We start from the raw sequence: 72,089 nt of genomic DNA on the forward strand, positions 1-72,089 counted from the left end.
CAAGATAATCAAGCAAGGACATCAGGTAAAGTAGGACAGAACTAAGAAATAATTTCTGAGAAAAGTACTATTCTGTCTCAGGACTTCCTTTCTTTTCTCTAAAATAACAACAGTCCCAGTGACACAAAATACCCAGAATGAAGTCACAATTAACAAAAGGAGACTCTCAAGATTGAACAATTAAGGGCACCAAGGATGGCTTTGTTGTTTTTAATCACAACAAACCAAAAGCAAAACATAAGTAAGATATTATTTATTTATTAAATTTAAGAATCACCCATTTTCCTAAATGATACAGGTGTACGAACAAGTACAGTGGCCTGGAGGTGAAACAGTTCTTAAACATTTCACCAATAATATAAGAAATGAGACCTGTGCTGAACTGGACAGTAATGTGGATTATGTAAGAACACAAAATCCAGAAGATACAACTGAATCTGAGTCTCCCCTTCTTTTTAAAACATTTTTTATACAGATACTATTTTAGTGACTGTCTCATTTAACAATCATTCACGGCTGATGAAAAAGCAACCAATTCTCGCATTGACTACATTTCCAGGTCTGTGAAGCAAAGGAAAGCTGAAATAAGATCATAAGCACAACTATGATTTCACAAACGACCATTTTGCGTAAGAACTGAGTTGCTGGGTCCCATTGTGGTTGCTAAACAAGGAATACTTATAGCAGGTATCTCAATAAAATGGAATATGTTTTCACACATAAATGAGCATATGGACCAGGGGTGAAATTCAGCAGGTTCTGACAGTTTCTGGAGAACTGATAGTGGAAATTTTGAGTAGTTCAGAGAACCAGCAAATACCACCTCTGACTGGCTCCAGAGTGGGATAGGAATGGAGATTTTGAAATATCTTTCCCCAGGAGTGGGGAGGGAATTGAGATTTTGCCCTATCCTTCCTCTGCCACGCCCACCAAGCCACACCCACAGAATTTCACCACTGATATGGACACATATAAAACCCTCATGTCCAAGTCAGATAAGGAAGTTCTAAATAATAAAATCAAATACACAGTACAAGGTCAACAGTTCTTTATTGAATACCAAAATTATACAAATACTGTGTCCTTATATCAAGTTCACATTTTGAATGTGTACCCTCCTCCCTTAAATCTGGATCCCATTACTATGCCAAGCAGAAAGCCATCCCCATTTAATGAAAAACAAAGAAGTAAAAAAAGCTGAGGCCATCCAGATCCTAGTGGGGTAGAAGTGTTGTAGTGAGGTACATTTTTCATTTGGATAAGAAATTAAGGGGTGGATTTTCACAGGTCAGCGGAGAGCCAAGCTCTCCCAGAAGGTATCAAGTTTCTAAGCCAGGGGCTCAATTGTCAATTCTGCTTTGCTAGATGTTCCACCTTGCATTCACACTATTTTGAATTACAGCTGGGCTAGGAGGAAAAGGCTGCAGTTGCTAAGCCACTAACAACTGCCTACTAGAATCATCCAACCATTATTGTTCCTTAACAGGCCTTCCATCACTGTAGTTTGGTGATGCTATAAGCATGCTTCAAGTCATTAGTGAGGACATGACCTCAGTTTCTCCTCAGATGCTTATAAGCAGCTGGCTGCAAGAAAGTTTGAAATAGCTGTGCTGACAACAATTCTTTACTAGTGAATTTCTCTTTTACATGCTATTAGGACCTGTTTTGCATCTGGCCACCTTATAGTCAGCTTGTGAATTCAAAATTAGTAAGCCAAGAAGAGCAAAAAGCTCAGGCATTTTACCCATTAAACGGGAGCAGCATGACACTCAGTGGCATTGGTTTTGAAGAAGCACAGGTCAATTACGTTGTGTGCATTTGCTCCTCCCCAGAACCTGATAACTATGAGCAGCAATAGGACAGTCAAGTTCAGCAAAGGACGTATCCCTTTATGCCACAGTTCAATTTGAGTGCTTCCGCTTCCAATGTTGTACAAGCCACCCTCCACTTCAGAATTCTTCCACCCTCCTTTGCCCTGTGTTCAGAAACAGATCTTGACATTGCGCTTGTTCTACGGATGAAGTTTGTTCCACAATTGGGAAGGTTTATTTGAATACCCCTCCAAGTAATAAATCCGTGACCCATCAAAACCGCGGTCCACAAAAGCGCGATTGATGAAAGCGCGCATTTGACGTCATCACAGCGCGACGAAAAAAATTAAAAATTGAAATAAAAATAAAATTAAAGCAAGCCGATTCACATAAAGGTAAGGGTTAGGTTTAGGGTTAGGTTAAGGGTTAGGGTTAGGTTTAGAGCGTTAGGGTTACGTTTAGCATTAGGTTAAGGGTTAGCGTTAGGTTAAGGGTTAGGGTTAGGGTTAGATTTAGGCTTAGGTTAAGGGTTAGGTTTAGGGTTAGGTTTTTTATTTTTACATTTTTCGATCACAGCGCGATGTTTTCGTCGCGCTGTGATGACGTCAAATGCGCGCTTTCGTCGACCGCGATTTTGTCGTCCGCGGTTTTGTGGTGGAACCAATAAATCTGTTTAGAATTTCAAAGTTCAATTATATTACCAGATAATTAGCAGAAGATAAAGTTATCAAACATGGGGCTTACTTTGTAATACACCATACAAATTCAATAAACAGAATACTCTGGCCATGATTGTAGGTTTTGCATACATTTGAAAGTATGATCTAAAGAAAGTCTTGTGACAATTTCTCATTCTAACAGGAAGACAAGATGAATGATGTAACAGGTTATTCGGGGGAAGGGGAAGCTAGGGGTATTCCCTCTGGAATGACCAAAAAATAAGATAATATTGCTGAAATTGTTTGGATAATTATTATAATGTACCAGCAGGATTTCCAATGATTATATCTCTATTTACAGATCCTATCTCAGCACATTTTAAACCATTTGAAGTTAACTCATGTGCTGTATACTTTACAGATGGGTGGGTGCAGAGAAAGCAATTTAAGAGGCACAGACCTAGTAGTATTACTACCTTGGAACAGTGCTCTCATTTTTGTTGAGCATATATATGCACCCTTTTGTAAAGATACAAGTCACTTATCTTAATGTAATCTAAGTTTTCCATTTGTCAACTTAAAAAGGCAAGAGAGCTGCTCCATGTACTGTCTTAAGTATGTTGCAGCGCAAATAATGAACATTGTTCTGGACAACATGTGTACCACATTGATGTATTTCTAAGAGTATTTCCTTTTCAAAGTAGATAAGATTAATCAGATTTATTTATTTAGCATATGACAATCAGCAGAGCAAAGCTACGATGTGCGGTTTAGGATGCTCAGAAGAAAATGCGCAACTATTATCTAAAGCAGTGTTTCTCAACCTTGGCGACTTGAAGATGTCCGGACTTCAACTCCCAGAATTCCCCAGCCAGCGAATGCTGGCTGGGGAATTCTGGGAGTTGAAGTCCGGACATCTTCAAGTCGCCAAGGTTGAGAAACACTGATCTAAAGGAACTCATATCATTCAATTAGGTCCTCCAGAATCTCACCTTCTCAATGGAAAAATATTGAATCCCTAACAAGTTATTTAACTGATAAACAAGAAGCAGAAAATAAAAGCTAAAAAAAAACCTTGAAGAATAAATGTAGATAATGCAGAACTTATTACATAAACTAGAGAGAAGGTGATCAAGGGAACCCTTCCATTCTCTTTCATTTTTAAAATCACGCTGAGGTATTTGTGGTATAATAGAGTCATGATTAAGGGTCTTGTGAAGATGACAGATCAAATTTGTTTTCTGTTTCGGAGGCTATGATCCAAGCCAAAGGTTCAGATTACAAGATAATTTTTATAAAAAGAGGAACATTCCCGAGAGTTCTGAGAGTGGAGCAAGCTCCCTTAGATCTAACAGGCTTTCTTTCATTAGATTAGTTTTTATCAGAGATGTCATATAAGTGCATTTAAAAAGATAACCTTTAAGTGTGAGCAAGCAATTAGCAATCAGGCATTGCTACAAGAAGTATTAACACTTGATGAAATGTATACCTAAAATTTCTGTCATTTCTGTATAAGGAAAAGATAAATAAAAAGGGAACAAAAGGCAGAAAGATACCAAATAACTAGAGATTATTTTAAAAAAAGATGAATAATGGAACAAAGATTGTGTTTGTCAGGCTGGGCTACCTTCCTACCAAAAGATTTAGTTTCCACCCATTCACTGTCAAGGGACATTGCAATGAAAGATCCATAATTCAGGGGGTGTTTAATCTTCAGAATTATAGGACTAACGATTCACAGGAAAGTATCAACTTTCAACTTAAAAGCTTCTTTAACACTTTCCCAAGTTTTTACTATGACCCCTTTTAACGTGACTAATTCAATAACTCAAAAAGGTGAATTACACATAAGCGTCTCAAAATACAAAAATAAAGAGGCATATTCTGCTGGAATAGCAGTATTTAGTTTTGTTAAACTATCTTTAAATATAAGTGCTATTGTGGTGGGAAGGAGGGGGAGGGAGAATATTTTTAAGAATTCTGAAAAGTGCAATTTAAATGATTCATGTCAGTGACCATGAAGATGACAGGGGAGATATGTGTGGAAATACATATGCATTCTTATTTATTAAATTCCTTAATAATTTCATTGCACATAACAAAACTACACTTGTTCAGGCAGACGAAAGGTGATTCATGATTAGCAAAACTAACCTACCATTGTTCTTTCACTTCCACTTCAGTATCTCTGAAGTGAAAAAAGCAGTAATTACATAGGGAATATATTGGAGGACAAAGATTTAAGACATCATTGTACAGATGTTGAGGAAAAACAAATCTGGTGTGTCAGTTCCAAAGGGAAAAATATCTAGGAATGCCTTGCTGGCTTGTATCACACTTAAACTGGTCACTTAATTAATTTATTTTCTCAATTAACTCTTTTTCACATACACACTGAGCCCTGAACTAACTAGGTGGGTTCACGCAACATAGTAAAACAAAAAACTAGTCATGTGTAGCATTTTATGCAAATTCAGCCATTAGATTTGTAATTGGCTTGGTTAAGTATACTGTGCAAATACAGGTAGTGCTCAACTTACAACAGTGAGCGTTCAAAGTTACAACGGCACTGAACAAAGTGACGTATGATTATTTTTCACACTTATGTCCGTTGCAGCTGGTTACCTGATTTACATTCGGATACTTGACAACTGCCTCACATTTATGATTGTTGCAGTGTGCTGGGGAAGGGTGTGTGTGTGTCATGTGATCACCTTTTGCAAATCTTCTGACAAGACTTAACCATTGTGTTACTAATTTAACAACTTAACAAATATGGCAGGAAGTGTCATAAAAATGGGGCAAAACTCACTTAGCAAATTTCTCGCTTAGCAACATAAATTTTGGGCTCAATTGTGGTTGTACGTTGTGGACCACCTGTACAGCCTCTCTGTTAGCATTTTTTTTTCCTTAGTGTCTTTTCAACAATTTTCAATCAAGGCTCTTATCATTTTGCATTATCAGCACCATTTGAAGTTAACCAAGCCAATAAGAGCGGATTCAGCCATAAGAGCAGAATTCACAGTCAGATACTTCAGAAATGGAATCCTAAACTCAGATGCAGCACTAAGAAATTTAATCCCTGGGGCCCAGGGAGATGCACCAATGGGAAATCACCAGATGGTGTTGTAGTGTATGTAGAATTCACTTTTCTGGATAGCCTCAGAGAAAAACCTAGCATCATTCAGAGACAAGAGACAGCAAACAACATTATCCCACAATTTGAGGGAGTTGCATTCCCCTCCCACTAGCAGGGAGTCTTTGAGTCTCCCGCTGCACCGAAATGATCCATTCTGCTCTGCCTCCTTAGGTGGAAGAAAATTTCCAGGATTCCAGGGTCCCTAGTTCTCCTTCCTCCCTCAATTCCCAGACCTCATCTATGTCAGAAAAACCTGGAATCGTGGCATGGATTAAATAGGCATTAGGATGACTATGTTATTTATATTCTTTGGTCTGGTAGCCTGGTCGAAATTAAATAAGAGCAAATAAATTAGATTGTCCATTGCTTTGATCAACACCCATCCAGGCACGGCGTTTCCTTCGCTGTCAGTTGTTATCATTGCTGTGGCCTTAAGTGATATCAGGCAGGAGACTGAGTGATATCAGACACTATGCCTCCATAGCAACCAGCCCCCACCCTCTTCCATGTTGGATAACAAAGGCGTCACAATTGTTGAGACATCAAGGCACCATTTGGTATAGTGACAAATGATGACAAACCAGCCTGAGATTCTTTCTGTAACAGTGGAGGCGAAGGAGGAAGAGAAGAAGGGGGGGGGGGAGAGGAAAAAGGCAAACTAAGCCTTGTTGAGAGGCAGCACGATAATCCTGGGCAAAGAAAACCCAAACCAAACCCCACGTGGTTTTGCCGAGACATGCAATTGTTGGTGATGGCACAATATCGGCAGGGAGAAAAAACAAAACAAAACGAAGGCCAGGAAAATAATGCTGCTACCATAGGAGCCAGCAAATGAAGGGAGCTTAAATTCAGAGGCTCTGATTTAGAGGCCTAGATCTTAGAAGGGCTGTAGTGAAGCCCCGGAGATGTTCCAAATTACTTTGCATTGCCATAGCACCAAAGGGGATGGCTTCCAACACTTCTCCAAAGTGTTGGGACGGGTAATTATGGTGTCTCCAGGATGAGTGAGGATAAACAGCAAAAGGCACCACTGTTTCTCTGGCACTGAATGGTCTCCCTGGTTAGAACCACCTGGTCTCTTGGGGTGAGGAGTGGGCTTCGCTAGTGATTCACTCCAGAGCTCTTCCCTGTGGTTACCCAGTCAACGATGATAAAAGTGAGGCTCATCACCATGAAAATGAAACCAAGGGCAGCAAAACACGCAGCCTGTGGAGGGAGAAAGACAATTCATGAATCACAATTCCTCATAATAATCTCTTTTTTTCACAGTTTTCAGGGTGGAACAGTCCACAGCAACCTAAACAAAATCTCTAAGAAAACGTTCCTTATCCCATCTGTCCAGCAACTTCCCAATCACCTTGGGTTCAACAGCCTTAGCTTCCAAAACGCCTCTCCAGGGCCTTCATGCCAATTCTGGGTGCAAAACTGCCACCTCATCTTGCAGTGATTAAAGATTGAGAAAATCAAAGGAGCTTGGACAGAAACCCACATTCCCGAATAAGCTCCAACCCGCTGGTCTCTTGCACTAAGCCTTTAAGGAAGCCTTTTTTTCCAATTCTCTAGTATAACTGTGCCATCTGCTTGTCAATACCTGGATTTTGGGTCTTGATCGTAGTGGTTCTTTTTCATTGGGGATAATTCGGATGTAGAAAATGCTAGGAAGAATGAAGATGAGACTGGGGGCTGATGTGGCGCCTGAGAAAAAAACACAGATGTTGTGAATAACCACCCAGCATTCACAATGCGGCAGCTCTCCTCCCAGCCCTAAGCAGATTGGCTCAGATACACCTAATACATATCTTTCCCTAGTTATCGGCTTTGGCACCATGCAAAAGCACATTTTCCCCTCTCCCTCTTTCTCCAGGAGAATTTGGGATTACTGTTTTGGGAGACTGCAGGCAGTTCCCTGGTGCAAGGAAGACAATCAAGAAACAGTGGCCCACAATGGAGAGGAGAAAGCAAAGATCATTGTTCTTCGCTACCCAATCAATCCTTGGAACTTTCAGAAAATAAAAAAAGAACTTGTAAATTAAAATGGAATCGAACTATAAATCGAATAAATTGAGTCAGAAATGGAAAAATCCGATGCACGGGGGTCTATTTCTTGGCTGTAAATAAAATAAAGGCCTAGTTAGAACTACAAAAAGTTCAAACATTGTTTTGTGTGTGCACAGTTTAAGGCATGGTCTTTTCTGTCAGTTTGAACCAGAGGTGGGTTCCTACCAGTTCGCACCTATTCGGTAGAACCGGTTCGTCAAATCTTCCGAACCGGTTAGAAGAGGTTCCACCAGTGGACCCGGAAAGCAGGCCACACCTACAGAAGAAGTTCCAAACTTTTTTGAAACCCACCACTGATCCTTGGATATGATTATTCTACACTATCATGCTCCTATTTATAAAACTCAGTGCCTCTGTGAAAGGCAAGGATGACAACTGCGTTTGTGGTGCAATCAGGACATTGCGTGTGTTGAAGTTGTTTTAACGCAAACCAAAGATGCCTTTTGAAAAACAAGTTTACATCCTATTCTTATGCATGCCAGTGCTGTGTGTGAGGTAATTTAAGGTGGTTCTGACAAGTGTCGTTGGCATCTTCATATCCGGTCACATGGGCGGCAAGCCACTCCCATCCAGACACATGGGCGGCCAGCCACTCCCACAAGGGAGGCCACACCCACAGAGTAGGTTCAAACAATTTTTGAAACCCACCACTGGTTTGAACCCAACATTCAAAGATTCCCCCTACTGACCTTTTAAAAGCGAGATATTTTTGTTGGTAGTAGGTCAGTGCCCCCTTGTGGTCTGAATGAATTCTTATTTTACTTCTACATATTCTGTTAAGACACTTTTTTTCTATTCAACTGATTGCCGTAACTACCTTTAACTCCTAGACTAAAATAGCTCTGTAATCTATCCTTCTCAGCACTGATTATCTGTATTTTAATATTTAATCAAAAAGCACCTAATCATCTAAAAAAAAACTTAAATGCCTAAATATTTTAACTTATTTTAAGTTTAAGTTAGTTACAGTGTGGCATGATGCTTGAATCCAGCCATTATAAATAATACTGGCTTGAAAAATCAATGGATCGATTTGGTAAGCTTCCTGTATGGTGGGATAGTATCTTTTCATACTTGAAGTGTTTTCATACCTGCCTATAATCAGCATGTAATTTGATCCATTCGATCCTTTTGGGTGAAAAGCTATAAGCCCAGAACCATAAAATGAAATGAGACAGCCTACAGCTATTTTTAAAAGCCGAGTTTCTTCTGGAGGCAAAGGCTGTCAACTCCGTAACCCTGTTTTCTATATTGGGAGGAGAAGCTGGGAAGAGCCAAGATGCCTTTCCTGATGAGCGGCACTAAGGCTTCAGATCCATTTACCCATTTGGCCATTTTCTGTTTTGTACTTTGTCAAAACAGTCTGAACTATGTTTTAAAAATCTACGTACTACAATTACACTTGAGCGGCTTTTGTAAACATAAAACAGTCATCGACTTACAACCATTTTTTTTTCAGTGGTCGTTCAAAGTTACCACAGCACTGAAAAAAATGTTACTAGTTGCAACCAGTCCTCAAACATACGACTGTCGCAGTGTTCCAACGGTCATGTGATCAACATTTGGATGCCTGGCAATCAGCATGTACTTATGATGGTTGCAGCATCTTAAGGTCATGTGGCTGCCATTTGTTACCTTCCCAGCTGGCTTCTGACAAGCAATTCAATGAGGGTGTCAGCCAGATTCACTTAATGACCATGTGATTCACTTAGAAATCGCAGTGATTTGCTTGACAACCATTGCGAAAAGATCATAAAATCCAGCACAAATCACTCAACATCTTCCTTAGCAACGCAAATTCTGGTCCCAACTGTGGTTGTAAGTCCAGGACAACCTATATACAATTTACCCACAATTAACCTTCATCTCCAAATGGAAGTTCCCCACTCCCAGGAGGAGATTGTCTAATGGATACAAAAATATCATTTATATATTAAATGTATATGCCGCCCCATCTTGCTGTCCAAGGCAATTACTGGCATGCAACTCCAGTGGGCAGAAATGCTAAGCAGAGGGACATGGGGACGAAGTTGACAAAATCAGACATCTCGTGTAGCTGTGGCTCAGAATATGTATTAATTTGCAGGTGGCAATGCTTGTTTCCCTGCTTCCCTACAACTTTCTGAATTCTGCAGGTCTTCTCCAAATGAGGAAAAAAACAACCCAGCCAGGCAAGTCCTTCTTCAGCAATTTACTTAATGTGCGCGACTATCAAGAAAAAAAGAAGTCTCTAGGGAATGGGGCTGAGGAGAAGAAGAGAGGAAGAGGCATGGGAGTAATCCTAAACTCGTTTCCTGCTACCCGTTTGTTCTACTCAACATCACCTTACCAGTTGTTTGTACCCTTCATATTCCAGATCTGTACTAATCTTAGCAAACATGCTTTTAAAATCCTGGAATGGGCAATACTTGTGAACAGCAGAAGCAAAATTTGGAACTGAGATATAGTAGCAAGAAAGAGTATAATATGAACCAACTGTATTGTTTATAACTCTTTGTCACAAACGTGTCTGTTTCACCCAGAGGTGGGTTTCAAAAATTGTTCGAACCTACTCTGTGGGTGTGGCCTCCTTTGTGGGAGTGGCTTGCCACCCATGTGACCGGATGGGAGTGGCTTGCCACCCATGTGACCGGATATGAAGATGTCGACGACACTTGTCAGAACCACCTTAAATTACCTCACACACAGCACTGGCGTGCATAAGAATATGATGTAAACTTGTTTTTTAAAAGGCATCTTTGGTTTGCGTTAAAACAACTTCAACACACGCAATGTTCTGATTGCACCACAAACGCAGTAGTCATCCTTCCCTTTCACAGAGGCACTGAGTTTTATAAATAGGAGCATGATAGTGTAGAATAATCATATCCAAGGACCAGTGGTGGGTTTCAAAAAAATTTGGAACCTCTTCTGTAGGTGTGGCCTGCTTTCCGGGTCCACTGATGGAACCTCTTCTAACCGGTTCGGTAGATTTGACGAACCGGTTCTACCGAATAGGTGCGAACTTGTAGGAACCCACCTCTGGCTTCACCTCATTATTGTCTTCACTGTCATTTAATGCTAGGCAAAGACTTCTATAGTCAACGTATGCAAGATACGTTTCAATATATTCTTTTAAACAAACTATAGTTCAAATGAATACAATGTGTGACCTCGACTATTATATGTATCATGCTGGTAAAGAATGAGGAGACTACACGTTCCTAGAACTGGGTTGCTGAGATTTCTGTTCCTTCAGCCCATGAAAACTCCCAACGCAGCATTGGCTGTATTGCTGTAATCCACTGCTACAATTCAATCTCAAATAGGTAGAAAAGTGCCCCATGCTTACCAATGACTCCAAAAATATCCTTGATGTTTGGCACAAAAATGACAAGGAGGTTGACAATGAAAAGAAGGCAGAAGGCAATGATGACGTGACGGATCCAACTGAAATCTTTCTTGGGGAATAGCAAATGCTGGATGGCTCTGCGGATCTAGGAGTACATGGTGGCTTTAGCAAAGAGGTTTATGTACAGAGATACCTGCTCTACGTAAGAGCATATAAATAATTGTGTAGTTGGAGATTGAAGCACACTGTTCAGTTCACACAACATCCTTCACCCCTGATTAATTGAATCATAGTTTACTCAATTACATGTAATTCTCATTTAGTAACCAAAATTGGCAATTGGCAAATCAGTCATTAAGCGAAGTGGCCGGTAAATGAAACTGTGACTATGCTTATGATCTTACTTCTGCTTTTCTTTCTTTTACAGACCTGAGGTCATAAATGTGAGGCTTGGTTGCAAAGTTACTTTTTCATTCTGTTGCAATTACAAACAGTTGTTGGAGGAGGCAGTCACTAAGCAAGGACTATCAATATCAATTTTCTGGGCTGGACCACAAATCAGATAACTTGAGTTCACAGCCTTGGCTAAAATGTGGTTTACTAGCTATCATTATGGAAATACTTTACACGAAGCTGCTTGTATCATTCTAATAAACTACAATGGTGTTTTGCTTTTTATTACCAGTCTTTCTGCCTTTTGGCTATTTATGTCTCAGAGTAAGAGGAAAGGCCCTTGATTACAACGAGCTTCTACAATTCAGAAATAGGATGGGAAATTAAAGCAGGAGAAAACATGGTAAGAATATTTATAAGTATTGTGCTCCACAAATTTAGGCACAATAAAAACTGTATGGACCCATTCCCATTATGAGTGGCTTAAATTTGCCAACTCCAGATTTGACACTGGAGCTGAAGAGCAGAAAAGAGAGCAATCACACAGAGCTCGCTGACCTAGGATTGAGGAGGGTTGATGGTAAGCTACTATAAGCTACAATGGGAGAGAAAGATCTTACCGGGAACAGAACCACTGGCACAGTGAGAGTCACAGCTAGGAGTACAGCCAATCGCACCGAAAGGATAAGCTTGTCTAGAGGGTCAACTCTGATGTAGGTATGCAACATCTCTGCTTCAACATTCTCTGGCAAAAACAGAAGGAAGGCATTTAGATATCAGAAAGGAGGAGGCTGTAGAACAGGAGTGAAACACCTGCGGCTCAGAGCTACAGGTGTTCCCTTAATTTCTTTCGGAAAGGACGTCTATGGAATCCCCTATGGATCAGGTTACTGAAAGTTCATTCTCCCTTTTCTCTTTTGAGACGAGGAACAGAATAAAATTTTCATGCAAACCCTGAGGTATGTAGTCACAGCTCAACAAATAAACAAAGGAAGAAACTCTCCAAACTCCGTCTTGACATATGAGACGCAACCCCAATCCCTTTGTGGCCCTCTGCCCCAGCCTCAATATTACTTATACTTGACCACTAAAAGAGCGCTCCTCTTTTGCTGTAAAATTTTGAGAAAAAAAGAAACAAAACCCCCAGGTCTTTAACTCTCCTGTAATTTTTATATATAAACCTTGGTATTTAAGAGAATATTTTCAGACACTAGCTCAGTGTTTCTCAACCTTGGCGACTTGAAGTCCTGTGGACTTCAACTCCCAGAATTCCCCAGCCAGCGAGAGCTGGCTGGGGGATTCTGGGAGTTGAAGTCCACAGGACTTCAAGTCGCCAAGGTTGAGAAACACTGCGCTAGCACTTCCAGATGAGGTTCTGGAATCATGGAATCTTTACAAGAATTGCATACAAACACAACTTCCACTGTAGCTCTTGCATATTCTTCCCTTCTCTGATCTTTTATTTCTTCACTAAGATCATGTAGTTGCTACCCTCTGCAGATCAATATAAGCTTGGCCTGTTTCAGGGGTCCCACTGTATTAAAAAGATATTGATAAAATGTAGAAATGGTTTAGAATTTCAATTGCCTTAATATATGGTAACTGTATATGTAGCTCCCCTTACTTGTTCTTCAAGTAAGAAATGAGCCAAGGTGGCGCAGTGGTTAAATGCAGCACTGCAGGCTACTGCTAGATCAGCAGTTCAGTGGTTCAAATCTCACCGGCTCAGGGTTGACTCAGCCTTCCATCCTTCCGAGGTGGGTAAAATGAGGACCCAGATTGTTGGGGGCAATATGCTGACTCTCTGTAAACCGCTTAGAGAGGGCTGAAAGCCCTATGAAGCGGTATATAAGTCCACTGCTATTGCTATCTTCATCTATGCTTAAAAACGTACTTAAAATCCAAATGCCCTGTTTTAATTTGATGTTTTTTGTTCTATTAATTCCCCAGAGACAAAGTGTTTTAAATAATTTTCTTGGTACAAGCTTTAAAAAGGCAACTACTGCTCAGAAGAGTGTATTTTTAGTTGGAGAATGAAAGGCACCAGACATTTCACTGAACGTTCATGAATGACTCACTGCAAAGTTTGTGAGAAATGGATGTGAGTGATCTGCAGTATCTTTCTTGCCCTCCTTTAAAAAGACTATATATTTTTCATTGGTAAATGTGAGGAACGGTTCAAGTAGAAACATCCTCAAGAAACAAATCCAGCCTATGTGCTGCCTTTAGTCCAAAGATGGAACTGCATGGAAAACAATCAGGTCTTGCAAACTGGCTGGAAGCAGGTCATGTTGCCATTGGATCTGACAGTTATGATATATACACATTCTTAAGAGGGTATTTTTATCTTATTGCTTGCATGTTTAAAAAAAAACATGGCATATGTACTCCTTTTATTTCAGCTTTTGCACAAAAAAAGAAGATGCTAATAGAGGAAGCATAAGATACGAAAATATTTTGCTTATGCACTACAAGAAGAAGCATTTCACATCTCTACAGAGGTGAGACTTCTGAAAATAAGACTTCTGAAATGTTCCTCTCCTTTCCAAATATGTTCCTACTGGGGAAAGAGTAGACCATTAGAGGTACAGCTGTTCTGAAATACCCAGACTCAACCTACTTGAGAGACCGCCTCCTGCCAATTACCTCCTCGCGACCAAGTAGATCACATAGATTAGGCCTCCTCCGAATCCCATCTGCCAGTCAGTGTCGACTGGCAACCACGCGGAGGAGGGCCTTCTCGGTGGCAGCTCCGACCCTTTGGAACGATCTCCCCGTGGAGATTCGTACCCTCACCACCCTCCAGACCTTCCGCACAGCCCTTAAAATCTGGCTATCCCGTCAGGCCTGGGGCTAAAGATTGTAACCCACCCCCACCCGAATGGTATGAATGTTGTGTTCTTTTTAATTATGTATTGTTCTTATGTGTCATTGTTTGTATCCCCCTTCCCCATGAGTTGTAAGCCGCCCTGAGTCCCCCCAGAGAAAAGGGCGGCCTATAAATAAACTTTCCAATTCCAATTCCAATGCAAATGGGAATTCATTTGTTCTTTCAAATGTGATGAGAAAGAGCTCTGTGAAGCCAGCTGAGTAATATCTCCCATCCGTGGAGAGGGGAGAAGATCCATTTATGACTTTTTTGCTTCTTAAAGAAAGGTGAAGCGTACAGGTAGCAGATATATTTTTTCTTCCATGATTTCTATGGAAAATTTAAGAAACCCTCTCAGTTTTATTATATGTTTTAATCAGAGGATATTTTAGTTATATTCAATTGCTTTATGCTTAAGCTTTGTCTCTATTATTTCCAGTCTGTCTTCTGCATATATAAAAGGAAGGACTACAATCAAAGACAGCATGTAACAATTAAGCATCATACCTCTTATAGCCATGGAGGTCAATCAAAGAGGGAAATTCTTCCTTTCCTGTGTATGAAAGAGAATTAAGTGGCACCCCCAATAGTACCACCAGAGAGGAACTGTCCCTTACCATAAAAGGTGAGGTAACCAAAGATAGCTGTCAGCAGATACATGGAAAACATGGCCAGGATGGAGACATTGGCTACACTCTGCATTCGACGCTTTGAAGCCCTAAGCAAGACACAAATTTCAGACCTCATTAAAACTTAATTAGGTCTCCAGTTCCTTCACAGAACGGATGAGCGAGTTGGTAGAAGGTTGATCAGAAGCTTCTAATTCTTACTGCTGAAACCTACCAAGTATGCTCCCCATGAGGGCCTCTTTCCAAAGTGAGGCCTTACGGGAACCTAAAGGGCCATGCTACATGTTTCTACTCCATTCCATAACCCCAGACCTGCATTCCACCTGGTACTGTATCGAAATCCAGATTACTGTTCCAGAATCGAAGGTGGTTTACCAAACTGCAAGCCAGAGGCTTTATTTTCTGCAGGGAACAATGCATCTTGCAAGAGCTGAGGTGGTGCAGTGGTTAAATGCAGCACTGCAGGCTACTTCAGCTGACTGCAGTTCTGCAGTTTGGCTGTTCAAATCTCACCGGCTCAGGGTTGACTCAGCCTTCCATCCTTCCGAGGTGGGTAAAATGAGGACCCGGATTGTTGTTGGGGGCAATATGCTGACTCTGTAAACCGCTTAGAGAGGGCTGAAAGCCCTATGAAGCGGTATATAAGTCTGCTATTGCTATTGCTACCTTCAGCTTCTTGTAAGCAAGTCCTTCATCTTCTCCTCACTGCCTGCTAGACTTGCCCTTCACATCAGTGTTTCAGTGAGCAAAACACACCATCCACAGTCCCATTAACAATCCCTCTGCTTGTTCTTGGAATTCAGCCAGGGAGGAAAGGGAAGTCCAAACGACAGTATTCAATAGCTACCACCCATCTAAGCTTTGCCTGCTTTCTTTTCTTTTAAAAAAAACATCCACAAAGCAGGAAAAATGAAGTGGTTATCTTTGGACTGATAGCACTTAAGCCTTCACTATTTGGAAATCCCCTAATAGTTATCTCAGGTTATGTACATTTACCCTGGGAGAACAGGGGGGAATACCCTCCGTTTTATTACCCTTTCTATCACCAGTGCATACTTTGCCTGCCTATTTCTGATCTGCATTTCACAATCTTGAGCTTGGTCCACCTGGCCACAACTCTGTATTTTTGAGGTCCTGCTGCATCTCTCAGCCACAAACTACATGTGAGGCATGAAGCTGCTGCTTGCCTGACAAAGACCACTGTATTTTTTTATTTTATTTTGTTAGTGCAAGAGACTTTTGGGTAGATGTTATACAAAAACTCCACATCCTGAACAATTTTGTGTCATTTGGTCAAATCAGTCAGGGATCAGGGCTATCATGGGGCAGCCTTTGAAGAGTATTCGGAGACTTCAACTCGTCCAGAATGCAGCCGCGCGAGCGATTGTGGGTGCACCTCGGTACATCCACGTTACACCTATCCTCCGCGAGCTGCACTGGCTACCGATCGGTCTCCGGATATGCTTCAAAGTGCTAGTTGTAACTTATAAAGCCCTTCATGGTATTGGACCTGGGTACTTGAGAGACCACCTGCTGCCAATTACCTCCCATAGATCCGTTAGATCGCACAGGGTCAGCCTCCTCCGGGTTCCGTCTACCAGCCAATGCCATCTGGCTACCACCCGGGGGAGGGCCTTCTCTGTAGCAGCTCCGGCCCTTTGGAGTGAACTCCCCGCAGAGATTCGGACCCTCACCTCTCTCCAGGCCTTCCGGAAAGCCGTCAAAACCTGGCTGTGCCGGCAGGCCTGGGGTCGATGAGTTCCCCTCCCCTCTCGACTTGTATGGCTGTATGACTCTTGTGTATTTTAATTACGTGTATTGTGTTTGTATCCCCTTTTCCCCTTGAGTTGTTCGCCGCCCTGAGTCCCTCCCGGAGAAGGGCGGCATACAAATAAACTAAATCTAAAAAATCTAATCTAATCTAATCTAATCTATCTTTCTCAGGGAATCGTGACACTTCCCCCAAAGCCATGACCACCCATAAAATGACTGAAACAGATGTGTGGGGCTTGCTGTGATGATGTCAAACTCTGGGTACGAACTCACTAGCCCCCAATGACCTCCTAAACTTAAGAAGATAGATTTTGCTCTCCTATGTTTCTTCCATTCTTTCTTTCTGTTCCCCCACCATAATTGAAAGAGTCCCAAAGAAAATTATTTCATTTGAGCCTTTTCCAATGTATTATCCTCAAATCCACTGTAACAATAATTCCTATAACCCCTAACAGATTAGGGATAACAGACATTGTAGATCACAAACCTGGAAGGTATAACACTACAAAACTAGGAATAATGTATAGTGTGGCTAACCATGTCTGTTTCTTCCCTGTCCAGCACTGCCCTTCTCACTTTTCATTGGGAACATGACTAAATGAATCTATGAGCTGTGGTGGCATAGTGGTTAAAGTGCGGTACTGCAGGCTCTTCTGCTGACTTCTGGCTGACTGCAATTTGGCAGTTCAAATCTCACCAGGCTCAAGGTTGATTCAGCCTTCCATCCTTCTGAGGTGGGTAAAATGAGGATCCAGATTGTTGGGGAAAATATGCGGACTCTGTAAAACGGCTTAGAGAGGGCTGTAAAGCACTGTAAAGCAGTATATAAGTCTAAGTGCTATTGCTATTGCTATTTTTTTTTAGCATTTCTTCCTCCACAAAGTTCAACTTATCTTGCGTATTGTCCTCCTGCTATTCCACATATTCTTTCAGAAAATTCAGAACCTTTCCACTAATGCTGTCAAGTTTTCTCACCTGCGCAGCTCAGTGTAAATAGGAAGCACTTCTGGGTGGCAAACGAAGGCAAATGCCAAGATAGGGATTGCATACGCAGTCTAGAAAAATAAAAGAAAAAAACAGTTCCGTTTTTGTTCTAAGCAGAAGGAACTCATAATTTCTAGATTGCTCCTTCTCGTACATATATTGAAGTTGTTGTGAGTAAATACCGAGCAGTAGGACTATTTTACAGAAAACCTTATTATTAAAATTAGAAAGCAGGGTTTGTCTTTATAAATGCAGATGGTAATTTTCATTGAATTATAAGTACATTACACTATATATTTTTACAGGCAAAATGGGAAGGGAAAAAATCTGTCTTGTCAATTGCACTTTCTTCCTCCATCAACTTCACAGTTGCTTCCTGATTTGTTATATATGTACACAACCTGAGATCTCAAAGCTACGTGCACCCCTGAAAAATCTGGGTATAGCCTAAAGAGCTTCTTCAAAAGTTACCAAAGAATTTTATACTTGCAGAATATTGTTCCCCTTCTCAAAGAAAATCTATAATTCTGAGTACAATTACTAGGAATAATTTAGGAATCCTATTGCCCCCCCCCCCCCAAATTCCACTGACTTTAGTACTAGATGTACTTCAATAAAAGCAGGGGGGGAGGCAATATGTCATAGAGATTAAGATGCTGAGGTAAAGAGGCCATAGAGACTGAGCTTTAAGTACACCTTCAGGCACAAAACTTATTATGTGATTAGAACATGGTAGCAGACAAAAGTCCATTAATTCACTTGCACCAGCAGATTCTGCAGGCCTCATATAGCCAAATGGTATTTCCCTGCTCTACCATTACTGTTAACATGTTCAATTTCACTAGATTCAGATACTTTCATACTAACCTGAGAATTGAGAGGAAAGGCTTCAGCACTACAGACATCATGACTGGACTCCATGGTGCTATTGACCACCACAGTATCATTGAAGGGACAAGGGATCTGGAATTTCTTGTAAATTACCTTTGTGGCAGAAATGGAAAATGGATGGTGAGCATTAGGAAAGAGTGAATGAGAGATAATGCAGCAAAAAAACAACAACAACACACAGCTTTTACACCTTTTCCAAAGCACCAGAAGGCAACACAAGAAACAATGGATGAAAACTAATCAAGAAGAGAAGCAATCTGGAATTAAGGAGTTAACTGTCCTCTGAAAATATTTTGGCACATATTTCCTATTTAAATCTGGCACCTTTTCTTTCTGTGAGAAGCCAGTGTTTCTGGGAATTATGTAACTCACCGAGATGAGAAAGAAACACATACAGGTGAGTGAGAGTCCACTAGTATAACCAAGATAACCTGTGAAAAGAAGGAAGGGAACAAAGGAATTGCATCAAACTTTTATACAGGATCTTGATAAAAAGATTTTACAGCAAAGAAAGCTAAATATGGAAAAGAAAGCCGCCATTAATTAGATATATCTGCTCTTAATACAAATTGGACGGTGTCCTTAGTTCTAAATTGATGCAATGGCCTTCTCAAATTCAACATCTATATACTACAGGGAAAATTTGAGAGAAAAAGTGCAGAGTTCAGCCTTGGAGGATGTTTTAACAATTGCAAGCAACAAATTCCAGTGTAGAAAACAGAAATAAAGCAGCCAGGAAAAATGCACTTTTTTAGTATATGTTTAACAAATTGACAAATTGGGCTTTGTTCCATTTACACTTATTTATTACATAAATTGTATAATTGTTTATTGGGTGTGGAAGGATTGATTTAATTTTGAATATTAAGTTTATGACATGGGTGATCAACTAAATTCAAATTGGATCAATTCAATGCCATTGTATTCGATTAATACATTTAGTGAGAGATTGGGTTAGAGGGTTTTCCCAGAATTTTTTTTAACCCTTTCATTCTATGATTGTATTAATTTATTCAATCAGATAATAAAAATGCAAGCGCACCCGGGTGAAAATCTTCTGCCAGCACCAGATGATTTAGATGTATTAGATTTGAGCTCACAGTTTAAATTCAATCAAAAATTCAGTTCAGAAAGTCAATGCAATTTAATTTGGCAATGCACATACTGGGGAAAAAAACAACCCCATGGAATATCGCTTTTCTGCTAATATTCTTTTGTGCCCCAAATAATTCTCTGCAACAATAGGTTGCAAGATCAATGTCAACAGAAGATCCTCATAGGAAGCAATGCTGATTCCCTCCAGTTGGGGGTAGCACTGTTGTATATGCCTCAACTCATTGACTGAAGTGACACAATCTCGCCTTGAACTCTTAAGGTAGAAAACCAGCAGTGACGCAAAAAAAAGTACATACACATGATCAGGCAATATTTATCCAAGCATGCACAAGCAGAACACAGGACAAACACTTTCTGTCACTTACCTAAATGTTTCATCAGAGCCAAGGGCAGGATGACACTAACGCTGACGACAACTATTAAAATTTGCCCGTTCATGTACCATTCGCTGAAAATAAAGCACAACAGTTAGATGAATCCATGAACATTATAGTTGCCTCACTCTCTCTCACCCAAACCCAGAGAGAGTGAACAGTCGCAAAAAAAAGACGTCCTATGTGTGGACAAGACAGACAGACTGACTGACTCTTCGCAGGTGCCATCTGTTTTCATCCTTTTTATCTTTTTTAAAAAATCCTTTTTAATATGGACTGAAAAGCATGGAGTACACTTTTGCATCTGGCTATTTGACATTTTCCTTCCCAAATTTAAATCTGTATTTATTTTAGTTAGCAAATATAACTAGCCAAATGCTACCTGCCCTATCTTTAAAAAAAAAACCTTTAAAATGAACTCTACAGATGCTGTACTTTGTACATGGAAAAGAACTGTGTCCCTGTTAGAGCCAAGACTTAGGTGTCAGCCCCACTAGGTCATTATTACCAACGACAACAATTGGCAGTCATCCAGAGGAATCAAGGACAGAGGATTCACTGATAAAGAGAGTGTTTTTCTTTTTCTCTCGTCCAGCTGTGTCCAATTCTTAGACTGCTTGGGCAAGTCCCCATAGTTTTCTTGGCAAGGGTATTCAGAAGTGTTTGCTATTGTCTCCTTCCTAAGGCTGAGAGAAAGTGACTAGCTAGCCCAAGGCCACCCATTCAGCTTTGTGTCTTAAGACAGGACTAGAATTCACAGTCTCCGGGTTTCTAGCCTGTTGCCTTAACCATTACACCAAATTGACTCTACAAGAGTGTATAAAAGACACCAAAATGTCCTTTTTTCCCAGCTTGAATAATCTCCAAGTACATGAACTTCAGATCCCAAAATTCTCCAGCCAATGCAGCTGTTGCTAAGAATTTTTACAACTGACATCCATGCATTTGCAGATGCCAAGATTAGGAAACACTTGAGAGGAACTGCTGGGATAGTAGAGGTAACGCTTTCCTACTGATGACTACAATTTGTATGTTTACAGTTAGCCCTCATGGGATTGGTCAGAAGTTCAGAAGCCATTCAGAAGCATGACAATATGCAAATAAGTGAGCAGTGAATGATCAAAGTGATTTGAGACTTCTCTTGCACTATGCCATTTCTTTTCTTTTCTGCTTATTTGTAGAGTTGCAGTGGTGTCCAACCAATCTGTTAAGCATTTTATTACAAGGAAACAAACCCTTCCCTGTTCCTGTAAGTGGGCAGATTTCTTCCTCAAATTTTATTCCATCCTAACCACTCTCTCTTTACTCCAGAGGTCTCCAGAGGTAGTGGCATGGTCCATTATGAGCTGAGGCCCGTTCAGAACTGGGCTACAGCAGGCGAGCATGCACGCAGCTTTACTTGCATGGAGTTCTGCACACACACACACACACTCCCCCACCGCTCATATGTCAACTGTGAAGTGAACCTGGCTGAAGCCGTCTTGGAGGCTTTCAGTTTTGCCACACAACGGAGGGAGGGGGGAAATAGTTAAGATGGGGTTTTGTAGCCAAAACAATAAAGTTTTCCTGTGGGAACCAAGGACATTCTCACAGGTGTTTAGCCAGAGGAGGAAGTGAAGTTCTCCTGAATCCATTATGATATCCTAATATGAAAATAGTGATATTCCGCTTGTAATAAAGAAATAGTCTGTCATTCATAACAGAACTTTTAATGACAAACATAAGATCAGTTAAAGAACTGATCTTACGCTAAGAACTGGAGTGCAATGGTATTGACATAACCTAATTTAAGTTTGAAGGCTACTTTACAAATCTTTCCCTCTTCCATTTTTATCCCAGTCCACATGAAAAACAGAGATATTTTTTTTAAAGACATACAGGCAAAGTTGAAATGTGGCTTCACTTCCACATTTACCCAATTTAAAGCTGAAAAAAATGAGATGGCATCACAGAGTTGTATTTTGACATATATAAATCTCCTCTAGAAATTCTGACCACTTTACTGTCTGTGGTAACATGGCAATATTCCAGTTCAACAACTTTAAACAACAGTTTAAAATAGTACACGCAAAAATGTCATAACTTTTTACTCTTATAACATCTTGTAACATAGGAATGCTTTTAAATACCTTCCCAATTTTACACAACACATGAACACATTGCTTAGTAGCCTTTTAAAAATGAAAAAAAAAATCACTTCTTTTGTCCTTCTACACATAAATGGCCTTAGATACAAGCTATTTAAATGTAAATCTCCTTTAAATACAGTTGCCGCTTTTTCCTTCCAACTTTCAACAATGTATTTCTTTCAGACACGGTTGTCAACTTGTACAGGGAGAAAGATAAATACTAGTGGATTTTAATGCTAACATATGCCCCAAGATGACATCCAATAGCGTTTCAGCACAATTTGTGGTGAAATTATTTTCCACTCCTAAATGGAAACTCAGGGGAGAGTTTATGATCCACAAGGGAATAATCTCTGTATCTCCTTCCCCCGTCTTGTTTCTGAGAGTGGGGGTTTAAGTCCTGCAAGCAACAGAGCATTGTGGCTTGGTCCCAAATTCTCTTGATCGGGGAGGAATGTGAATAAGGCACCAAGCCCCCGAAGATCCATTTATAGAAGGAAAAATTAGCCAAAAAGACCAGCTGCTTCCTTCCATAATACCACTCAGAAACCCCTTAGAACAGCTCTGGAGAAAAAAGGGCTGCTGGGGAGTGAAAGAGGAGGAGGGAAAGAGGTGTGGCCCTCACATACATACCATCTCTAATTTCATTTTAGGTCGCAATGGCCATAAACTAACTCCACAAAGGAAGATTATTAAGAGTTCAAGTCCTGAAATAATTGTGGATCTGGTTGGGTTTTACCTGGAGGTCACAAAACTTAACTTAACTAGATCAGATAGTAGATCCATTCATCTAATACGCTAAGCTTGATTAGAATGAATCTTGTTTAGGTTTTCTGGTGCAGTAATATATTATGTGAATCCAACCTATTTAGAGAGTTTATGTTCCATGCATGTTGCAAATACAATGAATGGATCAACTCAGTGAACAGGTTAAGCATGTTTGGTGAATAATTAAAACCATGCTGTACGTTGGAAGTTTTCAACTGGAAATCACCCTAGATTTAGCATGCTATGGCTGAAGAATGCCCAAAGGGTAGCAGCAACCCCTAATTAACCACTTAACCCTGGAAAATAACAAAAACAATAAGATGATGTGGATTATACTCCAACAAATAGTGTCAAATATGGGGAAACTGATATAATTCAGCCCTTCCTTCCTTCCTTCCTTCCTTTTCTCCCCTTCTCGCATTGAGGAACTGCTGCATGCTCATCTGCTCTGTGTAATTTCAAGCAGAACGCAGTTAGGAGATTAAGATTAAGATTTAGTTTATTTGTATGCCGCCGTTCTCCGGGAGGGACTCAGGGCGGCGAACAACTCAAAAGGGGAAAAGGGGATACAAACACAATACACGTAATTAAAATACACAAGAGTCATACAGCCATACAAGTTGAGAGGGGAGGGGAAGTCATCAACCCCAGGAAGGAAGGAGGAAGAAGAGCAGTGAGTTTTGCTTACCCATTGTTTGCCGTCAGCCCTAAGAAGGTTTGGATCACAAGTGGCAGTTCAGATTTAACAATGAACAAGTAACTGGACATAGCTGTGAAAAGAGAAAGCTGTCAGGATCCCCCGAATGTGCTTTTTGGGGAAGAGTGAAAACAGTAAGATGGCATTTGATTGCCCACCCTTGTCCTCAGGCTGAACACTGGATATTGGTTTAAAAAAATCATCATTGCCATCAGTTCGTAGAAGTCAAGATCACAATGCCCCAGAGTCCTTTACTCAGCCTTTTTCCTTGAACTTCATACACACACCCCAACTATCAGAAGCAAATATATGCAAGTATACATCGCTTTGTTATCCCTTTCTGACCCAACAGGGAAGTGGGAAAGCTTTACCTCCTATGTTGTGTATTGAAATTATGACAGCAGCCACCACTTTGCCCCCATGGCCAAAGGCCTTCAATCCCAGCTGTTCATAAGCTCTAATTCCTAAATAGGAGAGAGAAAGGGTTCAGATAGGTTGGTTTGTAATTCTAGGGTGGTAACACTACCAGTCTTAACCACTGTTCAAAATTATGCTCCTTTTATGCTAGCAGTCAACACACTCAACGATCCAGTTATGGTAGGAATTGACACATTCCTCAACATATTGAGTTTTTAAAAAAGCATGCAGCTCCTTGGTAATAATGATGTCCTAAGGACAAATTGTGCTCTTCAGCCAAAATCTGCCTGCGCAACAAAAAGAGCCATTTTTGAATGCCAGTCCAGCTTCCTGCATGGCCCACTGATCAATTTCAAAACCAGGTTTCAAGGCATCTACAGCCTGCACTAATTCTTGTTAGATCACAGCCCTTGGAGAACAAGACTTTTTAATGATCCAAACTGATAGAAGACGTGGATTCTAATAACAGCAAAAAAATTCTGAACACCACTCTGAAATCCCTTAATAGAATACACCCCTGCATTCTATTAGTTTTATTTCTACCCCCAATGAGCAGTATGGCTAAGGTCAGTGTCTCACCCTGTGGCCCATAACAAATGCTATGGAGTCTCCTGAACTGTGACTTACCAACAACTCCAGCACACTTCAGCAGCAGATGAATGGAATAGGAGGAGAGCAAAGCAATGCAGATCAAAAGGATCCTGGAAGAAGGACAACAATGAATGTCAGCCCAATCAATGCTTCTTTCACAGAAATGGAACAAATCTGGAATGCCTCTTCCATGGAGGCAAAGAGAACTCTTTCCAATCCTCAACTGGACTGTTGAGTTCTAGCCCAACCCTACTTGAATTCACAAATTCCATCCAATCCCTGCTTGGGATTTAGTTCTTACAATCCATCCAGCAGCGGACCCGCAGGTGGAAAGCGCGGCTGAATTTCTACTTGCTTCCTCCCCATTGGATTGTGGGGTTTTTTTTTCCTGGGTACCATGCTGTGGGAGTTAACACTCACACAAAGAGGGTGATTCCTGTATTCCTCATGGCATAGGCCAGGCCCAGGATGCCACTCCCCATGATGGCGTTGCTCAGATTAAAGACTGATATCCCAAACGAAGTCTTTCCCTCAAACTGCAGCCGAGATTTAAGAAAAGAAACAAAAACCAAATTTCAGAAATTGGGTGGGAAAAAGCCTTTGGGCCATATGGAAAACAAAGCACTAAACCTAATAGAAGTATAATACATGAGGATGAACGGAGGAAAATGATACCAACCATTAAATAGCCAAGGGTCATCCAGTAGGAAAGCTGAAGTGGCCTGCATGAGTGTCCCTATAAAGTTACCAATTACTATACAATACTGCACTGTACCAGTCTTGATTCTTACAGATTTATACTTTATATATTTTTGGAGGTCTGCGTTTGACTCAAGTGTGTGGGAACACTTGTACTAGAATGAAGACCTCTAAGACACAACAAAAGATGGTTCTCAAAAGAAGAGATGACTCAGTGAACAGGAGAAAACAATGACAGTCAAATTAAAAAGAGCCAGGAGATAACACAAATCTATAAAGGTGGGGCTGATTAAACCTTGTTGGAAATTATAAATATAGGTGGCCATGATATAAATAAATAATAAAATATAATGAGGTAATACTTCTAAAATACCTACATGATACAATAGGCATGCTAACAAGATCACAAATCATGGGCAACATTCAGTAGAAGTCTGAGATATTCTGGGAACCATATCCTATGTCTCAATGCAACAGTTGTGCAATGTAAAAAATAAATAAATGACACTTGTACAAGGAAAATTCTTCAATCCTGTTTCATTAGGTCATCCTGGATTGGTAGACATCTGCAAACTGCATTAAGAAATAGCTGAGACATTTGAATTTTACTTTCCGGGATAAGTAAAGGAATGGGAATAAAAAGGAGCTGGTTGTTTTCATGATGGAAGTAATGTTATGTCATCCTACTGCAAGTTCTGCCCTTTTGTGCAGCATGTGCATGCAACGTCATGTTGCACATATAAAAGATGGGTCCTTGGTGTTTGCTGAGCTCATCGATGCTAGTAGTAGCACTGATGATATTACCTAGTTTGGGTAATGAAACATCTACAAGAAAAAAAAAACCAAGCTCAGAGGGCACCAAGGACTGCGTGACCCGTCAAAACCGCGTTCCACAAAAGCGCGGTCGACGAAATCGCGTATGTGACGTCATCACAACGCGACGAAAAAGATCGAAAAATTGAAATAAAAATTAAATTACAGCAAGCCGATTCACATAAAGGTAAGGGTTAGGTTAAGGGTTAGGGTTACGTTTAGAGCGTTAGCGTTACATTTAGCGTTAGGTTAAGGGTTAGCGTTAGGTTTTTCGTCACGTTAAGGGTTAGGTTTAGGGTTAGGTTTAGGGTTAGGTTAAGGGTTAGGTTTAGGGTTAGGTTTGGGGGGGTTAGGGTAAGGTTTTCGCTTTATTTTTACATTTTTCGATCTTTTTCGTCGCGCTGTGATGATGTCACATACGCGCTTTCGTCGACCGCGATTTTGTCGTCCACGGTTTTGTGGTGGAACCCAAGGACCGAGCTACAATTATTCTCCTTTATTAGTACAAATAAGCATTAAGCCTTCCGTCACAATTCCATGCAGCTTAAGAGATATCTGACCGACATCATCACCTACATCAGTGAATTGGCTGAATTTCTTGCTGGCAGCGTTAGGCAAGAAGCCATCTTGTTCTGCTGAAATACGTTCCTCTTCCTCATACCTGAAATGGAAGGGAAAGTAGGAAAGGTCAGTGGAGTCCTAAACCAGAACTCTATCTGTTAAGCATCACAAATCAATGGCTCAAGCTAAACAGGTCGTGCTGTGTTCCAATTCAAGTGTCTTGAATCTTAAAGAGGTGGTGGAAAGGAATGAAAAGAGAGGAAACAAAGTAGATGAAACCATCATGTGTTATTGTACTTAGCATAAGTATTGAACTACTATAATGTGATTTACATATTGTCTGGTTGCTCTAATAAAATAAATGTGTTAATTTAAAAATATATAGATTTGGCAATCGTTAACTCTCTTGCCAAATTCTGACGTAACTATACAATGGAGCCAGTGCATTAATATTAATCAAGTAAATTACTACTATGTTTTGCTTTTGCTTCAAATACTTGGAGATAATTACTATGACGAGTTGTAACAATTATCCTGCTTGATTGTATCTGGTATTAATACCTGCATGTCTGGGTGTTGGATGCTAGAGAGGACTTGTTCTGGCCTTTTATTTTCTGGTCCTGTGTTCTGGTTTTGTTGGGCTTTGTTCTTTAATGACATTTCCATATATCCAAACTGAGATCAGGCTCTCTATGGTTACTTACACTTGTCATTTAGTGCAGTGTTTCTCAACCTTGGCAACTTGAAGATGTCCGGACTTCTTCAAGTTGCCAAGGTTGAGAAACACTGATTTAGTGGTCCAGTGCCAAATCTGGAGCATGGAAAAGTTTTTCAAATGTATACCTGCCATTCATTCATTCATTCATTCATTTATTGAATTTCTATACTGCTCAATCCCGGAGGACTCCGGGCGGCTTACAGAAATGAATAAAAAGAATTTAAAAGGATTATTAAAAACAATGGGACGCAACAAAGTTAAAAAGGAACACAACAGACACCCAATCAGACCTCCATCAAGGGGTCAACAACCCCAAGCCTGCCGGAAAAGCCAGGTTTTAATGGCTTTGCAAAAGGCCATGAGAGTGGGTAGGGCCTGGATCTCTGGGGGGCAGAGATTAATTTCTGGACCTAATTAACAACTGGAAATTTGTTACCCTTGCTAATGAAGTTGATTATGCAAAAATGGTGCTCCCTGAAGCCAGTGCAAAGAAACAACACGTTGAGAGCGCCTGATCAAGCTAATGACCTCTAATAGAATTTCTAAGACACATCTTCACCATCTGGGTGAAAACTGGGTAGTTCTGGGTAGTTTCATTGAAAATAAAAAAAAAACAGGGGGAAAAAAGTCCTGAATTGGAAGCTTGACAGAACATGCAACTAAGAAATGTGTTTATTTGTTTGCTGCTGGCAGAGTGGTTTCTAACACTTTGGAGGACAGACTGATGATCTGTGTATTAATTTTGCCACTAGAAGTAGTTGCTTCTCAATCTGCATCTTTCTATATTGCCTCCAGGGGTTTTTTATGTTACAGAAATATTTTTCCCCATGTGAAGGAACTGCTCTGGTGTCTCTTTGCCTAACCTGAATTCCGGCTTTACTGGCTTTGATTCTGCTTGCTCAGTTAATTTCCATCTTTCTCACATGCTGCCCAATTCTGCATGCCCAACCTTCTTCATAACTTCCAAACTAAAAATATATAAATTGTCAATTTCCCTCTCTCTTTTCTCTTCCATTTCTATACCTATTTGTATTTGTTCTGAAGGCTGCATGAAAGTATATAAACAAGTATTATTTCTCCTAAAATTCTCATTTTAAATAAATTTTCCTAATATACAGATATAAAGATTCCAGAAGCATTGGGTGTATTAATTATAATTAACATTTTATGTGGTTTCTTGTTGTTCCCCTTTCACATGTAAACTGCTCATCTTTCCTTGCAACAATCTTTGTCTTTTGGGCTGTATTTCTAAGTCGTGACCCTCTTCTGCAATGTGCAGATACTACAGGAATATAGATGCATGCTTCAGTTTGCAAAACTTGCAAAGTTGTAAATTTGGTTCACTTTTATTATGCAACCACTCGTTCAGCAGCTACTTATGAAAGCACTGATTGAGGTCCTCGTTGTTGCATTTGTTGCAGTGTCCCCAAAGCCATGTGATCACATTTTGGACACTTGGCAGCCAAATCACAATTATGTCACAGCATCCCATGGTTAATTGTGAGCTTCACCGCTGGTTTCTGAAAAGCAAAGTCAAAGGGGAAGCCAACCAGAGGTCACACAAATGGTGATCATCTGTCTGTGGGAGATGGAACCATGCTGGATTTACAGCCACTGGGACTGCCACAACTGCCACTATAAGTTGGCACAGTGACATGATGCTGCATTTTATGACGCCATTACTTAGCAATGGAACTGACAGGCCCAATCACCATAGTGAAACAAGGACTCCCCGTACGTATATTTGTTGCATTAATATCTCACCTTTTCACTGGAGCTCAATGTGATATATATACAGAGCAGAGGTGGGATTCAAATTTTTTAACTACCTGTTCTGTGGGCGTGGCTTGGTGGGCGTGGCATGGCTTGGTGGGCGTGGCAGGGAAGGATACTGCAAAATCCCCATTCCCTCCCATTCAGCTGGGACTCGGGAGGCAGAGAATATATGGGAGCAGGGCCAGTCAGAGGTGGTACTTACCGGTTCTCCAAACAACTCAAAATTTCCGCTACCGGTTCTCCAGAACTGGTCAGAACCTGCTCAATACCACCTCTGATACGGAGCCTCCCCCTTATTCTAGCCCCCTGAGTGTGAGGTAGGCAGGGCTGAGCGAATATGATTGGTCTGAATTCAGACGGACAGTTTCACAGTCAAGTGAAAAACTTGGTCGCCTGGTCCCAATCTAACATCTTTAACCGTTACACCACAGAGGGCGTATTCCCAACCAATTACTCCCGTCATTCCTACTAAAGACTCACCCATCCTCCAAGACAGCTGCTTTGTCACTGTCAGGTATGGTACCGTTGAATCTTTCAGTGCCATTCTCGCTTCCCATTTTTTGCAGTTCCATCTTCGCAGTCAGTGGGATGTTTGCACACGGATGTGGGTAATGCCTTCAGGAAACCGCCAGCAACAGCAACAGCAATACACTTGTTTCAGCAGGATACCTGAGGACATGGAGAAGACTTCAACAAGCAGCATTCAATAATACCAAGGGGGTGGGGAGAGGGGCTGGAATTAGGTAGTACTGGGAATCCAAATATTCTGCTCCCAGCTGCAGGAAGGGTGTGGATGGGGGGGTGAGGGGAAGGGAGGCACTGCCAGAAGAGTTTTGCCACTCTAATGAAAAGGCACGCCAAGAAACATACAGCAATTCCAACCCCATGCCTGGGGGAGAGTCTGTCCTGACAGAAGGTAGGTGAAGGAGGATGTTAGCCTGTTCCCTCTCCCATCCACACCTTTAAGCACGAGTTGGCAGGCTGCTTCCCTAAGCATTTTCACACACATCTGCATGCTACTGCCAAGAAACATGGCACGTACTCATGTACTGGGTGGTGTACCAACTGCTCTATGAGCCCTCCTCCCCTAACAATAACCATTATAGGCTAAGATAAGAAAAGAAAGCACTAAAACCCATAGCCACTTTCTCAAAGATTCTGGCTTGAGAAAAGATGTATTTTCTTGTAGTTTTGTCTGAGGACTGGGGGGGGGGAAGGGAAATCTTTGGGGGGGCGGCAAAAGACATAGTAACATGTATAATGAATACAGCGGTTGTATTCATACCATAGATTTACTGAAGCATCATTGACCCAGCCATATCCAGGAAAGAAAGTTCTAAATGCACAGATAAAATGATCCCCAAATTTGCAGAGCTACCTTCTTATTCAAAAGTGGTTAGACGTGAGATTATTTCATCCAGACTCTTCTACTTTTCTCAACCTGCTGCTCTCTGAATATGTTGGGGGTACAATGCACACATATCCTGGACCACCACCCACACTTCCTGACTTCTAGAGTCACTGCAATTAGGCTTCTGAAACAGCCAATTTACGAATTTTGATTTAGGCTTTATATTTGTCAAAGTTTTTGGAAGGGGGGGTTTGTGTTGTCTGTATTTGACCACTATAGTATTTTGCCCTTTTAAGGCCTTGAGCTCAATGAACAGTTTCCGGGACATAATGGGCACTAACTCCTATAGTCAGTGAGTGAGTGGTTTCTATAGAATAATTTAAGGCAGAAGTGGTGGGAATCAAACTCCTGATGAAAGTTGTAGTCCAAAATTCGATTGGAGGGCAGTGATCTGAAGAAACTGATGTTGGGATTTAATTCAGGCAGTCTGACCAAAAGCTGAAGCAAAAGGGATGCTTGAAGAAGATGGTGATATTCTTCTTTCCATCTTGGAAAGATGGAAAGTTGGAGGGGGGCGAAAGAAAGGGTGTATGGAGGGTCAAAGAGGTACATTGGGTTTCTATTTTGGGGGGTATTGTTGACAAGAGGAATGGCTATGTTTATTGTTTAATGTTATATGGCCCCGGTTATGCACAGTATATATGTGACTGTACGAAATGAAAATGGAAAATAAAAACACATTTACAGAAAAGAAAAAAGAAAAAAGAAGATGGTGATATTTTAACCCCTATTTAGGATGCAGAAATGTGAGACAGGCAGATCTGAATAAGCAGGCTTTGTACAATAAGACATTCTCCATCATAAAGCTAATTAACATAAAAGGCTGCATTGTTCCCACCACCATCCTATCCAGCAGTATGCTTCCTTAGGTCTCTTAGTTACATTACAAGCTGAAGTCAAGCATTAAAGATTTTACCCAGTTCAGAAAATAAAAATAAAAACAACCTGTAGTGTATGTCTGCTAGGAAAATTGTACCGAAGCCTCAGATTGCGAATCCCCTCTGAAACTGAAGATAGCAACAGGCCTCTCTGCAGTGGAATATTTTTGGGAAGGCCACTTAGGTTTCTAACCTGCACCACACTATAAATTTAACAAAAGAAAAATCCTGAGGGAATGGGGAAGGCAAAATTACTCAATCCTTGATCAAGTATATAATGTTAAATGCACATTTACATTTTCTTTTTTTTTCTTTTTCTTTTTTTAGCAAATTGAGTCAGCAACTTGCCCCCACAGTCTGGGTCTTCATTTCACCCACCTCGGAAGGATGGAAGGCTGAGTCGATCTTGACTATCCAAACCAGAGGTGTCGGGTAAATGAGACCTTTAACTTTCATTCCACTCCACAGTAATCCAATTAATCCTTCCCAACTTCTAGCTGTCTGGAAGAGAACTCCCACCAACGCTAATGGGAATAGTCCCAGGTGCAGAAAATAGAGAGAGGCACACCTGCCTCTGGGGCCCAGGAACCCAAGGGTTAACTATGCCACCTGGGAAAAGCTCTGAGGCTGGGTGGGGCAAAAATGCAAATGGGGATGTCTGATTGGTGCCTTGATCTTTAACCGCATCCTTCCCTTGGAGGTATATTCCCACAGAAAACATAGAACAAGAACTTTCTATTCTGGTGGGATGAGCCCAGGGGCCCCCACCACGCTGGGAGTAATAACTGTGACTGGATTCCTCAGTTCTTCTTTCAGCTTGTGGGAGGTACAAAACGGCAACTGTTGAGAACCCGTGCCCTCTAAATATTGTGAAACCACAGCCATTCCAGCCAACTTGCCCAACGCTGCAACCCTACTGTGGCATGAAAGGGGGCGAATGTGAAAGCTGCGTAAAGTTTACGGTCCAGTGGCATGTTCTTTCCAAAACAAAGGGTGGCTGATTTGAGGCTCAATGAACTATGTGAAATTAGCCCTTTTGATTAGTTTGTTGTTCAGTGTGTTGGGTTAATCATTCCTTAACCCAGGCGATGGGTTAACCATGGTTAAGTAACCAAGGGGAATTGTCCTGCAAACACAGCGGACTGGTGTCCCAGCTTTGGCCTGGTGTTTCCACTTGGTCATGCCACTTATGATTTCAGGTCAGGGGTTCCTAAACTTTCTGCCATCACCCCTCCTTTTAATGTAATCTTAACGTACACACCCAGCCATCCACATATGGAAAAAGAACACAAAGGAACCCTGAAAGCAATACAATGACACTATAGGAAAGTTGGATTTATTGTAACAATGTGACTAAAGGGACCTTTACCTCTCCCCTGGATTCTGCCTGCACCTCCCCAAGGGAGGTGTACCTCACAGTTTAGGAAATCCTATGCCAGAAACACACCTAGGATGCAAACACAGGAGTTGGAGCCTGGGCGAAAGGAAAAGCTGGCCTGATGTGGTTGACTACGAAAATGCATCCAACCCACAAAAACCTGTTCCCAGGACACTCCTAAAGTAAAAGGGATGGGAAGGAGAGGAAAAAAAAAAGAGGCCGGGAAAGAAAAATCAAGAATTTAATATTAGCTATAGCTGGGCTTTATGGTATTTCCTTTCTGCAATATGAAATATAAAAACTAATCATCCATTCTTCAGCCACAGAAATGGAAGACAAGTGGGCTACTGGTGTGTGGACTTCTTTAAACCTTCCTATTGATGAACAAGCCATGAGCATAGCTGTGACTGGTGGTGCTGTTTTAATATGTTTACTTACTTACGTTCAATTGTCTTCAGAGTGGTTTCTAGTTTAATAGCATTTTGCATGAGGCTTCCCTTGACCTAAAGTTTTCAAGCGTTTTGCCAAAGATTTTTAAACATTGTGATTTATATTAATTGCCGTTAATAATGACAACAGCAGATTTACATAACGCACAGAGCCTTAACATGGTTTTGTTCTTGATCAAAGGTTGTCTAAACCCTGCTTGCAACAATAGTATAGTCTGCAAACCTGTAGCTTAGTGTGAGTGAATGCAGCCAATCATGTCTTCTTTAATAACCCATAATTAAGCAAACTGTGAGTTCAGATCTTACCGCAAGGGAAATGTGTCAGTCCTTTTCTAAGTACTAATGAATTAGATTGAAATTAAATACATCTCTAGCCCATCCACAAAGGACAGACTCGTTGTTTACACAACTCGGCACTCTTAATCAACAGCCAAACATGACTAGTGTGTCATTTCACCACAGCACAGCACTGCCACCCCCATAGCCTTCATCCCATTTCGAGGTCTGAAATATCATCTTGATTTGCAAACATTATAAAGCAATAAAGGCTTATTTTTTGGACCGTGGGAAAATCTTTTATTTAGCCTGTGGTCCCAATCCCTAAAAGAAAACCGAAAGATGAAATCAACCAAAAATGGTTTTACCCAATAGCTGCTAGCAGCAGGGCCAGAAAGATTATTTCCTTTTGTTTCATACGCACACGCATGCACACACACACAAAACACACACAAAACACTTCCATTTTCTTCTCTTCCCATTTTTTTGCCCTTGGGTTGGTTGAGAATATGAATTATTTACAAGGAGTATCCAGATTGTATGATGCAGTACAGAGTATGGATCTTTTAAAAAAAATGTATTATAAAAACCATGGTAGCTATGTTTGACAGAGTGACAAATGTGAACAATTATACAAAATGATAAATTACAACAAATAGATGTATGCTGATAGAATGTTCACGAAACATGGGAAATGGGTTCACTGACGAATGCGCACCGACAAAACCGCGCCGACAAAACCGCGTCCACAAAAAGCGCGCAATCCACAAACAACATAGTGGGATGCGAAAACAACATTATAACCCTAACCCTAACCCTAAAAGATGGCACGCTTTTTGTGGGCGCGGTTTTGTGGGCGTGCATTTGTCGGGTCACTGGGAAATGGATAGAGAAATGTTAAGATGTACAGTACTAGTAGAAAAGTAACTTGAGATATATGGGAAATTAATGTTTAAGAAGCAAAATTTGCTTTATTTACTGTATAAAAAAACATGCTTCTGCTACTTTGCCATATGAAAGTGAGAGTTGGGGTGCTTCAGGAGAAATACAGAAGTTAATTGAATGCAGTGGCAATGGGGAATTTGTGTGATAACAAGGCAAAATAAAAAAATAAACGGATTACTAAATACTGTAAATTGAATACAAAAGTATCCAACATGAGCAATAATAATGTAGAGAAGCATAATCATACAGCTGAATGACTTATTTGATCTGAAGAGAAACCGAATTATGTCATATGCAGTAAAAAAAGTAAATGAGGATCAAATTGCAAAACATATATAAGAAGAATTAACAGGGCAAAAATAAAAAGATCAAGAAAATCATGGGTCTTTCTCACTGATCTCAGCCAAATTCCTTAAGAAGACATACGTAAGCATACTTACAAAATTATGACAAAAAATGTGTTTCAAATAACTATATTGGTACATGCACTGAAACTCAACAGAACGGGTAAAATAAATGTATGGCAAATTTCAAATGACCTCTCCAGACCAAACTGAAATAGTTTTCAATAATGAAAAAAAAAAGTTAGAAATGTTCTGAACATTGTTCAGAACAAACAAAATTCCTGCCAGTGTGGAAATTTAGTTACAATTCTACTTTTAACTAATAATAGGAGAGCAATGATTGGGCACGGATAGGAACCTCCTCCCTCACAGCAGCCTTGGGCACAATCATGACTTTTGAACAATTAAACAACTGGTATCAAATTTCTGAAATGTCCTCCCAAAGATGACATTTCTAACCACTGAGTGCATTTCAGGTAATTTACCTCAAAGTCACTTTTATTTATTTATGTGTTGCATATTATCCACAAATACAGCAAAACTGGAATGAGATACATGGAAAATATAATTATGTTATCTCTGAACAGTGCAATACAGAAGTAAGAAAAAACATAGCAATTTTTTAAGATCTTGCAACTAGGACCTCTGAAGACAGAAACTGGCCTATTCAGACAAGTAAAATGAAGGGGAGTTTATTGTCTAATCAATTTAGGGGTTGCAAAATTGAGGGAAATGTAGGCAGAAGAGCGGGCATAAGTCAGACGGTCTATAGTTCCTGACCTGAATAAGTAACAGGTTTAATTTCTTCATCCTTCTATCAAGCTAATGGCTACAACAGTTATATTCTTTCAGAATCAAGTGGGAATATGACCCAGAGACTTCCTGTCCACGCCCAGAATTTTAATCATCAATAAGTTTCTTCAGACGCTACAATTCAAACTATCAATGCACATTTTGCAGCAAGCTCTACTTTTCATTTTCTTAGTAGAATATTCAGAATTTTTTAAAAAAAGAACATGAAGAAACAACTATTGCTAAATGTGAGTATGATGACACTAAGTCTGCAGAAGGGAAATGGGTGTGCAAAGTAACCACAAACCTTTTAGCAGATAATGTCCAGACCACTAATCTTTAGAATGAGTTCTTTCTCACAACAATCTGACTTTGATACCCGAAGGATCCTGTTACAACAAGTATGTTGTTTCTTTCACTGTTGCAGCAGATTGGATCGCCAAGTTTGTACTATCGTAAGCGGGCTTCTTCCTACGATACAGAACACGAACAATCACAACAGGAGGACTCAGCAGAGGTTGGAGCAAGTGAAAAGCATTTCTGGTTCTGAAGTTCTACTGACAAAAGGAGATTGATTGATTTATGTATTATGTAACCTCCCACTCCCGTGGCAACAACATTCAATCAATGAAACAGGCCATTTTATGGGCTCCGTTCTACTCTGGGGTTCCCAGACCCATTGGCAAAACCAGTCTTTTAGAGTCTTGTGGAAGAGCCAGAATGGGGACCAATCTCTGTGGGGATGATGTTCCACAGGGAGGGAGTTATCACAGAGAAGGCCCTTCTTGATCCTATTAGATCAGGGGTGTCAAACTGGCGGCCCACAGGCCAGGTGAGTTTTACACGTAGGCCACGCAAACCACAGCTCCATGAAGGGAAAAAACATCACGATACGTCATAGGATGGCAATGTGACACAGTGAGTTTGACACCCATGTACTAGATGGACCTCCTTAAGAGAGAAGACTATAGCAGTGTTTCTCAACCTTGGCAACTTGAAGATGTCCGGACTTCAACTCCCAGAATTCCCCAGCCAGCATTTGCTGGCTGGGGAATTCTGGGAGTTGAAGTCCGGACATCTTCAAGTTACCAAGGTTGAGAAACACTGGACTATAGCATGCCTTGCCTCCCTGCTGTGGTGGGTCATGTAGATGTGACAAGCAAAAATAGTCCGTCAAATAACCTGGCCCAAGGTGACAACCAGCACCTAGAATTGGACCCGGATGTACACAAAGGCTGGGGAAATACTTGAAAACATGCTCACAATAACTAATGCAACCAGGTGAATCATTACAAAAAAGGCAGGAAGGTGAAAGAGGCAGGAAGAATATATAGCAGTTTTAATACAACCCATTCTTTGCTCAATAATTTGAGTGGGACAAAGCAAATTGTTTTGGAATAAACTCGAAGAAGTTAGTATGTGAACATTAGATGGATGTTTCAAGAAATACACACAGAATTGCAGCAAAGTAATATAGAAGATGATTCACATCTGGTTATAGGCTATTTTCCTTTATTCAGTCTACTGTCTTGTCCGCCTTGATCAGAGTTACCATATATCTTAAACACATCTGAAGGGCACTGGGTTTGTGTTAGTTATAACTAAGGAGATATCCCATATTCACTCCTAGACTTTGTTTTACAGAAAATGGATGGTCATTGCATGGAGTTTAGTCTTTTCTCTTTTGCCCAAGAGCCAATTTTATGAAATCAACTGAAGCGAGTATCTCTTATTGAAGAGAAACCATTTTTTTAAAAATTATTCTGTCTTTCTATTTTATAACTGTATATAGCAATAAACATGTGTAAAAGGAGAATCAGGTACAGGAAACAAAAGACTTCAAATATTGTTGAATTACAGTTCCTAGCTTGTACAGCTGACATGGGTTTACACATAGGTTGCTACAAGTTGCTGTGAGCTCATCAACATTTGGAAAGCCATATGTTCTCCAGGTTTTATGCTTCAAAATGTTGAGGTGGTATTATCATGTAAAGTCATAGAATATAAGTGATTTAGTTTATATTCCATCATTCCTCTGAGGAGCTCCAAGTGTGTTTGTGGAGTGGTGGGGGGTGTCACCTTTCTTTTATTTACACAAAAGTGTGAAGTAGACTGTGCTGAGAAAAATGATTGAGACTAATCCACCTGGTGGATTTCAAGCTGAAGCAGGGCCCCACCATTCAAGTCCAAACACTAATTACAATATAATATTAGCAATGACATCATTATACTTCTACAAATTTAAACACTATTATTATAAAAATCTGTTTATTTTATATGAATTATTTCACTCTGTATAGGGATCCAAGCTAAACAGGGCCAGGAAAGTGTGAGAATTTTGAATCTATGTAATTTAGGGTAATAAGACATTTGAGTCTTGAGCAAGATAAAATCCAATATTGTAGAAAATCGAGGTAGATTCCGATTTCTAGTACCTCCTCCAAATATCAGATCTGATGTGACTTTGTATATGTCTGGGGATCGCACAAGAGTAGCTCAAACCTAGCTGTTAAGTCAAGTGATTAACAAAATCCCTGAAATTGAAAAGGACCTGGACACTTTCCAGTAACAAATGCTAAAATATAAAGAATTGTCTGCTACTGATATGTGGATTGATTAACAGCACAACCGTTGCATTCTTATTCTGAGGTAAACCCCTTTGCACCCATTGGTTCCAGAAAATTGTGCACAGCACTAAAATTGCATTGTGTTAAGTCCAGTGCTTACTTCAAAGGAAGCCAGGAAATGATTGTATTGCAAATGGTTACTAAACCAAAACAAAATGATATAAAAATACTCTCTTTCATTGTCAAAAACAAATCAAAGTGTATGTTTGCATTTTGTCTCAACCAGTTCCACCAAAACCTCTTAAGCTACACAAACAAACAAGATTCGTTTTCTCAGCTCTACTTTCCTTTGCAGGGCATAAAATGGTTCACTTCCAAACCAGCTGCTTAAATAATTGCTGTATTTACTGACCGATTTCATGAATATCTGCTTAATGAAAAACTTCATAGAAATATGGGTGTGTTTCTGTAGAGGGTAAAGAAGTATAAGCTTGTCAACAAGTAAAGTCTTAATTTAGCCAGGGAAGATATAGTCCTCATATTCAGCTCCATTACCTAAAAGATGTTAACAATTTAAAAATAAACCTTACCAATATTTGCTTGGAACTAAATCTCATAGAGTTTCAACAAGGTTTAATCCCAGGAAAATATGTCCAAATTTGCTTCCTAAATTTGAGTTTGGTTAATCTACCAAAGAAAACATCTAACCTAAATACTGAAATTGATAATGAAATGCCAAAATCAGAGGACTATGGACTTAAACTAGCAAGAACTGATTGCTGCTGTCTCATGCATGTAGGATCTCAGCGTTAATAGGGATACTAAGGTCTTTCTGCCCCTCCTATTACAAATATTAGTGATGCAATTGAGGCCTGCCACCCACTCCTCTTTCCAAATCTTTCTTCCAAATAATTTTATTAAACATTACAAATAGAATAAAAACTAACAGCGACTGCAAAAAACATAAAAAGAAAAACAGAATGAAAAAAGGAAAGAAAAAGGAAGGAGAGAAGTAGTTTCCCTCTTCATCCCAGCAAACGTGAACAATTTTACCGTGACCCGTCAAAACCGCGTTCCACAAAAGCGCGGTCGACGAAATCGCGTATGTGACGTCATCACAATGCGACGAAAAAGATCGAAAAATTGAACTAAAAATTAAATTACAGCAAGCCGATTCACATAAAGGTAAGCGTTAGGTTAAGGGTTAGGGTTAGGTTAAGGGTTAGGGTTAGAGCGTTAGCGTTACGTTTAGCGTTAGGTTAAGGGTTAGCGTTAGGTTTTTTGTTAGCTTAAGGGTTAGGTTTAGGGTTAGGTTAAGGGTTAGGTTTAGGGTTAGGTTTGGGGGGGTTAGGGTAAGGTTTTCGCTTTATTTTTACATTTTTCGATCTTTTTCGTCGCGCTGTGATGACGTCACATACGCGCTTTCGTCGACCGCAATTTTGTCGTTCGCGGTTTTGTGGTGGAACCCAATTTTACTAGCTTATCACCATTTCTTAATATAACATATACTCCCTTTTTCCCATAACTCTATCTCTAAACTAAAAGCAAAATCCAAAACTGTTATCATTGTTCCTTATCAACAGAAGTTGAATAAGGAATACCAGATACAATTAATCAATGTTAAACTTGAATGAATAAAGCCAATCACATATTCATTCTGAATTGAATAATTTTGATTTTTAACCCCTTCAAATAAAGTTCCAGAACTTGATTTCTGTTCATCTTTTTCTTTCTCCCAAGAAACTTTCGGGAACTTTAAAATATCTCTTTTGTACATCCAGAAGTAAGGTATGTCTCTTTCTTCGGTCACTTCTCAAAAAGACTTTAACAGACTTCATTTGTCCTTCCCTCTTTCCAAATCAATGTACATTGCGTACAGGAATCCGGCAATTCTTATCAGATTGCCTGGTTCCAACAGAGGTATTCATGAAGTCCCATAGCTTCTCTATGGGGATGGTTCCTGTAAGTGCGAAGAAAATGGGGAACCAAAGAAACTAGATAAGCTATCCCCTGGGTTGGATTAGAACCTGTCACCTAGTGGCTTTCACCAACTAGCAAACAGTATACTGGTAGTCCTTGACATACAGCAGTCACCATCCAAAGTTACATTATCACTGAAAAAAGTTGACTTATGATCATTTTTTCATACTTATGGCCCTTGCTGCATCCCCATAGTCACCTGATCAAAATTCAGACACTTGGCAAATGACTCATATTTATGACGGTTGCAGTGTCATAGGTTATAAATCACCTTTTGCAACCTTCTGAGAAGCAAAGTCAATGGGGAAGCCAGGTTCACTTAGCAACCATGTTACTAACTTAACAACTGTAATCATTCACTTAACAACTGTGGCAAGAATGGCTGTAAAATGGGACAAAATTCACTTAACAAATGATTCACATAAAATTTGAGGTCAATTGTGGTCGTAAGTCAAGGACTACCTGTACAAACCTGAAAGCCAACCTACGATGAGCGGCTCTCTGTGTGAGAAGGTCTTTTCAATACATCCTCCTAGATCAGAAAGGCTTCGGTAGAAGACTCACCTGGTATCTATGGTTGGGAGAGTCTTTCCATGCTGTGGGTAGCGCTAAAGGCACAATTAAATTGGGAGCCAGAAGACGATTTAAAAGGTCCACAGCCATCATCCACCAAAGCAAGTGTCTCCCCTGAAAAGATTGCCAATTTCCCCACTCCAATGCATAGATACTTTGAAATAAGCTCCATGTGCTACCTTCATATTAGATGGCAACACTGGGAGGAGCAATACGCGGCAGCACACACATGTTCAGTGCACATCCACTTTAAACAAAAAAAAAACACACGCCATCCTAAGAACAACCATCAATCGGCAGGAAAAAGAGCAAGATGTAAAACCAGCATTTTTTTTTCATATTTGCTGTTTAAGGGATCTTCCAAAGGCAGTCTTATTTCTTGACCCACCCCCACGCTCTTTTCTCCAGAATCCAGATGCTGACAAAAATTAGCATCAGCCAGGCCATGCCCAAAGACAACTGCAGCTATTCTTGTCGGTCTTGCTTAGGGTGGAAAAAGTGCTGAAATTGCTTCCAGCTGTATCCATATGCATTCATTCTTCCGTTTTCCCCCACGCAACTGTAGGCATATGAGGACAACCAGACAAATATGCGCCTTCCCCAACTTAAAACTGCAAGTGCCGAGCATGGAAACTGGAAAAAAAAAGGCATATGGCTCTGCAGCCACTCCCTTTCTGAGGTTGCAGGATAAAAAATTTTCTTGTGAGCTGTATCTCGCTTCCTGGATTAGCTGGAAAGCCCCTCTCCCCATTTGCAAGAGAAGAAATGAGCATTACTGTCTAGACACAAAATGGGATGGTTGCTGTGTACTCCAGGCCAATGGAAAAAAAACTGCAAAGGCCAGAAGATGACAGGGCTTGATATATGAATGAAATCAACCTACGGTACTGGCCAGGGTTTGGGAGAGTAACTGAGCCCTAAGCAGTTTCTATTTGGTCCCAGGTTGATCTCTGTTTGTTGAAAGGAGCAGGAATGCAGCTTGACCCTGAAAGACCCTGGCAGCAATTCTGATGCAGCTCAACTGCTCAGCCCTCCCAGGGTATCTTCAGTGCTGAAACCAAGCCCAAAATAAAATTAGGAAAAATGCTTCCAAGTCTATATAACATCTCAGGGCTGTTTACACATCATTTGATGACTCAAATTTTCCATCGCATATGAGTTAAAAAGACCTAAGCCCCTCAGCTACAATGTTCAACATTGCCTACCCTACAATGCTTACTAGCATCAGTCCTCCAAAACTGGTTCAGACGAACAAAACTTCCAGCGATTACTTTACACCCGCAGTGGGATTCACTTATCTTCCCTAGCGGTTTGCAAATGTAATCTTCCATAATCTCTGCGGATGACTACTAAGGGCAGAGAAACACATTCTCACATTGTGAATCAATATTAATTCCAAGGAAAATTCGAGCCTTGGCAATTCTCCCTTTGGATCCAGCAAAGGAGCTAAAGCTCATCCTGGTTTAAAAATAAATATATTCTTTGAACACAGACCCAAACAGGAAGAGCAGAGAAAGAATAGGCTCACTACAGTCTTCTATACAGGTAGTCTTTGACTTATGACCATTATGGAGTCTGTCCATTATAACCTTTTTTTTTGTGGCAATCGTTAAGTGAATTCTGCAGTTGTTTATCAAAACAATGGGCACAGTTTTACCAAAACCTGGAAATGGAGATTTTCAGCAAAACCTGGAAATGCGGATTTCACCAAAACTGTTATAAAATGCTGTCACGTGACTGTAGGATGCTGCAGAGTTTGGAAAGATAACACTGGAAACAGTCCTAGCTGCATTCATACATTGTTGCGCTAAATCATATAATGGTTAACTTGGTTTTGATTTAGTGCAATGTGTGAACCTAGCACTTTGTATTTGTAAACCTTTGTTTATAGGTTGAGTTTATATTAAAATGAACGTATAGATAGACCAACTGCTACCTGGTTACTGAGTGCCTGAAGTCCAGTTACATGATCAGGGGAACAACCACTAGAACTTTATATCTAAGTCATAAGTAGCCTCAGGCAGGTCTCTTGTAACTTCAAACAGTTGCTAATCAACCTGTCCTAAATTAAGGACTAGCTGCAGTAGGACCTAAGCAGAAGATATGAACAAGTAGTGGAGGTGGAATGGTGAATTTTTATCTTTTAAAAATATACCTAATTACATGCTAAGACTTTTTAACAGCATAAAGATATATATACACGTTTGGCAAATGTTTATGAAAACAACAGATTCCTAAGTTTGTGCAGGCTTTGAAAGTTGATTCCAAAAATGTGTTCCAGCCTTTGCACAACTCTGCTATGTATTTAGAGCTCTGGACATTTTTCAGACTTCTAAATAAGTGTTGCTTATTTATTTAGCACGTCTAACCCATCCTATCGCAAGACTTGGGGAAAGACTTTGAAAAAGAGTAGTTAGTGGATTTCTTACAGCAGCAAGAAGCAGCAATTTCTTTTTATTTTAGGCTCACTTGAAATTTTACTTTAATGAAGTGCTGAAAAGTGTTGCACTTTGCAAGAGCTCCAAACATAACCACTGTTGCCTAATAAAGTAAGCAAAGGTGTAAAAAAGTGACACGTATAAATGTGGGAAATAAATTTAAATGACCGGGTACTCTATTTGCAAAGAATATTGAAAAGACTCTCTATGTTTACACTATTAATTGTGGTGATGGGAGGAAGGATGTCAAATAAATCTGCCATTATTTGATGAATACTGAAAGAAGGCAATCAACAGACACGGGACAGATATACTGACCTTATTTATCCATGGTTAAATTCAGCTTTATTGCTGCATTTGGAAGGTATCAAACCCGTCCCTTGGACACAAATTAGTGAAGGCATAGACAAACACACACATATACACTCCCCATTTTCAATCTTTCCTATTTTGGTAACCAATATATCAATTTTAAGTGTTTAACATAGTAATTAAACTGCACATGGTGCAATCAAACACAGAGAAGATCTTGATGGATCGTACAACAAAGAAGACCTATCTACAAAGCATCCCTAAATATAGATTAATTACTACCCTTCAGTACATTTTAAACCAGCCTAAAATGCCCACAAGGCAGGAAACAGAGTAACCACTCTGAACCATGTTAAATGTATAGAATGAGGGGGAAAAATAGAGGCATTGAATTACTTCAGTGGAATCACTGTCCATCAGGGGGTGTGGGGCTGACATCACATATACCATGATTTCATTGTGTAAATGACACAATTTCATAATTCACATGGAATGTTATTAGGACATATATGTTGCAATCTTGCATATATTCCCTAATATTCCATGCACAAAGGCATTGTACTTTCTGCTAACCCACCTTTCAGATAAGTGGGCATTGAAATTTCCAAAATCCCTTTGGCTTCACTGGCTGGCAATTGGAGTTGAAGTACAACAAGCACAGAGGGCACCTGGTTGAGGAAACTGCCCTAAACTGTCCAGAATAATACTCTTTCCCTAGATCAAAATCCAGAATTCAAAATCCACCCTTTAAGGTAGCCTGAGATATTTGGTGCCTCAGTACAAATAGTCCATTGAAATTACTGACAATGTTTCGCCTTTTAAAGGAGCCAAACTTGTCTAGAGGGAAATTTTATTTTTTTCAAATATCCTCCCATTATCTGTGATATGCAGACAACTTTACACAGTAATGTTAAAATTATAGGTAGTCCTCGACTTAACAACCACTCATTTAGAGACCGTTCAAAGTTGCAACAGCACTGAAAAAAAGACCTATGATCAGTCCTGATGCCTAATAGGACTGTACCAGCATCCCCAGAGTCATTTGATTGAAATTCAGGCACTTGGCAACTGATATGTATTTGCCACTGTACTGAGGTGATGTGATCACCAGTTGTGATCTTCCCAGCTAGCTTCCGACAAGCAAAGTCAATGGGGGAAGCTATACTTGTTTAACAACTGCTTGATTCACTTAACAACTTCAGCGATTCAGTTAGCAATCAGGGCAAAAAAAAAGGTAATAAAAATCAGGCATGATTCATTTAACAATCAACTTGCTTAGCAACCGAAATTTGGGTCCCAATTATGGCCATAATTGCTATCTGTATGGCAGCGCTAAAGCGACTTGAATTCACTGTTTATCGTAACAGCAATTTCTAAGATTTAGTCTTTTGAATCTTGATGATTCAAAAGGCTAAATATTAATAAACTGAGTTTAGGCCATCTTATGTACTGAATACACACTTGACAGGAAAAAGCATATTCAACACAGTACTGTATTCCCAATCCCTGCCCTGCTAAACATTGCTGTCTTCTTTCTCCAACAAGACTTCTCTGATCCCCCGAGAGATGCCCTGCAACTTATAATTCATGTTCAAGTTTGACGGACTTAATTCTCTTTGAACTTGGGGCCATTTCAAGCAGGATCCACCCTCACCCACCCCTAAAACGCACCACGAGTCTAAGCGGGTATCCAAACGTTCAATTTTAACGAAAACTCCTGTCCAATCCATTTGTCTACTCTAGAATCCAATGAATAATTTGCGCTGGTACCTTCTCTTCTTTATGTCAAAGATCGGGTGGTAACCGACAAGTTGTTCTGGGATCGATTTCGCATGTGTGCTTGGAATGTCCGGGTGTGTTTGTCCGGGTGTGCGGGTATGTGTGTGTGTGTGTGCTTGCATACAGTATACGTCTATATATTTCGAGAGAGCCCACGTGGCAACAACTAATCACCCAAAATAAAACACCCAGCCCTTCCAGCCAACGGCTTGCTGAGAGGGTTAGAAACCCTGGTTTCTCCCCCCCCCCTACCGTCCTGAACGCTAGCATGCATGAAGCCACCCCTCCGCGCCCTCTCTTCCCCGCTGAGGCCCCCTAAAAGGGGTTTGTCTCTCGCTTGTACGCGTTGGCTTTCCCGGCCAAACCCACCAACTTACAACCGCGGAACCCAGCGCCGCCGAGAAGCACCTCCACACGCACACACTTACAGTCCCACACAAAACTGCTCGTCCCTTGGTGACCCCCCCACGCGCTCTTTTGGTCAAAGTTTCTTCGAAGTCCCTTGAAGTCTCCGCGGCCGGCGGGGAGAAGAGTTGGCGCTCCCTCAAAGGGCCCTCTCCGTGGAGGTGCGGTGGGGGGGGAGGGTTAGAGACTTGGAGAGGGCAAAGGGACCCCCCCTCCTTCTTTTCCTCTTGAGCCCCACGACCTCCTTCCCCCCCGCTCCTTCCCGCCGCTTTCCCAAACGGCGGCCGCTCGGACATCTGATGCAACAGCTCGAAGGGGTTGCAAGGAGGAGCAGCGCGCGCGCCTCTCCCCTCGCGCCGTCCCTCCTCTCAACAGCGCACTCACCTTCTGCTTTTCTTGAGGGAAGAGCCTGGGAGCCTTGAGAGAGGTTTTCCCCTCCGAAGAGAGAGAGAGAGAGAGGCAGGGACAGAGAGGCAGAGGGAAGAAGAGAAGTGGAGCGGAGCTGAGGTTTTGGGGCTAGAGGGGGCAGCTCTCCCAGAGCGCGCAAACATATACACAGAGAGGCGCTGTAGACGGCGGGCAGGGGCGGACGGACTAGCGCGTGCCAGCCTCACAGCCAATCACACCCCGAGGAATTAAAGACTTCAGAAGAACGAGGGCCGGTGGGAGGGAGGGGAAGGAGAGCAGGTGAAGCGCGGGCTCTTCGTCTTTTGTTCCTCGCACTCCGTCCGAGGCTCCGATGGTCTCGCCGAGCCTTCCGGCGCCCCGGAAAATCCCAACAGTCTGAAAAAGCCCTGAGAGAGAGTCCGTGGTCGTGTAAAATTCATCGTGTCGTGCGCTCCCCGCACATTAGTGTAGCTTGCCTTTTTTGAAGGGCTGTAGTTGTGTTAAGCAATAGTTAGGCTTATATACCGCTTCCTAGGGCTTTCAGCCTTCTCTAAGCGGTTTACAGAGTCAGCATATTGCCCCCAACAACAATCTGGGTCCTCATTTTACCCACCTCGGAAGGATGGAAGGCTGAGTCAACCTTGAGCCTGGTGGGATTTGAACAGCCAAACTGCTGAACTGCAGTCAGCTGAAGTAGCCTGCAGTGCTGCATTTAACCACTCGGCTTAACACACCAACGGGCAAGTGCTTTACAGATAGCCCTCGACTTTCAGCAGTTCGTTCAGTGACCACTCGAAGTTACAGCATAAAAAGTGATTTACGGCCGTTTTTCACACTTGCGACCGTTGCAATGTACCTATGGTCACTGATCAAAAGCCAGATGCTTGGCTACCAATTCATATTTGATGCGGTGTCCTGAGATCAGCTTTTGAGACCTGACAAGCACAGTCAATGGGGAATCCAGATTCACTTAACAACCGTGTTACTAACTTAACAACGGCAGTGATTCGCTTAACAACTGCGGCACAAGAAAGAAAAGATGGGGCAAACCCGTTTCACTTAGTAACATAAATGTTGGGCTCAGTTGTGGTTGTAACTCGAGGACTACCTGTATTTCTTTGTATTTGGTTCTATCCGTCAGTGGTTCACACCTGCATGTCTTTGTCACTTGATGTTAACACCTGCTGTGTCAATGAGACACTTCAGATCTACTAGTAGTCTGTAAATACTGGCTTATGCCACCCCCATGCATTTCTGCGGATGCAGGGATTTGCAGTCAGCAGTCCAAAATGCAGCAAATAACTTGCAGTCAAAAGCGATTTGCATAATATGAGCCAGATGATAATGCACTTAACCATGTAAGCCCGCTCTTTGGCAAATAATTTTGAAAGGTTAAATCAAACATTTGTATGCAGCATTTGCGACATATGAGATGGTTCATTTATACATGACATCAAGTAGTAAAATATACATGTGGGTATTGGTCTGTAATGTTTTTTCTATGTGGATAAAAACAAAAATTCATAAGACGCGTATGAAAATTGGGCACAATTTTGCTGTGTACCATGTACACATTTTTCATATTTATTATTGGCTGTTGTTTGGGTTTTTTTTTTGCATATAATAAATCAGATATGAATGCATGAATGATTGTAGGGCCATGATCAATTGTTGGAAGAAATGTCCATCTGGGTTCACCTCCAAGTGGGGAAAAAGACACTGGAAACATGGAGGCTGCTTGGAAAGATGGTTTAATGGTGAACAGGATCACATGGCTTGAGCTCCTGAACAGAAAAGGGGGAATCACATGCTTCCAGATGTTGGGTGAAGAAGAAAAAGAGAGAGAGATGCTGAAAGTCCCTTTTTTCATGCCCTCGCTTGGCTTTAACCTGAGCTTGTATTCTAATTGGTTGTCAGACTCCCATGGAGCCATGCAGGGGCAACTCTGTAGGCTGTGTTTTGAGTCCCAGGTTTGGTTAAGCATTACTTCTTCCCAGGTGCCCTGTGGTGAGATGGGTAAAGGGCTAATACTATCATGCCTTAATCCCATCACCCTGGAGCTGAAGGGGGGAGATCTTTGTTATGTAGAATAGACTAAGGCTTTTTAATGGCCCATTGACAAAGGTGGGGGCTATTAAGAGTGAGTCTGTTTCCTGCCAAAAAACATATTTCTCCATTTCTTATCCAGGGAAATATAATATTCTGCCTTTTCAATATTTCCCAGGATATTTCATTTTTGTAGGAGGGGGGTGGGTTTTAACTTCCTACACTTTAAAAAACAGAGAATGCTATTGGCCCACAGAATTAAAACTCCCAGGAGATGACAAACATGTGTGTGTTTGTGTGTGTGTGTGTGTGTGTAAATAAATTATGTAGAAAGTCAATACATTTTATATAGCATGTATCAAGAGTCTGAGCTACAGGACAGATAGTAACAATAACATATTTTATACACTTCCTTGTATTCCCCCACTCCGCCACCCCCCAAGCATTTCCATTCATACCCTTCCAATCCAACCAGCATAACCACCAAGTTTGCTAATGCCTCCTCCTATATAGTTGACAGAAATAAAAGAAATGATTGTAGCATAAAATCACAAGATGGCCCTCTGAAAAATCTGATTGCTTTGATTCCTGCCAAATTACAAATAGGACTGGAATGCCTTCCTTTAATTTAACGAAGAGCTTGTGGCTGAGGCTCCCTGGGCGCACTTCCAACTGCCTGCAAAGCGTTTATTGGAAACCAGTTAATTTCTCAGAACATTCCATATATCAGGAAACTTTTTTAAAAGGGGGTGGAGCAAGAGGGCACTGGGAGGTTCACAACAGAGGTTAATGATCAGCACAATTTCTAAAACACCCTGTTTCTCAACCTCAATACTTTTAAGATGGGTGCATTTCAGTTTCCACAATTCCCGGGCCAAGCATGTCCACACATCTTAAAGTTGTTGAGGTTGTGAAACACTGGTCTAAAAAATGTGCATTAACAATGATGTGGAAGAAGAATCTCATTCTTGTTTATGAAGTTAATACTGTTTTCATGGCAAATCAGATTGATTATTCTCTCCCCAGGTAGGGTACATTATTTACAGTACAGTATTACCTTGGTCCTCATAATTTATTGGTCCTGGAAGGCATGATGAGTACCAAAAACGATGAATTTTTTCTCACGAGGAAAAATGTAGTGAGTCATAAAGCAGCTGGCACCAGCAAGCTCTAGCTTGTGCGTTGAGTACCAAACAAACAATGAGTACCTGTGTTGAATAACAAACAAGGAGTACCGGGACAAAAATTTTCATGTCAAAATGCGTCGAGTACCAAATTTGATGAGTTTCAAAGCAATTGAGTTCCAGTCTACCATTAATTCCCACTCAAAATCATACAAATTACCCCATAGGAAACCCTGAAATTTATAGTGCTTCCCGAGCCAGATCTACCATTGGACAGCAGCAGGAAACTAGCATCACAGACAAGGAGTTCTGAAAGGGAGGAGAAGCAGCAGGGGCACCCTCTTTGCTTCTCCTCCTGGACTCCCCAACTATGTCCTTCTATTGGTGGACAACATTCTTCCCCATCTTTCCTAGACTTCCTCCTAGCCCAGTGTTTCTCAACCTTGGCAACTTGAAGATGTCCGGACTTCAACTCCCAGAATTCCCCAGCCAGCAAATGCTGGCTGGGGAATTCTGGGAGTTGAAGTCCGGACATCTTCAAGTTGCCAAGGTTGAGAAACACTGCCCTAGCCTCTGGTTATGCATTCCCTAGGACATGCCTCCATGGCTCAGGCTGATCCAATTCCACCCATTTCTGCAGATGGCCTTAGAAGAAGCAGCATCTTGTCCCTTGTTTCTGATAGCATAAGATCTTGGGCTGATCCCGTTAGGACTGGAATTGTCAGATGTTCTGCTCAAAACAGACAATTTGGTTGGTTCCTTTCTCTGCTCTTTATATTGTATGCAAAGCATGTATACAAATCCACTATCGCTTTGGCTGTATAAGGACCTGTTTATTGGCTCCGTTTTAGCCAAGTCTCAGAAAAAGCTTGCTCTGGAATTTCCATTTCACCCCAGCTACAGGCCTTCAAACAGGCTTGTGCTGACATTTGTAATAATTAGGCTGCCTTACTAATGAGGTATAAACAATTGGTGAAAGCAACTTGGGATTCCAAAGGATGAAGGATTAATACCAAAGGTACTTGCGGTGACCTCAGAAAGTTCTGGTCAGCTCTTTTTCTCCAATGCCACTTCCTTTCCAGACCATACGGTCTTACACCCAACAGATCTGATGCCATGGAAAAGTTGTCAATTACAATCTCTGGTTATGTGGTACAGTTAACCCTATCACGTCTTTGTAACACTTAATGCTCAGGGAAAGATGCGTATGATAAAGCTGGGTGCTTCACGCAGTGATAGCTAAAACTATATGAATGCTACCTTTCAAAATCTGTCACCAAAAACATCTGAATTTTACAGAAGAGCGCATTATGCAATCATTGCTTCTATTGATTAACTACTTTGTATAATTTATCCTGCTTTTGACCTCATGGAAAGAACATTGTGTAATGAGAAGTAATAAAGCCTTCCCTCTCAGTAGCTGCATTGACCACATCACTACCCCACCTCCTTTTTTTTTTTTAAACTGACCTCTGAATAAACTGGCCTGGATGACTTGCTTTCTCAGAAAACTCTTTGCATCACTTGTAGGAGAACCTTGTTTAAAGATTTTAATTAAATATCTTGTTAAGATATTTTAATTAACATGGGATTCGTATCTGGTTTATTCAAAAGATTGAAAAACTTTCTTCAATATCGGTACTCTGGGGGTGGAAGCTATTTCAGTTTTACTTTCCTCCCATATCTCTCCTGCATTGTCTTTTATTACATATAATCCTCAACTTGCAACTGTAAATTGAGCCTGTAATTATGGTCATGAATCATGGCGTTTTTAAATTAGTCATTGTGTGACGTGACCACAGTCAATGTTACAATTTTTTTCATGGCGGTCTTTAAGTGAATGTGGTCATCGTTAAGCAAAACAATGTTCTCCACTGGATTTTTTTTTTGTCAGAAATTGGCAAAAATCACCAAAAACTGTGGCCATGTGAACAGCCACAAATGCAAGCCAATTGCCATCCAAAATACATACACATGACCATGGGCAGTATGTGTTTTTGGGCGACTGGAACTTCGAAATTGGGTTGTAAATAGCTCTGAGGAAGTCCATCTTAACTTCTAATGGTCACCAAGGGACTGGTAATTAAGCAAGGACTACCAGTATCTCTCATATCTGCTAACAGCTACCTGGGGAAGGTACATTGCCTGATTATCAAGACTTTTCCTACTTGTTGACAGAGCAGCCTGTCATGCACAGAAGAATCACAAACCATCTGCATAATATTATCCGTGGCACGACAAAACCGCGCTCGTCAAAATCGCGGCGATAAAATCGCGGCACTAAAGCCGCGACATCATCACAGCGCATCATCACTGCCGCGACAACAGCGCGGCAACAGAAGGGCGCTTTAAAACGGCGCCGTGGCAGAAAGCCAACTTCAATTAAGGTAAGGGTTAGGATTAGGTTTAGGGGTTTGTTTTAGGGTTAGGTTTAGAGTTAGGTTTAGGTTAGGTTTGGGGTACTGAGTGCTTGGGAATGCGCGATTTTGCCCTCCGCGATTATGTCATCGCGGTAGGGTCGCGTTTTTCCTTAGCGCTTAGAACGGCGCGAATTAGTCTTCACGCTTATGTCTCCGCAGATAAGGGCTTCGTGGATTTGTGGTGGAACCAATATTATCAGGCTGGCAAAATTTGTTCCCAGTTTCATCATGACCAGATTTGGTTCCAATGGAAGAAATGGCAAAAGAACCCTACTGAGGCACCAAAGTATCTGCAATGGGCCTTTCCCAGTCGCAGCTGGTCCCATATTGATACTTCAAATAATCAAGGAGAAAAAAAAAGGCCCAGGCTTAAGAGTCTTTACTCTCACATTTCCCACTGTTTTGTTCACATGACTCCTGAAGGCTGCCCAACCAATCTACAGTCTGTCGGTGGTTTAGATGAAGGTTTCGACAAGTAGAGACCTGAGCACGTTTTCAGATTTATTTCTTTGCATGTAACTCTCTCCCTTCCCATTTCACTCCCTCTCAATTTCTTCTTTGGGTTCTGTTTGGTGTTATACACTATATTTAGTTTGGCACTCTTAGGGCTTTTTACGTTACGCAGTTAATGCTGCCCTGCTCTTTTCCGTCTTTCATCCAAGCAACACTTCTCCAATTATTGTTAACTTGATTTATTGTTTTTGTAATGCTTATTAGATTTGGCAGTCAGCTGGTAAAACAGTTCTGTTGTTTCCCATCAAAGGACAACCTCTTTGTCGCAGAAATAATTTCATAACATAACTTTTCGGATAGAAGCTCATAAAAGCAAGCCTATGCCCTTCCAGAAGCTATTGAACTACCACTCCCAGCAGTCCTAGGGATCATAGCTTGGGAAATTTGGGAAAAGGCCTCAAATTCCATCATAAATACAAAGGACCAACATCCACAAACAATACTACTAAGAATACTAGTATGTTTTGTTTTGAGTTACCTAATATGAATTTTATCCTGTTGGTTTCTCTGGTCTATACAGTGTTTCTCAACCTTGGCAACTTGAAGATGTCTGGACTTCAACTCCCAGAATTCCCCAGCCAGCATTCGCTGGCTGGGGAATTCTGGGAGTTGAAGTCCAGACATCTTCAAGTTGCCAAGGTTGAGAAACACTGGTCTATAATATTCTCGAAAGCAGAAATGATTATAAGTATATTGATCTTTGCTATTGCCTGGAAATTTTTATTCCCTAATCCCAGGAGTGTTGAGGGTGAGCTGTGATGAAGCAAGGCATTTTCTACACGATCTGGGACACTCTGTTTATGATGCTCTTTTTGTAGACTGAAGCCTCGTTCTGTTTCTCAAGGCTCAAAACTCCTCTTTTGCCCCACCTGGCAGGCAGTTAAAACTTGGCACACCAAGGCTCTTGTTGCAGCTGCTGCCTACAGGGCCTTTCCCATGAAACAGAGTATATGGAGATAACAAAATCAGCCAACCACAGGCATGCTCTGACCCCGCAGGAGATCCACTCCTACTTCCTCTCTTGCTGCTGCCACATATACAATCATTTCCTCGCTCCAAATTCCAAGCTCTCCTGCCATCCACAGGAGATCTGGTCTCTCATTGTTCTGCTGAGGGCCTGATGGGACACAGGACCTTTTGGCTCTGCATGCATCAATGGCCTGGTGCTGCTTTGTCTTTCTACATGGCCCTTACAGGAAATCCTGGTTTGGAAGACACTGTGTGGGGAGCTTCCTTTAACAGATTCAGTGCCCTGGGCCCAGTGGTGGGTTTCAAAATTCTTTAGAACCTCTTCTGTAGGTGTGGCCTGCTTTGTGGGAGTGGCTTGCTGGCCATGTGACTGGGTGGGAGTGGCTTGCCGGCCATGTGGCTGGGCAGGTGTGGCTTGGCAGTCATGTGACTGGGTGGTTGTGGCCAACTTGTAAAATGTGGTGAAACTCACTTAACAACGCTCTTGCTTAGCAACCAAAATGTTGGCTCAGAAACTCTGGCATTTGAAGTACGCAAGTCTTAAAGCTGTCAAATTACAAGACCTTTGCACCCCTAGCCCTTCAGAAAAAAAACCCAGGGGTGTTCAAACTTGACAGTTTTAAGACTTGTGGACTTCAACTCCTAGAATTCCTCCTCTCGCTCTTCATCTTGATGATGGGCAGATGGGCGGGAGGAGGGAGCTGGAACCGGTTCTAAATGGCACTGTAGATTTGTGGAATCTTTTCTATAGAAGAGGTTAGGACTGGCAGGAACCCACCCCTGCCTAGGCCCAAGCATGGTGTATGCAAGGCCATGGTCAAAATGGCATTAGACTTACTTACCAGAAGTTCCCCTTTGGCATATGAAAAGAGAGAATAATTTTAGAATTCCTCTGAGCATAGGCAGAGTATATTTCATCCACTCAGCTAATGCAGACCACACTTACATCCTGCTCCAAAGCTTCCAGGCCAGTACTAAAAGCTTTGAAGATCCAGTACTTTTTATTTGGCAAATGAATCACAAATTACATTCAAGATGATAAAGTGAAAGAGCGAAATTGGCCAAACACACGAGGTCTTCCCCGCCCCCCCTCCAAAATAATCCTAATTTACCAGCCACAGGTGAACTGGAAAAGTGAGGCAGTTTGCTGTACTTAACACACTTGAAAAGACCACCAGCCAGAGGTGGTATTCTGTTTCGCACCAGTTCAGGCAAACCAGTAGTGGTGGTGGTGGGAGGCTCCACCCACCTCCCCAGACATCATCACAGACACTCTGCCCATGTGCGCGCGCTCCCAGTTCCGAACCGGTAGCGAAGGTAAGAGGATTTCATGCCTGCCACCAGCCCCTTGAAAGGCTAGCATTGACTTTAATTAGCCCAAGCTGGCTGGCCCAGCTCTCCTCACTTGCTCTCTTGGAATGATTAAACTTCCAGTTTTCTATGAATTGGAAAATTTCCAAGGAAAGCCTTTTAGAGCCAGAAGAGACACAGCAGCAGGATTTCTGACTGAGCTGTTAGTTGAGTGCAGGTTCGGATCCACAAGGTTGGAGACTACAGTTCCTTATTGTGCTAATATTTGACAAACCAAGGCTTGTTTCCCAAGCCACACGAATCCCCTGCACACGTCATACCAAGCCATGGTTTGTTTCATCAAGATTTCTTCAATAAATCACCAGTGCTTTAGTATACATAACATACGAAAGCAACATTCTGCCCTTGGTAGATAGGTGCGAATCTATGCTCTGTGAAAGCTCATAGTAGGGGAGTATATTCAAGGACAGGCTGCCAACCGTTAGAATAACAAATCTGGGAATTCCAAGAGCAACAGACCCATCCCAACACATCTGAAAATTGCCATGTTGAAGAAAACCAATATGCTTTGAGCTTTTCTTCCATACTCCCACAGTATGAAAGAACAAGCCAATGAGGGAGAATCAATGCAGACACTCAGCTGCTATTGCCTACAAAGCAGAAAAGATAGGAGGCCTCAAATAAGCAGCTCCCTTCCAAAGTGGGAAATGCTAAAGTTGACGCTTGCCTCGGGAGTCCAGCCCTTCTCCTTTTTTGGGAGATGCCAGATGCTTGAGGACAAGGCCTGTGGCTGTTCATTGACGTGAGCAAAGAACTGCATATGGCACAGGCTTTGAGGCCCCCTCTTTTCCCTAGGATGACAATCGTACAATCTTCTGTGGAAGGATGTGGCCTAAAAGCTTTGTCTTTAAACTGAAGAGGCGGGCTGAATTTAGGTGAAGGTCTGGAGTCAGTTAAAGCTCAAAGAAAACTGAACAATGAGAATTAGGTGCTCAGCACGCTTGATTTTCTATATCCCACTCTTTAGAGAGAAATTAATAGTTTAGGAATGTTTGTTCAATCCTTTCGCTGGACAAGTGCTATTTAAGGTGAATCAGAGTTGCAGAAAACCCATTAGGTTTTTCCCCCCCGAAGAAAACAGACTTTTTAAAAAGAGGAACTCTGAATTTCTCTTAAGAAATATAACAGACTCTGAAGTCTGAAAAGGTATTTCCCTTTGGGGAACAAACAAACAGGGAACCTCATGTTCTGGAGAATTAAGAGAGAAATCATTGGTCCCAGTTGTGAAAGACAAATGCAATGTCTCTGGACCTTGTTTTAATTTTATTTTACCCAGCTCATCCAATTATCTTAAATATTAAAATGAAGAGCAATTGCATGTTTATGGGCAGGAATCAGTAAGCTGCTTAAAGTCATCTCGGTTGAAACAGCATAATGTATTTTGCAAGCATTTGCAAACAAACCTGACTATTTATCTTGAAAACCTGTATGTTTATGCTTATCTGAGAGAACATCCCATTGAACTTAACAGGGTTTCCTTTTCTTGACCTTAAACTGGCTTTTACTGAGAAACAGGCAGGCAGGGAAAAGGAGAGGGCATTCTTGTACTAAAATGCACCCCACTAACTTAATTGCGATTGTACCAAATCTTCATCCCATGGGATTTCCAAAGCTGAAGTCAAAGAGGGTGCTGTAAACAGCATTCAGGTGCCCTGTCTCGCGTATGTCATGAGGTTATTCAGAAATATCCATCATGCCAATTCAATTAAACTTGAATTCCTGACCCATCCAGAGTCATGTAGTTCCACTTAGAATGGTGGCTCAATGCCATTCAGCCAAGGGAAGATATCATTAGTTGAGCCATAAGGATTCTTGGATTGGTGGGCAAGGCCCTCTCTGGACAGCTGGTTATCTTGCAAGACACAAGGCATACAGATCTCCTGCCCCAGCTTCAGAGCTTCTTGCGTGTCCTGTGCTGTATGAGACAGCCAAGCTCTTTGGGCCAATGCTAAAAGGGCAGGTTTGCAAAACAAAAACACCACTGGCTTTGTGTCATGTGCTTTGATATTGAGCAGTACTGACAAACCTTTATTAACATTCAGGCCCAAGTGAACATTCACCTGGCAATCTTAACAACTCAACAATATTCACAAGAAATAGATACAGCTGTAATGCAATGTTGTGTGTAAGTCACCCAAAGAAAGATTGGGTGGTATAGAAATGCAACAAATAAATGCATGAGTCTCCACATTTGTAACTAGTTTCTCTGTCCACACAAGGTATCAGGAAAAGCTAATTAGTTGCTCTTCAGCCTATTCTACTCTTCAGGGATTTGATCTCTCCTTGGGGATGCCCATTGGCTTCCCATATACTGCTTGTCAGGGAGATACAAGCAGATACACAATTCATTTGCTTGTTGCCCTCTAAATGGAATAAAACAAATTCTTGCCTTTGCACTTGATGCTATTTGGATATGGAGGGAATGTGTGATGATATCAAATCAGGAAATTGTTGAATTAGACATAGGCAGGATCCTATTCTATCTCAAACAGCTAGGTTTATTCTCATCCTTCCTGAGATTATCCTTTTTAATTGCTAGGCATTCTTGACTATAACCTCTCCATACACAACACTCAAAAAGTCAAGGATAGGGGAGATTAAATTCTCCTTCAATTTCTTCTTTGTAGCTTCTCTGTTCAGTGACACTTGGGATACTTTTAGCTCTGTTGAACCTCTTATACTGGTGTCTGGCAAATGTTCCATTTACCAAGTAGCAGCTGGGTCAGTTTTGTCTGCTTGAAACCTGACAAGCAACAGCATGAAAACTAGAAATAAAAGGTAGGAAGGAGAACATTCATGCCGATAGCTCAAGGGATAAACAAGAAAAAACACACACGCAATAACCATTTGATTTATTGATGGAAAATTCAGTCCTGTAGCTTCTTATGTTTAACTGTCCTTTGAATTCTTTGCTTGTTTGCTTTAAGTATTACAACATTAAGGTCAGAAATAGAAGAGTTCTATGCCCTCTTATATTTGGCAATAGCGCTACTGGGATTCCCCCCCCCCCCCAGTTTTAATGGCTGATTTCTGAAAAAGAGAGCACCAGCGTTTCTGTTTAGAAAATTCATCTTCTTCAATTAAAAGCCTTAATCTGTAATATACACTCTGTTTCAAGTTACTGTATTTAGAAGTGACTTTCTACATGTTCTGTTTTCAATATGTTATATGAAAACACATGATATTCATCATGAAGTTGAATCCTGGTTCAGATTCTGACTTTCTCCCTACAGTCAACAAAATAAGATTACAGAGTCAAGCTAAAAGTCAGCTTTTTGTACAATATTTAAGACAATAGTGCTTCAATATAAAAGGAGAAAGTAAAGTACAATTCCAGAGTCCAGTATGTAGCCTGCCTATATTTGCAATCTTACATTATTATTATTATTATTTTCTTCTGAGAGTTTTGCTCCATCTTGTGTTGAGCCAGGAAACAACAAATAATCAGAGAATGAAGTGCTCTAAAATATCCCTGTTCAATTGATGACCATTTGGAGTTATGATGTTAATACAACTTTTGAATTTGTTTATAATTTGTTCTTTCAGAAAGTAAACAAAAAAAATCAAATTGGAGGTAAATTAATAAACCCTGCCGTGATCAGGGCTATGTACTCTTTCTATTTGAATAATGAACTCTAAAGGTGACATCAAAAGAGAGCGACTTTGGGGTAATGGATAAGTGCTGGACTAGAAATTGATGGACTGTGAATTCTAATCCTGCCTTAGATATGAAAGCCAGCAGAGAGACTTAAAGGAGGGATGTAAATCAATAAATATCAACATTGTATTTGGACTAAACTTGTAGACCTCTTTAAGCCTACCTTCTAACTCTAGCTATGGATTGCCACCCCCAGAATTCCCAAATAATGCAATATGTCATCTGGAAAACACTAACTGAAGGAGCCTTTCTGATATGGACTTTCTGATGCTTTTAAAGTGGCCCCTTAATAGGAATGAATATTTGCTTCTAAAAGATCAGTAATAAATTGTGGTAATAACTAGTTTGTATATATAAACTGTAAATTGTAGTGATCACCACAATTACACTTTTTCCTTTGAATACCTCACAAATTCGCTTTAAAATTCTGCACTAGAAGATTACAGGTATTGGATTTCCTTAGCTTTAAATTAATTTGGAGGCTTGGTATTCTCCTCCATAGCAATCTTGGGGAGGGGCGCGTGTGAAATTATTCCATCTTCAGCCTGCAGAACACCAATCCAGAAAATCTCTCCTTATTGTTTCAATGCCAACTCGCGAAGCATTCCTAACCTGCTCTCAATTTGCCATTTTGCATTCAGATATCTTTGATTATTTTGGGACTGCAGATTTATATCCTCCTTTAAAATGAAGTATTCAAGATCATTGCTGAACTCAGAAACATTCCATATTTAACAGAAAATTTTCCTGATAATTGCTGCAGCTCCATTTGGTTAACACAACACTTTCATATGCTCTGACAAAAACACTCACACAGCATAAGATGCAGTGAGAAACTGTTAATTCTGCATTATTTGTTATTGGGATGCAAATTGATAGTTCCTGTATCATTTAAAGATTTTGTTACTCAAAATTTGCTGTTTCACAAGAATAAGACTTGTCGGATCAAAGCAGCCTTTTTGAAATTGTTGAGACAGAATCCAGTGGTGCATTTACATTAACAAAAATAGTTTTCATGCGTGACGTAGAAAAGGTGAAATTCCCTGTCTAGGGAACCTTTGATTTATAGAGGGGTTAAAAAAAGTTTTTGAAGATAGAGGTTCATAAGGCTGAATTTCACTCTTTCTCGATGTATTTTGACAAAAGTTGAAAAATCTCAAGCAGAATATAAAACACTGTCACCTTTCAAATATTCCAGTCTCAAAACAGATCCTTTTTTTTTTTAGTGTTCTGAATTCAGTTTAAAATAAGTTTATTTTTAGTAACTTTCTCCAGAGATCCAAACAACAATATGTGACAAAACAAATTGCATTACTTGCGAGGGCTGCAAGGAAGATAGGAAAGCAGATGCTAACAGATAGTGTGGTTAATATGAGAGGGGAATGAATTGAACTGAAAAATAAAACCTGTCCTTTAGCACCATATTATGATTAGGTGGTTTTAACTTGTTTTAGGCTTGTAATCAGATTGCTTTCTTCCAAACTTTTTCTAGACTTAGCCACTACCAAAAAAGAATCTGAGATAAGCTTATCCTGCCAACTTAACAGGTAAATGCTGTTTTAAAAAAAATGATTTGTGAAAGTTCATGCAGATAGGGTAAATGGATTGTATTGTGATTTTGTACACAAATAGCCAACTCTGGCTAATCCTCCCCAAACCTACATATAATCAAATCTAATTAGTGCTTAGGTGCAAGATCACCAAGAAACTCAAGGATAGTAAGCTAGACTGAGAAGTTACAACAATATATCAACAGGAAGCAACAGCTAAACCACTTGACATCATTGCTAAGAAAACTTTCTTAGTAGTCAAAAGTTGAGTTTTGAGTCTTTACCTTAAAAACCTGCACGTATAGGTGTAGTATTGTGCTTTACATACAAATGTTGCTAATATGTTCAGGTAATGAAAATACATATTTGTATTTGACATATTTGTAGAGATTTGATGTATATGTCTGTGTGTACATATATAGCATATACTTTGTGCATATAACACATGTCCTTTGCATTCCTTGAGTGGGTTTTTTTTTTTTTGCAGCTTTAGAAGATATCTATAAACATTCTTCAGTCCTGGTGAGCTTCCAGAAACCATTTTTAAATGACCAAACTGCAAAACTGGCATTGCGCTGGGATTGTTGGTAAGCCAGATCTAATCTTTTTCCTTCTGTGCTATGGCATGTGGAGTTTAATTTTTTATGACTGAACTCTCAGCCTGGGCAACTGTTTCTTTTTGTCCTTGGGAGCTCCAGCGTGTTTTGCTTCTCAACTGTGATAATACTCTAGTACAGTGGTTCCCAAACTTGGCAACTTTAAGACTTGTGGACTTCAACTCCCAGAATTCTCCAGCCAGCTCTGCAGAGCTGGCTGGAGAATTCTGGGAGTTGAAGTCCACAAGTCTTAAAGTTGCCAAGTTTGGGAACCACTGGTCTAGTACAGTGGTAGTCAACCTGGTCCCTACCGCCCACTAGTGGGCGTTCCAGCTTTCATGGTGGGCGGTAGGGGTTTGCTGTAACTCTTGCTTTATAAATTTTATAAAATAAAGTTACTTCCCTACTTTATAAATCACCATTACTGTGGAACCGGTGGGCGGTCAGAAAATTTTACTACTAACAGAGATACAAAAGTGGGCGGTAGGTATAAAAAGGTTGACTATCCCTGCTCTAGAATATACAGTCCTCAATTTATGAACACAAGTAAGCCCAAAATTTCTATTGCTAAGCAATTGTTAAGTGAGTTTTGCCTCATGTTATGAATCTTTCTTGATACAGTTACGTGAATCGCTGCAATTGTTAAGTTAGTAACATGGTTGTTAAGTGAATCTGGCTTTCCCGTTGACTTTGCTTGTCAGAAGGTTTTAAAAAGTGACCACATGAGCCTGTTGCCCATTGAACCAGTTCTAAGCGTCCAAACTTTGATTACATAATCATGGGGATGCTGCAACAGTTATGTGACAACTGTTATGTGTCCCTTTTTTTAGTGCCATTATAACTTCAAACAGTCACTAAATGAATGGTTGTAAGTCAAGGACTAACTTGTATGTTATTTCCATGGTTCTGTAGTGCCATCAAATATATTCATTAACACCAACATTAAAAACCAGGTTGAAGCATAAACTCATTTTTAACTTTTTGAGAACAAAACATAGTAAAGAATAAAGCTGTCGTGGTATGGCATTCCTAATAATGTTCAATCACTGTTCCAGTTCCGCTCTTTAAGCGTTGTTGTTTTTTTTAAATCATCCACTGACAATTTTTTTTCTCCAAGTTGTTTGACTGGTATCATCTTGATTACCATCTCATCTACCCTTCTGGTGCTGATAGTTACATTTCTTCCAAATTGGTTTGCCATAATTTTCTCCTTGCAGCTTTTTTCGTGCTAGCCTAAAATATTGTGGGCAATATTTTAAAGATTTTGGGCACCATTTTCTTTCTTCTTACCTATCCTATACACAGAGATATTTTCTACAGTGCTTTAAGGCAGGGTATATCATACTGAAGGATCAGGTTTGTCTTAAGCTTCTTAAAAACTCCTTATGACAAACGTTCGTCCAACCTATCTCTTCGACTGGCAAAATCAGCGAATTGGGATTGCCATTTTTAAGACTGAGGTATTCCCCATTAAAATATTAAGCATGTGTTTTGGCTATAATCTTCCTCTCTTGGAGCCACTACATTAATGCAAGATGATTCTGTGTCTCTCCTTCAGTTCTCAGCAACTTAATCAAGTCACTAAGCTGACATCCGAATCTGATAACACAGGAAATGTAAATTGCCTTAGCAAAGAACAAAGCTGGGCTGGCCCATTCCGATAATTCACAAACCAAGGTATCAAGCAACAGGTTTTTTTAAAAATTGTCTTTCAAAACCTTTATCTTATTTGTTTTAAGCAAGAGAGACAAAAGTGTCTTGAGGCCCAGAAGGAAAAATGGCCATCTGAATTTAATGATAATACATTAAGAGGAGATAAAATTGGAAAATAGTTACACAAGTACATGAGCCCCCCCAAAAAAGTTTATATGAGAAGGGTACTGTCAATCATGCAACAGTATAAATGCCTTGCCCTGAGGAGAGGTGGAGTGAGGGCTGAAACAGAAAATTAACTCTAAATATCAAACAGCCTTTCTCTGGTCACTTCCTTTTTGGTTCCTTCTTTAGGCCTGCTGGTGATGACCAATCCCTGATCCACTGAATCTTAGAAACTGTCCAGTGGAATGAACTTAAGTGACTGGGTTATCAAGAATATAGGTTAAAGGTTTCCATTTTCTCAGCCCATTAAAGTAACTTTAAACCTTAACATCACTAAAATCCAGAGCTATATACAGCCAAAATATCTTGATGCCTGAGGCAGGAACTCCACATATCACCTTTCTACTCATTTATAGAGGATATTGAGAATGTTCTGGTGCAAACCTCAAACAGATGAACTGAAGAGAAGAATTCCTTTTGTATTACCATTCATTTCACAGGTGCCTGCTTAGGGAAACTTCCCAAAACTTTAGATAGAATGGGTCACTTCTATCTGAGCTGGCCAGTTTATACCTTTAGTTGCACACTTTATTTGGCTCCCTTCTATCTTTTTACTGCAAAGGGCTTTCTTCAGCTTTGAACAAGCTCACCATCTTTTTAAGACTCAGTGTAACACTACAAAGATACTAGACAAAATATGCAAGCACTAGGATTCTGGCACCACCGGTTCCTAGCTCATACAACCTTCCTTAAAGCCTTGATGCTCTTCACAAATCCCTGTAAAGCATCACAACAAAAAAAGGGGAAAGAAACCTTGTATAAATAAATAGCACAAAAAAAAGAATACAATGGCAAGATAAAAATATATAAATATAAATATAAGACAGAATAACAAACTTTAATAAATAAAAGTCTTCCCTCAGGCATGGGAACAGAAATGGAGGAAGGAAATCTAACGGAATTTGGCCACCAGCTTTCAAGTACCATAGGAGTCTCCAAAGATGGAGTCATGCAAAACAGAGTTTATGTTATAGCATTTGCACACAGAGATTGGCTGATAAATGATATCAGCTGTAACACAGTTCTCAAAGTTATCAAGGAGGGAGAATTTGGACCCCTGTAATAAACCCCAAGCAGGACTCCTCCCTTCGTGTACATCTAGAAGCAGAAATAAGGCGTACAGGTAGCTTCCGTATTATCACCACTATTTCTGCTATTAAAGAATCGTGACAAGATCCTTATGCAAACCTCACAAAAACCAACCAAGAGCACAAAAGAATTTCTGTTCCATTTCACTGAAACTGCCAGGCTGTTTCACTGAATTTTAATAACAAGATAAGATCCATCTCCATGTGGTAGCTGCCTGACAGTCAGATTCTCTGCCTGAGAAACAAATAGGATAACCTGAATTATAACTTTGTTGGTGGGGATAACAGTGGAAAGGGAAGAAAACCCAGAGCAGCAGGCAAGGATTATAAGGCAAGTAAAGTTCAGGGACATCTCAACAGTACAGAGGTCTGTTAAGGTATCTTCTCCTCCCACTGGTGTAACCAATTATTTTTGCAATATAGCATTAGTCAATTCCATTATTTGCTTCCAAGAACTAGTTTAGTACACTAAGAAAAGAACGCAGCAGTGAAAAATAAGCAAGTAGAATTATACAGAGATTTGGAGAAGCAATACATTTTAAGCATAAACTTTGGATGTTCACTGAAGTCAAGCAATTAATTAAAAGGAGCTGAAAATTATACAATTACAGCATTACTGCCAGTTGCATGGAGGTTTACTTGTTCTGTTCCTAATCTTTTATGGACATGAAGCATTTACATGCTTTTGAAATACAGCAAAGATTTATTTAATCAAAAAACAGCATGATGATTTCTCATTTCATAGACTCTCATTTAAAGCCTTTGGATGCAAGAGACTAAATTTCAGTTGGATAGCTCTCTGAAATAAGAAACATGTCTATTGCATCTGAAGTAATCTGAAGAAGGAACTTAAATTCAGGTTAGTTTTACTTATTTTACAGTATTTGCCTCATAAAGAGATGAACCACAATTTAGTACGTAATTTGTGATTTGATATGTAAGATAAAATGAACACCTCTACCTCTCAATCAGTCCAAATTTAAGGCTCAAAACAAATGTACACACGCAGCTTATTATTATGATTGAGTCTTACCTCTGTATTCAAATTTGGTGGCAGGTCCAAATTTAATCCTAAAGTAAGTTTTCTGAGCATAGGAAAGGGCACAGGTCAGGCCCATCCTGTCCTCATAAGGAGGGGGGGAAAGCTATCCAGATTGTATACCAGTTGTCCGGAAGTTAAACAAATAACTAAGAGAACCTGGCTGAGACAGACACAGAGACTTCAATAGCACCATGGAGGAAGCAAATCACTAAGGGGGGGTCTGTGTTCCACCCTCCACAAGTCAGAATATGTTGCCTGCAATTTACTTACTGTTGAAAATCAGACTCTAAAAACTAATGCAGCTGATGTTGTTCCAATAGTAACTATTTTGTACTGACAGCCGTTAGAAATTTCAGTTAATTAGAAAGGAATAAGCTAAAAGGGGGTTTCTACCTGAAAAAATGCCACCGCTTAAACCCAGCAAAATTAGCCCTTTACCTACAAATCAAAAAAATCAAAAGGGCAGAGGTTGACTTGGACCAAATAAACTTAACTAAAATGCTTCAGAATTTTTGTTGATTAAAATATATGCCAAAACCAAATTAAAACAAAATTAATCTCACACATTGTGGAAGTCTATGCAATAGCTATTGCTGCTCCACGCCATCTTACTCAGATCTTTTGAGAAAGTCCATGAGTTTAGTCCACCTAAAAGTATTCTATTCAATATTCTACTCAATTCAGTATCGCCAGCAGCATATGAAATGATCACTGTTAGGGAAGCAGTAAGATGTACCCACCTCTCACTAGTACTTTTGAAATATTGCAGATAAATATGGCTAGAGACTTCATATCTGGTCTCAAGTCAGCCTGGACCATCTAAGGACTAGCATAATGTTATCATATCACTTGACCGCTCTTATATTCTCAGATGTCATGTGAGAAGGTTAACATATGGCTTCAAATTCCAGCCTCAACTAATTATAGTTTATTACATGCATGCTTTCATGTAAGCTCATGGTAACACAAAGGGCAAATCATGATAGAAATAGCAATTGATTCTTAGGCAGAAGCCTTTTCTAGGAGAAACAAAATTTTCATGGAGAAGCATTGTTATAAACTAGATAGGAAGCTAGCTTAGGCAACATGGAGCACAGAAAGAATTGGAGATGGTCTTGATATTTTGGTATCCCCACAGCCTGCATGGCTGCCCTCCAACATCACTAGCTATTGTTACATGAGTTGGAATACCATCAGCATGAATCAGAATGCAGGGCAATTTACATCATGAGTTTTGAACTAGCAGTCTGAGTGGATCTGTGGTTTCAAGATAACTAAAACCAATACGAAGGAGATGTTTGGTTGGAAAATGACATAGAACCCCACCTATGGAAAAATAGAATATAGTTTAAATGTGTAGTATGATGGTCCCAGATCAGACTATTACACAAAATGGGCAAGTGTTGAAAAATAATTAGAAATGCTAATTGTAATCTGTAATACCTGATTCACTTATGACCTCCAAATGTTGTGTTAGTAACTCTTATTGTTCACTGAGGAAACATCTGAGTAAATTAAGAATGTGATTTCCTTAAAAGCAAGACATGCTGTTTTCTACATTGGGGGAGGATGCACTTCATTAATAGCAAAGATCTTAAGGCACCATTTACAGCCAGGAGTTGGTAGTAGCACACTTTTAACTATCAGTATGGGGAACTCAAATGCCCTTTTCTTGGCCTCTCCGAAAGGCTTGTAGTTTAAATCGTTTGATTAAATATCATCACCCCTGCAATTACTCCAACTTCATAAATGCCATCCACCCAAACAGGTAAAGAATACTCCACAACAGCTGAAGTCTTCCAGATGTTACAAAATCTCATTCACTTTAGCTAAGAAGGCTAAAGAAAAGGGATTGTGAATGTGAAGGTTGCCTGTCCCTACTTTACAGACCCATTTCACCATTGCTTCATAGGTTACCTTAATGTTCCAGCTCCTTCTAGTGGCCATTTAATTAAAATGAATTAGAAAAACCCTGCATGCCAGCTTTACCCAATCTATAAACAAAGGCTGAGGCTAAAAGGAAAAAGCCAATAGCCATGTGCTTGTATATCCAATATTACTAAAGGAAGACATTTCCTCCTCCCTGTGTCTCAAAATAAAATATTAACAGATGCAGAAGATGCCTAACTTAAAAGAAACATGGATTCAAACTGCCTGATGATGTTACAGGTAGAAAACTGACTGCAAGAAACACAGATGACTGATACCAATAATTTTGCCTTTTTCTCAACAGATTAAAGCAGAATGGGAAAAATTCTTCTAGGCAGATGACTTTGGACCTAGTCAGAAAAGAGGCAATCAACACAGCTCAGATTTGATATAATTCAGCACGGTCTTCAAACTTCAATCTCTTATCACCTCTCTCATCTAGTTTTAACCGTAGACAACAGGCAAGAGCAAAAATCTATTTTTACTATAACCCTAAAATAGCAATTCGGGAAGAGTCAAGGATTCAAAAAATCTCTGGCAGGAAATCAAATTGCGCACAGTATTATGTGTTCCTCCTTGGTGTCAGGTTGACAAATAATAGTAGAAATGCCTTCTGTATAGCTGCAAGATACAGAATTTCCTGCTACATATTTTAGAGCTGTTATGACAACGTGACACTTTAAGCAACGATCTGGATTTCAATAGGACTAGCTAAATCACCTACAAATGGACCTCACCTATTCAGACGTGGTTATATACGCAGAGAATCAGTCTTGGATATTATGTTTTTGGGAAGACAACTCAATCAAAAGGCAGGTGCAAGTACCACATAAAGTACTGCACACCTCAAATTTATTCTGCTAAGGGCACTTTGGCATCAGGTCTCCACTTACTCTCTCTGCCCAACCTCTCATTAAACTGTTGACTCTCCTTCAGATAACTGCCAGTTTTGAACACATCCAGTGTGTTTTGTTTTTGTTTTTACATGTTTATGGATGTGAGGGTTTTTTTAAACAATCAAAAGCTACAAGTGGAACAGAAGCCCCAGAAAAAAAATATGAAGTGCTTTTTAAAAAAAAAACACTGGGCCAAAAAACACTGAAATAAGCATATGAAGCATTTTTTTTAAAGCTGAAGCAGCTTTGTAGAACTTCTGACGAGCTCAAATAAAAATATACCACGGTGGAACATTAAAAATATTTTTGGCAAAGCTATGGGGAAGAAAAGATCTTGATTTTAGAAGGATCAGAAATCAATCTGGGTCTCTTAGCAACCGACATCTTAAGAAATGACAGAGGGAGAAATATTTGGGAAGTATTGATTAGGGAGGGGAAATGGGAAGAACCTGGCTGCTCCAGGGTAAACTCTTCTTTGAAAGACTATTTAGCACTTGGAAGAGAAGGGGGCACCAAAATGGATGGGATATTTGCCCAAAGAGTTCATTAAAAACAGATACATTAGATACAGAAGGTGTATTGAGTGTGGCAATCCAATCTAGTTGCTCCAGACCATCTAAGAGGATTGCTGAATGATTGAGCCTAAATTGGATTACTTCACTGACCACTCTTCCACATCGATGCTTGCACCATAATGACCGCAGGGAACCTGTCCCTGCACATCAAGACGAAGGGAGAATCATGACACCGCGGGAGATTCGGCTGCTGCCTCATCTCCCTCTTCAGAATCCCAAACTTCTGACTGTAAGTAGTTAGCAAACAGGGCCTTGGCACGGTGAAGGATCTTGTTAAGGTTGTGCCGGCGGACTAAGCGATCAAAATGCATGGCTAACTCATTGTAGTCCATGTTGTTTTTGATGATATGGTCTCGATGCTCCAAAAGAATGGCAAGACATAAGAAGAGTACAAAGGGGTTGCCTTTGCCAAATTCTTGAGGAGGGGGGAGGCTGACTAGGGCAGGAGGAGTAGAAGAAGTAGTAGGTCCATGGGAGGGAGAAGAAGGGGTATTAACTACTGAATCTCCCTTCTCTTCCTCTGATTGACTTTCCTCATTGCCATTAGTTGAGGAGGAGACAGAATCTCGAGAGGGTGGCGTCAAGGCCCGAAGAGATGGAGCAGAGAAGGATTTAGCCATGTTAGTTGTCTGAATCAATGGATCCTGCTCACTGGTACAATCTTCCTTCTCATCCTCTGAATGCTGAGGTCTGGGTGACGAATCATCCTCCAAATTGTCTTCGTTATGAGTAATGTAGTACTTGAATTCCCCAAAACTAGACTGCTTTACTAATACCTTCTCTTCAGCAACTGCCCCCTGGCACGGCCGATCCCCAGCTGCTTCAAAACTACAAGCTGGGCGTAGCATGTGTCTCCTTCGGATAGATTGGTTGCTGTCTCCGGGCCTGACGGGAGGCCCCACTAATTCCACTTCCTTCTCTGGAGGATCAGGAGGAAAGGAACTCCACGTGATCTCCAGCATGCGCAAGGCATCCTCAAACGCAAACTCACGTTTCAGCTCCAACAGCAGCCAACGATAGCAAAAGAAGAGGTCATCGGCACCCCGAGACAGGAGGTAGGAGTAGAAATCTGGATCTGAATGGCGGAGGAGAAGCTTGAGATGGATAAACTTCACGGACATGACTTCGCCATCTATCTGGAAGTTACCTTCCAGGCGTTTCATGATGCCACAGAAACAGATGAAGGCATGGGCTTCGTTGTCCATTACAACCAGGATGGGAGAAGCAATGTCACTCATACCCTGACAATAGGAAATCTGCGGGTGGGTCACAGCATAGGTGGTCAGCAGATCATGCAGGGCTGTCAGGTGAGGATTATCATCTGAACCAGCATAGTAGGGATGAGTGCGATCTGTTCGCAGAACATCCTTCAGCACATTACTACGGATGAAATCCAGGTCTTCAGGTTTGGTCCGTGCTTCCCATTCCCCCTTCAGTTGCTCATACTCACGTGTCTTCTGCTTCATGTAATCCATACGCTCCTGCCCAGTCAAGCCATCAGGATAGACATTTAGCAAATACCTCCAAACAACCTGCAGAGACAGGGTGGATTCCGTTTTAAAAGAAACTTTCTTCATCGGTAGCGACTAGTTGATGGATCAGCTACAGGAATAAATCTTTCCCCTGTAATAAGGGGGGGGGGACAACTACTACCAGCCCAAATGCCTCTTCTCACCTTGCGCAAGGAAGGCTCAACGCCACCATGGAAGATTCGGAGACGCAGTTCTGCTGGTCTTGTCAACTGGCCTTCATGATTCAAATACGTATGGAATTCTGAGTCGCTCAAAGGAGGTTTGAAAGGTTTGACATCTTCCCCGTAGGACCAGCTGAGTGCCTGCTGGACCTTTGACAACGTCCGTCCCACCTGACAAAAAGCAAAAAAGAAATCTGAGGTCAATAACAACAGTCAATGACTTAAAACTGGAAGGAAAAAAACCACACATCACAAATAGTTCCATATTTTACCATGCAAGATTTTAGGTTAACTATTCCTTAAAAATTGGAAGGTTGGGGGAAGAGTGATTCGTGTCAGGTACAGGAAACCAGAAACCACACAATGAGCTGATCAGAGTAGTGTATTTGTTGCTCACCTCTAGGCAGGAATCTTGCCAGGCTATTACTAGATAAATACAGCAACATATTAAAATAGAGCTCATTCTGATGGCTTCAGAATCAATTCTGAAAGACCCTCTGGAAAAGATAACCCGTTTACAATTCTCCAGAAGGCCACAACGTTGGCATCCATCCTCACTTTGGAGTATAAGCTATTCCATAGGGCAAAGAGTGCTCTACAAAGAATGCTGTTGTCAGTCCTTCTCGCACTGAATCTCCTAGGAAATGGGGATCCTGGGTAGCCTTTCTCTGATTGTTCAGAGCAGGTTGGTAGAATTTACCAGAGAAAGGCAATCTTTTAGATATCCAGATTCCAAGCCGCTGAGATCTTTAAAGAAAACAACCAGCATCTTGTGCATATAAACACTGTGCTTTCACAAGAGTGTAACACAGCAATATTGAAACTGATGCATAAGAATGCAGGCCACTCCATTTGCATTATTAGATCTTGCAAATACCATCCAATGAAAATATAAGCTAGCAACTCTACTCCCTGAAGACCCACCTGGGAAATGATGGACTGGGTGAAGGGCAGGGCTGCAGCCGCCAGAGACCTCTTCTCCACTAGCAGCAAGTCGGTACTGATAACATCCTTAGGGCTGATAATATCCCAATCTTCTAGCAGGGGGCCTGAAAGAGTATGATATTCTGAGCACATTCCCCAAACCAGTTCTGCCAATCTTCCTCCTCACTCTGCATTTGCACTTGTCTACCAAAAAGGAGGCAAACTAGAGTGTATGTATCTTGTTATAAGAAGAAAAGAATTTAAAACAAGGTTAGTGCAACTACTATGATTTACTAAATCATGCATTCACTTACTTTGGTTCTTTTGAGAAAAAATAATATAGGGAGGGCCTTTTCAAGCTTATATTTCAGTCTAACTGCATTCTAAGCCAGCAGGGTTTTCACCCAGAATGGTTATTAGATTACATAATGCTCTTAAGCCATGTTAATTTTTGCATGCTTCAAGCTGGAAAGAGTACACTGTACAAAAAGGGGCCTGATAAACAGATAGCTTTCGAGTGAGTCAAGTAATGGGTGGGATGTTCCAAAGCACACATGCACAGATTTACCTGTTCAACCCTATTGCTGTTTCTCCATCCATGACTATGCCTATCAATGCTGTATCTATCAACAATGCTGTGATTCATACCTTCTCTTCTACAACAGCTATCAGCCACCATCCCCACAAGAACAATATAAATAGAGAAGCTAAAGATAAGGAACTCTGTTGATGGAACGTGCCCCCTGCAGTAAAGTGTATATAATGAGAACAAGATGTGAGGGAGGAGAATCTTTATTATTTGCTCTCTAGTTAATGACAAGTAAAAATTACTCACTGTCTTCCAAGGGCTTGATGTCTATCTTTAGTTGTAAAAAAGGCTTAGAAGCTCCAGCAAAGGCCATCCCCAGATCCCAGTCTGACATCAATGACAAGTACATTTCTTGGTTTTGCTTATCTCGGCTTAAATAGCTGATGGTAAAATTCTTCTTCCTGATACAGGCAAAAGGTTTAGAGTTCTTTGCACTAAAACTGAACATCTCTTTCTCAGCATAGCACACAGATATTTATGTAGAAAATAAGATGATAAATAATACATGTACTAAACCATCTCCAATATGTGTACTGTGAAAGCGTGACCCGTCAAAACCGCGCTCGACTAAGCCACACCTGATTAAACCGTGTCGCTGACGTCATCAACAGGGCGACAACAGCCAGCGCGGAGAAAGAAGGGCGCTTTAAATAGCGCTTTGAAAGCAAGCCGATTTAACTTAAGGTAAGGGTTAGGTTTAGGGTTAGCTTTAGGGTTAGGGTTAGGTTAAGGGTTAGGATTAGGTTTAGGGTTAGGTTAAGGGTTAGGTTAAGGGTTAGGTTTAGGGTTAGGTTAAGGGTTAGGTTTAGGGGGGTTAGGTTTAGGTTTAGGGGTTAATTTTAGGTTTAGGTTTACAGCATGCTCTGTCTCCGCGCTGTTGTCGCCCTGTTGATGACATCAGCTACGCGGTTTCGTCGAGCGTGGTTTAGTCGAACGCGGTTTTGTGGTGGAACCCTGTGAAATAAGGTCTGGTGTTAAGTGGGGCTTTGGGGCAAGTTCCAGCCAGACCAAATCCTCATTAGAGAATAATACAAGAGTAGACAACATTGCAAAAGTTTCAGGAAATCATTCGAAAAAGGAGACAGGGCTGATTTTCCCCCCAGCCAATTAAATGCGGT

At 40.7% G+C, this 72,089-nt stretch overlaps 2 protein-coding genes across 3 annotated transcripts in view; both read right to left on the reverse strand.

The window, feature by feature from the left end:
- Positions 1–2,998: 2,998 nt before the first annotated feature.
- SLC38A5 (solute carrier family 38 member 5) lies at positions 2,999–46,262 on the reverse strand. 2 transcript variants are annotated; one of them, XM_087710767.1, is made up of 17 exons: positions 46,108–46,262; positions 35,977–36,140; positions 29,677–29,865; positions 26,718–26,802; positions 25,050–25,165; positions 24,666–24,739; positions 23,993–24,085; positions 23,613–23,694; positions 20,019–20,101; positions 18,910–18,968; positions 18,514–18,630; positions 17,638–17,717; positions 14,878–14,978; positions 12,012–12,136; positions 10,999–11,143; positions 7,201–7,304; positions 2,999–6,815 (listed from the first exon to the last, which is right to left on the reverse strand). In XM_087710767.1, the coding sequence occupies exons 3-17, from the start codon at positions 29,766–29,768 to the stop codon at positions 6,711–6,713; spliced, it is 1,461 nt and encodes a 486-aa protein (XP_087566893.1). In that variant the 5' UTR covers positions 29,769–29,865; positions 35,977–36,140; positions 46,108–46,262; the 3' UTR covers positions 2,999–6,710. The 2 variants fall into 2 exon arrangements, with proteins under 2 accessions (XP_087566893.1, XP_087566892.1); XM_087710766.1 differs by lacking the exon at positions 35,977–36,140.
- A 15,867-nt stretch (positions 46,263–62,129) lies between these two features.
- TBC1D25 (TBC1 domain family member 25) overlaps positions 62,130–72,089 on the reverse strand; it is a 13,381-nt gene continuing 3,421 nt past the window's right edge. The window contains exons 3-6 of the mRNA XM_014062785.2: positions 71,218–71,372; positions 70,383–70,507; positions 69,441–69,629; positions 62,130–69,297 (exon numbers count right to left, since the gene is read on the reverse strand). Coding sequence (XP_013918260.1) covers positions 67,930–69,297; positions 69,441–69,629; positions 70,383–70,507; positions 71,218–71,372 — 1,837 coding nt within the window. The 3' untranslated portion in view covers positions 62,130–67,929. The remainder of the gene's footprint in view (positions 69,298–69,440; positions 69,630–70,382; positions 70,508–71,217; positions 71,373–72,089) is intronic.

Source organism: Thamnophis sirtalis, unplaced genomic scaffold (assembly GCF_051295495.1).
Source record: "Thamnophis sirtalis isolate CommonGarterSnake01/CBP01778 unplaced genomic scaffold, rThaSir2_p1.2 scaffold_3, whole genome shotgun sequence".
Taxonomy (NCBI): Eukaryota; Metazoa; Chordata; class Lepidosauria; order Squamata; family Natricidae; genus Thamnophis; species Thamnophis sirtalis.

What these genes read in the sequence shown, in the direction of transcription:
- SLC38A5 (XM_087710766.1), bottom strand. Translation starts at nt 29,768, where the DNA reads ATGGAACTGCAAAAAATGGGAAGCGAGAATGGCACTGAAAGATTCAAC. An exon ending in ACAGGAATCACCCTCTTTGT is followed by an intron (nt 24,740 to 25,049) that starts GTGAGTGTTAAC and finishes TCCTTCTTCCAG; the next exon opens with GATCCTTTTGATCTGCATTG. An exon ending in ATTTACACTGAGCTGCGCAG is followed by an intron (nt 14,979 to 17,637) that starts GTGAGAAAACTT and finishes TGTCTTGCTTAG; the next exon opens with GGCTTCAAAGCGTCGAATGC.